Source organism: Malania oleifera, chromosome 10 (genome assembly GCF_029873635.1).
Source record: "Malania oleifera isolate guangnan ecotype guangnan chromosome 10, ASM2987363v1, whole genome shotgun sequence".
NCBI classification, from domain to species: domain Eukaryota; kingdom Viridiplantae; phylum Streptophyta; class Magnoliopsida; order Santalales; family Ximeniaceae; genus Malania; species Malania oleifera.
The window spans coordinates 78,390,237-78,462,325 of NC_080426.1; the positions used below are offsets into that span (position 1 = coordinate 78,390,237).

Here is a 72,089-nt window from a genome sequence, read left to right on the forward strand (position 1 = left end):
CTTACATCACCAACATAAAATAGAGGGTTCTAGTTATTATCTTCATATTACCATAGTCAAGGGATGCCATTAGCTGCATTCACTTGCATCCATAGACACCCACTCAATTTCAAGTTTAGTAGGCATGGGTTTGCTTTAATTAGGCTTGAGCCAAATGTATGTTTAATATGGGGCCCACAATGGGTCCACACTCTAACTCGGTGTCCATTTGGGCTTGGTTTGGAATTTGAAGCGTAGGTAGGTCCTAGGTCCCAACTTAAAACCCAAATTCAGTTTGGTTTATGTGTAGACCTCAATGTAGGTTAGTTGCTTTATCTAAAGCCCAATTGGGAATTTGATTCAACTTTAATCCACAACACACCCATTCCACAAACACAACCTATGACCCACAAAACACAAGATTAGGTACACCCTCCCTCCATTGCCCACTTGGGTACCTTAAAAACTATCTCAACTAAATCATATTCCTCCCCTTAACGTCCCTACCACTTGGCACCCCCAAAACATGCTAGCAGAATTGATCATAGACATTTTAAAACAAAACAAAATTGTTTGATTCTCTTTAATCAAATGCAAAGAATATCTTAAGGAAAAAACTAAAGAATTGGCAAAGAAAATAAAAAGGAAAAACTAGGGAAAATTCATCTATAAAAAGGGGTATTGGGCGCAACCCCAAAAGAAAGGAGGCATATAGATTTGAAGGGCATTAAGAACAAAGAGAGAATAGAGATTAGAGAAGAGAGCCTTTAAAGGGCAGAGAAAAGTTACTTTAGTTAGTAGGAAGAATTGTTCATAAAAAGACTACAATTGCAAAGGGAAGAATAACTTTCAGCTAAGAGGAGAGGCTAAAGAGGATTTCAGTAGGAGGCAGTAGAGGCTCTGAAAAAGAGAGAGTAACAAAGAAAAAGAGAAAATGGGGAAGCAAAGACTCTGATAGATATACACTTTCACCCCTCAGCTCGGTGGAATGCTCTATATCTTTGAAGTGTGAATAGATTAAAATGCTCTAATGGCCATACTTATGTTTTAAAATATATTGATGGTGTATCTTGTGGTATTTTGATGAATTTATGAGTTGTGGATGTGAATTATGTGGTTGTAAATCAAAACATGATGAATAAAATGAATCATTGATTTTTTGTATGAATGGATGTTGTCGTATGGACTGAAATGAGCATCTATATGTTAAAGGTGCTAAGAGCATGCTTATAGGAACCTGAATATGTATGTGAAATGAGTGTTTATCTATACTTCACCCCTTGTATGAACTTGAAAGATGCTAAACATAGTTGGTATTCATGCTGTGACGTAATTTGTTTGGAATGGAAATGGGAAATGAGTCAAGTATGTAGTGATTAATGTATGATGGTATTGAACTTAGGCGAAATTTGAATTCCCAGGTATGCCATTTATGAAAGGATTGAAATGCATGTTTGTGCTTTAATTGGTGTTGGAGGATTGAGTTAAGGCAATTTGAGAAGAATCAAAATGCATAACTATGGTGAATTTGTGCATGTTGATGTTCTAAAATACATGTACATGTGTTGAATGGACTAGATGACTCTTGGTTTTTTTATAAAAAAAAAAAAAATTTATATTGGGTGTTCAATAGGGTGTCCAATTTGAGTGAGTAGAGAAATTTGTGAGGGTTTGAAGGTTCACATTGAGATAACAAGCTTAAAAGCAGAATCCTTACCTATTAGCTTTTCAAGTCATCTAGAAACTTGATTTTGGGTTAATCTAAAAATCCATATTTGAGTTAAATACATGTCAATCCCAAACTCGTACCCAGTTATGACTTGATTTGACCCAAGACCCAAACTTGATTTTCTTTTAGATTAACTCAAGACCTGAGCTCGATGGTATTTCAGATTGACACAAAACCCGAACCCATTTCCCATTTGATCTAATCCAGAACTTGAGCCTATTCTTAGTACAACCTACTCGAGATCGAGAAGCTTTGGAGCTTGTTTGGAAGAGAACAAAAGAAGAGAAAATAAATGAAAAAGAATAAAGAAGAAAAGATGATGAAATAACAAAGTCTAAGAATAGAGAACATTCTTAGGAATTTGGCAATCGGCCGAACAACGAGCATCGAGAGGTGACGGTGGTGTTTGTAAATAGTAAGGGCGATGGTGGTTCATGGTGGACCTTGGCCACGAGTGAGAGAGGAGAGCGAGGAGGTGAGAATACATGATGGCTAGAGCAGGTAGAGAGCGACAATGAAAGTTGGTCCAATGGCGATGGTTGTCGCCCTAGGAGGAAGGAGTGGAGAGTTTAGCTCCCTGGGTGACCATGCATTTGGGAGAGGGAGAGGTGATCAATTAGAAAGTTAAAGTTCTCTTTTCTCTTCTCTTATAGAATAATAAACAAACTAACTAATTTTTTTAAAAAAAAAATTGATTTTGAAAATCACAAAAATAAAATTGATAGTAAAATGATTTTAAAGATCCAAAAAAACTTGATTTAAAAATCACAAAAAATTGATAATAAAATTATTTTAAATATTAAAATATTGATTTAATAAAATAAAAATAAATATGAAACTAAATTATTTTAAAATCCAAAAAAAATGTTTTTAGGAGTCCAAAAAGATAAAAATGAGGTTAAAAATCCAAACAAATGATTTTAATAACCCAAAAAATAAAAAACAATGATTTTAAAATGCCAAAAAAGATAAAAATTCATGAAAAGATAATAATGATTTTGAAAATACGAAAAATGGTTGAGATGATTTTAAGATCCAAAAATTTAAAAAATCATAAAATGCTTTTAAAATTATATAAAGATGCAAATAAAAAATATAGAAAAATTTTAAGAAATTCTTTAGCCCCTAAGACCCCTTCCTATGTATTTTGAGCTTTGTTTGCCCGTACTTTCATGTCTTTGTGTTAAGGTGTGTGTGCTTGTTCACTAGTTCTTCTATTTTCATGTCCAAGCTTTCATGTTATCTAGTTGTTTTTTGTTTTTTTTTGCATTGCATCTTAAGGTAGATCGTACAGTGCATCTAGTCTTCTATTGTATGATTGATGGTATGTTTTGCATTGTGCATGTGTCTCTCATTTGATGATTGTTTGTTTTCATTATGCTTATTCGTGTGTCTTGTACAATTTGCATGTTTCCTCGTTTGCGCAATTGCTTGAGTGTGTTTGTGCAACCCCTATATGGAGAAACTTAATAAATTGGGTTATGTAGTCCTCAACCACCTCTTGATGGGCGAAAAGTCCAACAAAATCACTTCAAGCTCGTTTGATGACGATTCTATTAGATTTTCTGATATTGGTGCATACATTTTATTTGTTGTTGTTTCTATTGTCTAGCTTCGTGTGTTTTTTGCTATATAGTCATGTGCATTTGTCTGTCTTGCATACAAGCTTCTATGTTCATTTCAGTTGCTCTTTTTGTTTCTCTTGCACGCCTTTTCATAGCTTGTATATTCTTGATAGATGTTCTATTGTGTTTTGCCATGTTGCCAATTCCTCTTACATGCCTATTTTAATTATTGCTTAATGTGATATAGTTTAGCATGTTATGTGTGCGCACTTCCCTTCAATTTTGCATGTGCATATTGTACATGTCTTTGCTATTATGCTTTGCTTACTTATTCTCTTGCGCATCATCTTTTCACCATTGCTTGAAAGTAATAAAATTGAAAGAATTTGAACGGTGATCAATTAAATTTAAAGGAAAACTTATGTAATTCATATCGTCCGTCGAAAAACTTAAGTAATCAATATCGTCTATCGGATTGGTGCGTAGGGAATTTTTGACATCAAATGAATTTACTTTTTCAACAATATTATAAATTTTAAATAAAATATGCATCTCAAAATAGAAAAAGTAAATTCGTTTGATGTCATCTAAAATTATTGGGAAGTCTCAAAAATCATTTAGACAAATAATAATAGTATAATTTCTAAAAGATACATTTTAAAAATAAAACGGTAGACCTAAAAGTATCCTCCAAATAATAAATATTAAATTTTTTAAAAAAGTTTAAAATTTCATTAATTGATCATTAAATAAATTAAAATAACTATAATAAAAATTTTGGGTAGCGTTTCACAATTTATAAATTATAATAAAGTTATTGATATTTTCATGGTAAGAAGTCATATATTAAGATTTTTATATAACATTTAGTGTAAGAAAAAAAGATAATTATTAAATTTGGTCTATTATGTTATGTAAATTAAAATTTAATATTGTTATAAATTCGATTATACTGCATTTGGGAGCATGGATTTTAGAGTTAAGATTTCGAGTTTGGTGCATTTGGACGAATTTTAATATAATTTTATATTACATAATATCCAAATCCAATAGAAAATCCAAATTCATAGATTTTCGTTTAGTATCAAAGCCATTTTGGGAGTACTATTATATAGGTGGATTCTACATAGAGGTGGTGTAAGTCACTTTGACAATGATGATAATGATCAGACAAGAGAATATGTCACGGTCTCACATTAAATATGTACTAGAGAGATCATTGACTTATAAAGATGATTTAAACGCTAACTATGTAAGACGTTTTTTATTGGATAAACTTATGAGATTAGTGAGTCAAAATATTTGAAGAGACTTTGTATTTAAATTAGCAATAATTTGGATAACATATAATATAAAATTATATTAAAATTTGTCTAAATCCATCTAAATTTTAATTTAATGTTTGAAATTTGGAGTATTTGTGTAATATCATATATTATAAAAATTTATGTTTATGGTGTAATAATGTCTTGATTGTGTCAATATATGTATTTCATATTTTTTAAACAAAAATAATTAATTTTTCTAAGCAAATTTAAAAATTTACATTTCAAAAATATATTTAAAACTTATAAAAATTCACGTGGCAGCAGTTGGGATATTAACTGGTAAATATAAAATTTTAGAAAAAGCACTGACCAGTAAAAAATAAGAAGTAAAAATTGGGAGCCGTGAATCCTACGCTAGTCGCTAGATAAATAGAATTATGGCCGGAGAAGTAATTCGCCCCTTCCCCACAGAAAACCCTGCCTTCCGCCCTGCACAGGAGGAGGGGCCGGGCGCAACAGGGAAGGCAGGGTGGGGAGGAAGAGGGCTGAGGCCTGAGGGATTATGTCCATGCAGTCTGTGTGCGAATGGCTCGTGCCCTTCTTCTCTCTCATGTTAGTGATCGGCATTCTCGCTTACCAGGTGAATCTGCCCCCCCTCTCTCTATCCATTTTATTTTATTTTCAATGACTACTTGTCGTAAGGTTTGAGCTGCTTTTGTATAATTCTCATGAATTTTTGTACTATTTTGCTCGATTTAGAAAGTTCCATAGAAGTTTCTTCCCTTTCCGGGTTTAGGGATTGGTCTTTATTTTTCTCCTCTTCCCTTCTTTTGTTAACGTTGTTTAGAAGAAAGTTCTCACAGGGGGGAGTTATAAGAAATTTATCGCCTGTTTAGAAATGCCCAAAATTTCCCGCTTATCTTCTTTAGCTGTCATCTTGTTTTCCCAAATCCTGTGCGCACCAAATTTGTTTATCTTGACGCTCTTATTTTATTTAGGTACTGCTGATTGTTGTTTTAGAAGTACTTTTGACCTTTATGAAGAGCTAATTTCAATGCAATTTTTGCTTTCAAAAATTAGAAAAATGCTTTGAAAGTGCTAAGTGAACCGTGCATTCTTAGGTGAGCATTGATGGAATCAACTTAAAGGTCTATAGAAGAAACAAAAAAAGACACATTTCAGGAGGCTTGACCCCAGAGTTAAATTGAGTTTTGAAATGGAGTACTATTCAAAGTATTGAATAGCGAGTACTGTATTACTATTGTTCACGAGGGTATTTTGGGGTTATTTTTTATTTCACCTTAGGTCTTATGTTTAATGCATTTTGAATCTTTATTTTTAGTTATTTAGTGAGTTATTTTTTTTTATAAATTTTATTTAGTTCATTTTGTATGGTCATGTATATATATATGTATGTATGTATGTAAAATCTATTTGCTTATTTTCTTTGGAGAATTTATGAAGTTTGTTGCAAAACCTTAAAACTTAGAAAGTGAGAAACTTTTCTCCCCCCCTACAAGTGATTCTTAGAACCTATTATTGTGATGCTAATTGTTCTTTGCCAGCTTATCTAAGCTGCTTGTTTAATAGCCCCAAAACCTAATATGAAACCCTAATTTCCTAGCACAATTTCTAACTATTCTCCAAGTTCTTCCACAAACACTACTCTTAATCAATTTGCCCAAATCTTCCTACTTATCCCATGTCAATTTGGTATTAGAGCTTAGTTGGTGAACAAGTTTATGCATAGTGGGGAGATGCTTAGGGTAAGATTTTATTGAATATTTTCATGATGATTTGTCTTTGAAGATAATTGCAAAGGTGGGTAATCTTGAAGCTCGCATGAATGATTAAGAGACGTGCATCATGCAACTTAAGGTTAAACCAATCACTAAAGTTTGGGAGCAAGATGCAAAAGGTTGAAACAATAGGGCAAAAACTATTACCAACAATAAACCAGTTGAAGGTCATGATGATCCTCCTCCTATTGTCAATCCTTGGCTTATTGGAGAAAGAAATGAGTCATCGGCCTAGGAGATATGGCACACAAGATGATGCATGTGGATGCGTTTCAACCAAAGTTTCTGGGAGATGTTACTAAGAAGGTACGCGTGGAAGTTTCTTATTTTGTCGGTAGGATCGATCCTCAAACTTTTTTTGACTAGCTTGATTGGTTTGATATGATTAAACATTGTAAGTTTAATTTGTAGAGATGAAATTGACCAGGCTTATGAAAGTGTTCCAAAGAGAAGTCGAGGATTGCCTTTAGTGTAGGGCATCCATCATTTTTTGACTAGAAGAGATAAAATTGAAGTTGAAGAGATCATCTTTATGATCAACTATTTGACAAAAAAATATATTTGTTAGTTAATGTGCAAATAGGTTCAATCAACTTTCTATTTGGTGGTTAATGAATGAAGATGAGTGATACACCCTAGCTTGATATAAGAATGTGTTGAGGTCTGAAATTTGAAGGGAGTTACTCAACAAGTGAATTTATAGCTTGTATGCTGTTTTTTAGATGGTTATAAAGGTAGAAGTACTTGCAACAATCTACTAGTAAAAGGTTGAGCACTAAAGCTGTGGAGGCAAGTTCTAAAAGGGGCCAACTTGAGCCAAACCAACCTAGCAACATTCATTTCTAATATAGGTCGACCATTTAATTTTTGTTCCTTTAGAAGGAACTACTATGAAGGGAGGTGCCAAAGGAAAAGGGTTTGTAGATCCAAGGGCAAAACGGGTTGCAAAAGAAGTGTGCTAAGTGTCATGAGTGGGGCCACTATGCATGTCAATGTCTGAAGAGGAATTTACATGTGACAATTACTAAACTAGGTGAAGAAGGTAGTATCATGTGTGTAATCATGAATCTAAACATGTGTGTTGAATAATTGGGTAAAATGGAAGACTTAAACTCAATGATAGGTCTCTCCCTCTATTTATAACATATGTCAAGTACAATAGGAATGACCATAATACCCTTACTACCATAATACCCTTTCTAACTTACACTTATTGCAAACCAAACTTTAACAATTAATAATAATGCTAAATGACTAAATAACCATTAACACTCCTCCTCAAGCTGGAGCATATATATCATATGCTTCTAGCTTGTTACAAATGAATTTCACACAAGCACCTCCCTAGGCTTAATGAACAAATTAGCAAGTTGAAACTCAGACTTCACATGAGTGGTTGTAATGAGCTTCTATACAAGTTTCTCTTGAATAAAATGGCAATCAACTTCAATGGGCTTTGTTCGCTTATGGAAGACTAGGTTGGAGGCAATATGAATAGCAACTCGATTATCACACATCAACTCTATAGGCAGAGAATGTGAAAAACCTAGTTCTTTCAACATGTTCTTCAGCCAAATAAGTTCACATGTAGTGTGCGCCATAGCCCTGTATTCTGACTCAACACTCAACCTAGCCACCACAGTTTGTTTCTTACTTTTCCAAGATACCAAATTACCATTGACAAAGAAACAATACACGACTGTGGATCTTTGGTTAGAGTGACTAAGCGCAATTTGCATCTGTATATGTCTGAACATGAGTGTGACACCGATCTTGATGTAAAGATTTCTCCTCAGTGCACCTTTGAGATATCTCAAAATGCGAATTATTGCATCCTAGAGATTTGTGTTTGGGGAATCGAGAAACTGACTTACAACACTTGTTGAAAAGGATATATTTGGTTGGGTGACTGTGAGATAACAAATCTCTTATACTGACCTGGTTCAGGCGACAAATCACCCATATTTGGCACTAACTTACTATTGGAATCCATAGGTGTATCAATAGGTTTGGATCCCAACAGCCCCGTCTTATCTAAAAGATCAAGAACATACTTTCTCTGTGACAATATAGTTCCTATACAAGATCTTGATACTTCTATACCCAAGAAGTACTTTGATGGTCCCAAGTCCTTGGTCTGAAATTTACTCTATAGGAAAATCTTTAGGTCTTGGATGCCTCGATCATCATCACTAGTGGTCACAATGTCATCCATTTACACAATTAGAAAAATCCTACGAGATTGAGTATGACGGTAAAAAATTGAGTGATCTACTGCACATCGATGAAGGCCAAACTCAAGTACTACAACACTAAAACGGCTAAACCATACCCTTGGAGATTTTTTTAATCCATACAATAATTTCTTAAGTTGACATACTGAGCCTGACTCCCCTTGAGCAACAAACCCAGGTGGTTGCACCATATATACCTCCTCTTGAAGATCACCATGTAGGAAAGAATTTTTCACATCTAACTGATGTAGAGGCCAATGACAAGTGGTGGCTAAAGAAATGAACAAACGTACTGAGGCAAGTTTAGCGATCGGAGATAATGTGTCTGAATAGTCCAAACCATACACCCGAGTATACCCCTTAGCAACGAGGCGGGCCTACAAACGAGCCACATAACCATCAGGATTGACTTTCACAGTGTACACCTAGTGACAACCAACCACAGTCTTATCAGGAGGAAGAGATATCAAATCTCAAGTATCATTGTCATGTATTGCATGCATCTCTTCAACCATTGCTGTCCTCCACACAGAATGGGATAGGGCTTTAGAAATAGATTTTGGAAGAGCAACGGAAGGCAAAGTATAACATAATAGTAATAAGAGGGTGACAAGAAATCATAACAAACAAAATTAGAGATCACATGTAGGGTACAAGTGCATTTACCTTTTGAACAGTGTTATTTTTGGTGTATTCCTAAAAGGGGGGTGAATTGGATATTTTAAAAATTCTAGGTCAAGTTTATCCTATTTTTAAAACCACAACCAGTATAACTCAAGCTTAGGGTTTTCTAATCAATCTCAAATCACACAACTATTTAAGTATGCAAATATTCAACACATATACATTAATCACAACAAATTAAATATGAGCATACAAGTGCGGAAAAAATAAAGAGTGTAGGGAAAGAGAATGCAAACACAGGATTTTTACGTGGTTCGGCTATCCCCGCCTACGTCCTCACCTTAAGCCAACCCGCTTGAGGATTTCACTAGACTATTCCTTAACAAGGTGGAGCCACCTTTTTACAACACTTCTTCAGTCCAGTGGAGCCCCGCTGTTACACCATCCTTCTAGGCGGACCAACCTCTCCAAATGATACCCCACGCCTGGCACGGTTCACTATTGGAGCTGCAAGGATACAAATGATAAAGAAATTTTTGCGTACAAATGAATGGTTCTCAAAAAGCTAAGTTGTACAATGTAAATCTATATGCACTCTCACAAGATGAGATTTAAGCTCAATAGAGTTTTAGGGTTTCTCTCTCAAAAATATTTTGAAATAAATGAGAGTAGATGAAAGTAGGTGATCTTTGATTTAAAATATAAAGTATGCAATAAATGCTTTCAAAGATCTAAATGCTATAAATGATTTCTCCACAAAAGATGTTTGTAATAAATGAGATTTGGAGAAGATGGAGATTGCTCTCAAAATGATATTTGCAATGAAGAGATTAAATGAGCTCTTGAATCTTGCAATTGAAATGCTCAAAGATTCACTAGCATCAAATGGTTTCTCCAAAAATATTTTCCAAGAAAAATGTAGGACAAACTATAGATTTGCTCTTACAAAGGTTTTTGCAATGAAGAGTAGAAGAGAGTAAATATGCCCTTTTGATTTTTAAAGGATGAGTGAAAATAATTGCTCAAATATTCAAGAGTATATGCAAGATGATCAAAAGTATTTTAATGAGCTTTGGGCAAGGTATTTATAGGCTCTTTCAAAATCTAGCTGTTAAGTGATTGTTGGACCATTATTAAATTATTAAATTTGAATTTGTGTGACCGTTTTCGGCTTAAAAAATAGCCCAATTCGAGAGTTCCGGTCGACTGGTATAGGGTCCGGTCGATTGCCCTTAGGCGATTTTCCAATTTCGCAAGGTTCGGTCAACTGGGCCCTTTGCAAAATGCAATTCTAGCCAAGTGGTCTGGTTGGTCGACTGAGCTGAAGAGGCCGGTCGATTGGGCACTTTGAAAAATTGAGTTTTAGCCCTCTTTTGACCTAAAAAACACTACAAACCTTTTTGTATGAGTTTAGCATTTTAAGAAAAAAGGTTTTCCATGAATAGATTGATTCCCTAAGGTCTTTTTATGGTCTATATTGAGCAGTAAACCAAATCATGCAAGACATGCATTTACAATACAAACTAAATGCAATACAATTGAAAAAATAAAGTCTTCACTCCTTGCTCTTCGATTTGCCATGCAGTAGGTCATGTGATATGTTAAGTGCCTCATGGCTTCCATTTTACCTCGACTATTTGTGCCTTCTGAAAGATAATTCTGTTCATACACTAAATGCTTAAATGTGTACTTAGGATTTGTCATTATCAAAACGGGATAAGACTCATAAAGTCAACAATCTTCCCCTTTTTGATGATGACAAAAATACAAGAGCAAAATAGGTTCAGCCTAAAAAGGCTTCCTCGTAGAATATGCATGATTTAAAATATGATAGTGTAATTCAAGCATATTTGGAAAGAAGACATTGAAATTTCAAGTTGAGAATGAATTTCAGCTCAAAATGCATAAGTTTTGGCAATATATCTCAGATACTAGTTTAGATACCAATTGTGAATAACAAAATGTCAGGAGAATGCAAGTTATATGATCAGATATTTCTCCCCCTATTTTGCTTAGTTATTTCTCCCCCTTTTGTCATCAACAAAAGGACTAAGCTAAGCATAAGAGTATTTGAGCATAAAAAAAATTCTTAGCTTGAGAAGCTTTCTTTGAAAAATTTGGTGATTTTGTACACAAAAACAACTCTGCTAATAAGACTTGTGAAGATATTTGGAGTTTAAAAAATTCTTATGGAATCATAAATTCAAGCAACAAGCCAACATGTATTTCTAAATTTGATCATTGAATCCAACAAGCAATAACCTAGTCAACTACTAGCATGCATACACAAGTTTTACATCAGCCATGCAGATGGCGTTCCATTCAAGCATGCAATCAATTATATCAATCCATTCAGTATACTCACAAAAGCATATAAGCATGAAACAAATAGTGAGTGAACAACAACAACAAAACCAAGCCTTAGTCCCACTAAGTGGGTTCGGCTATATGAATCCTTTTCCGCCAATTTATGCGATCATGGACCATTTCTTTTGATAGATTCAAAGATATTAAATCTTTACTCACTATCTCCTCCCAAGTTATTTTCGGTCTACCCCTACCCCTTCTACTGCCCCCCACAGTAACTAAGTCACTCTTCCTCACAGGTGCACTATAAGGCCTACGTTGCAAGTGTCCATACCATCTGAGTTGTCCCTCCCTTATCTTATCTTCTATAGGAGCTACACCTAACTTACCACGAATATGTTCATTCCTTAATTTATCTTTCAATGTTATACCACTCATCCATCTAAGCATCCTCATCTCGGCAACTTTTACTTTTTGGATATTATGTTTTTTCGTCGCCCAACATTCTGATCCATATAGCATAGCTGGTCTTATAGCTATCCTATAAAAATTCCCTTTCAATTTTAAGGATATTCTACGATCACATATAACACTTGAAGAACTTCTCCATTTTACCCAACCTACTTTAACTTTATGCATTACATCATCTTCAATTTCTCCTTCAGCTTGCATAATAGATCCAAGGTATCGAAATCTACAAGTGCTATTTATTTCTTCATCATCAAGTTTAACTTTGTCTCCAATATTCCTCCTATCATTACTAAAATTACATTTCATATATTCTGTTTTATTTCTACTTATCTTAAAGCCTCTAGATTCCAAAGCTTCTCTCCATAATTCTAACTCAGCCTCTACTCCATCCCTAGTTTCGTCAATTAATACAATATCATCTGCAAACAACATACACCATGGAACCTCCTTTTGAATACTCTTAGTCAATTGGTCCATCACTAAAGCAAAAAGATAAGGACTCAAAGCAGATCCTTGATGTACACCTATGGTAATTGGAAATTCTCTAGTTTCTCCATCTATAATCTTTACACTAGTCATTACTTCATCGTACATATCCTTAATGACATCAGTATACCTACAACATACACCTTTTTTTTCTAAAACCCACCATAGAACTTCCCTAGGTATCCTATCATATGCTTTCTCAAGGTCAATAAATATCATATGCAAGTCCCTCTTCTTTTCCCTAAACTTTTCCATTAATCTTCTTAAAAGATAAATAGTTTCTGTGGTAGATCTCCCAGGCATAAAACCAAATTGATTTTCTGAGATCTTCGTTTCTAACCTTAATCTTTGTTCAACTACTCTTTCCCATAGTTTCATCGTATGACTCATAAGTTTAATTCCACGATAGTTATTACAATTTTGAATATCTCCTTTATTTTTGTATATAGGTATTAAAGTGCTTTTCCTCCATTCATCTGGCATTTTCTTAGTTTTTACAATTGTATTAAATAAATTAGTTAACCATATAATTCCGTTATCACCCAAGCATTTCCAAACTTCAATTGGGATGTTATCTGGTCCCATAGCTTTCCCATTTTTCATCTTTTTTAGTGCAAACTTAACTTCGTTAACTCTAATTTTGTGAATAAATCTTATATTTTTAGTCTTTTCCTCATTTGATAATTCTAAATTTAAGCCTTTTATTTGGTTTTCGTTAAACAACTTACTAAAGTAACTTCGCCATCTTTCTTTAATATCTTCGTCCTTAACCAAGACAATATCATCCTCACTTTTTATACATTTTACATTTCCTAAGTCCTTGTTCTTCCTTTCTCTAGCTTTAGCAAGTTTAAATATATCTCTTTCCCCTTCTTTTGTACCTAATCTATCATACAAACTATTAAATGATCTATATTCAGCTTCACTAATGGCCCTTTTTGCATCTTTTCTTGCCTCCTTATATTTTTCAAAGTTATCTTTGTTTCTACATTTTTGCCACGTTTTATATCAAATTCTTTTTGTCTTTATGATTTTTTGTACATCTTTATCCCACCACCAACTTTCTTTGCTATTTGAAAATCTTCCCCTTGATTTGCCTAAAATCTTTTTTGCTATCTTTTTAATAGAGCTAGCTAATCTATTCCGAAGAGTATTTGAATCTATCCCATCCTATAAGGTCCAATCCCCATCTTTGATCATTTTATCTTTAAATTTTATTATATTTTCTCCTTTTAGGTTCCACCATCTAGTTCTCCTACACTAGTTTATTTTATCAATTTTCTTCCATTTTTTAATGCATATATCTAACACTAAGACTCTATGTTGTGTGGTTAGACTTTCACCTGGAATAACTTTACAATCCTTGCATGATACACGATCTACCCTCCTAGTTAAAAAAAAATCTATTTGACTTCTATTTTGTCCACTTTTAAAGGTTATTAAGTGTTATTTTCTCTTCTTAAAGCAAGTATTCATTATACTAAAATCATATGACATAGTAAAGTCTAAGATCATCTCCCAGACTCATATTTGTCTCCATATCCATATCCTCTATGTATCCTTTCATAATTTTTATTATCTCTTCCAACGTGTCCATTCAGATCTGCTCCTATAAATATTTTCTCAGTCCCTGGTATGCCTTGTATAATATTATCCATATCTTCCCAAAATTGTCTCTTAAGATTTTCTGCTAAGCCAACTTGAGGAGCATAAGCATTAAAGATATTTATTATCTTTTGTCCTAATACCATTTTGATTTTTATTATTCTATCCCTTACTCTAGTTACATCCACAACGCTATCTTTTAAGTTTTTGTCTATAATAATGCCTATTCCATTCTTATGTTTTTCTTTTCCAGTGTACCAAAGTTTGAATCCTGATTTATCGATTTCTCTAGCTTTCTCCCTCACCCACTTAGTTTCTTGAAGGCAAATTATATTAATTCTTCTTCTAATCATTGTATCCACAATTTCTCCCCTAACCATGAAATTTCAAAGGGAGTTGCTCCCTCTCAGTTATGCACTCCATTCATTATCTCGGCATAGGCCTAATTCCTCAAAAGATTACTTTAGTAATTTTAGGCAGCTTCCTTAGTGTGCAGTAAGCCTAATTCATGTCGAGTTTGGATAAATCTATCCTCCTGAAGTGGTTTCGTGAATATATCGGCCCATTGTTCATTAGTGCACATGAACTCAAGTGCCACGTCCCACTTTCGCACATGATCACGAACAAAATGGCGCCTAATCTCAATATGCTTAGTTCGTGAGTGTGAAATGTTGTTCTTTGAGATATTTATTGCACTAGTGTTATCACATTTTATGGGAACAGTGTCATTGTGTAATTTGTAGTCCATAAGTTGTTGTTTCATATAAAGCATTTGAGCACAACAACTTCCAGCTGCTATATATTCAGCCTTGGTTGTGGACAAAGCAACTGAGTTCTGTTTCTTGGAAAATCAAGAAATCAGAGATTGTCCTAGAAAATGACGTGTACCGCTCGTGCTCGTCCGATCTACTTTGCTATCGGCAAAGTCTGCATCAGAATAGCTGACAATCTCAAATGAGGTATACTTGGGGTGCCATAAGCCTAAATCAATGGTCCTGATGAGGTATTTAGTTACCTATTGACTGCTAGTAGGTGTGACTCTTTGGTGCAGGTTGGAATTTGGTACACATACACACGCTAAACATGATATCAGGTCTGCTCGCAGTCAAGTATAGCAGACTACCAATCATCGCTCGGTAGAGCGTAATATCTACCGGTATACCTTGCTCATCCTTGTCTAGCTTAGTGGAAGTGGTCATAGGTGTTCCTAGAATTTTTGAATCTTCCATATTGAATTTCTTGAGGAGGTCTTTTATGTATTTTGATTGGCGAAAAAAAGTTCCATGTTTAGCCTATTTTATCTGAAGTCCTAGGAAGAATATGAGTTTACCTATAATGCTCATCTCAAATTCATTTTGCATGCATTTGGCAAACTCATTACACATCTCTTCATTATGTCATCTACATATATTTGCACTAGGAGCATGTTTTCATTCTCAGATTTAATGAAGAGTGTTGTGTCTATCTTTCCCCTAGTGAACCCCTGATCTAGTAGAAAACCACTTAACCTTTCATACCAAGCTCTAGGAGCTTGCTTTAGTCCATACAAGGCTTTAGTTAGTCTAAAAACGTGATTTGGAAATTTGTGGTTTTCAAAACTTGGAGGTTGATTTACATATACCTCCTCATTTATGTAGCTATTTAGAAATGCACTTTTAACGCCCATTTGATGTAACTTGAAGTCCTTAAAAGCTGCATAGGCTAATAGCATTCAAATGACTTCCATTCTAGTTACAGGAGTATAGGTTTCCTCAAAGTCTATTCTCTCTTTTTGGTTGTAACCTTGGACAACTAATCTGGCTTTATTCCTAATTACAACCCCATTCTCATCTTTCTTGTTCCTATAGACCCATTTGGTTCCAATAATAGTATGATCATCTAGTCTAGGAACCAAGGTCGAGACTTTGTTTCTGTCAAATTGGTTTAGCTCCTCCTGCATAGACATTACCCATGATTAATCCTCAATTGCCTCATTCACATTCTTGGGCTCCTCCTGAGACTAGAATGCCATGTGGCTACACATGTTTCTAAGGGATGATCGGGTGGCTATACCTCGTGATGGTTCACCTATGATTTGATTTTCTGATGATTTTTCACAAATTTCCACTCTTTAGACAGTTCCTGAACCTCACTTTCTATTTGATTACGCTCAGTAGATGTTTCTTTAATTTTTGTGCTCTTTTCTTCATTATTTTCAATGGACAATTTTTCTAATCCCTTTCTTATTTCAAGATCATCCTCATCAGTCTTTTTGGAGAAGAGATTGGACTCATCAAACACTACATGGATGGACTCTACAACAGTTAAAGTTCTCTTATTAGACACTCTGTAGGCTTTACTATCCATTGCATAACCTAGAAATATTCCCTCATTAGATTTTGCGTCATAGTTTCTTAGATTATCTTTGTCCCTGAGAACAAAATATTTACACCCAAAGACGTGGAAGTAGGAAATATTAGGCCTGTGACCATTCCACAATTCATAAGGGGTTTTGTTGAGAGTGGGCCTGATTAATACTCTATTCATTACATAGCAAACGGTACTAACTGCTTCAGCCTAGAAATATTTGAGAAGGTTATGTTCGTTAAGCACAGTTTTACCCATTTCCTGTAGTGATCTGTTCTTTCTCTCAACTACACCATTTTGTTGTGGAGTCCTAGGTGCAGAAAAATTGTGGGATATGCCATGTAAATCAGAAAATTTTCCGTATCCTGATTTTTAAATTCTCTACCTCTATCACTCCGGATATGTGTGATTGTATAGCCTTTTTCATTTTTAATTTTCCTACATAAATTAGCAAATCTTTCACATGCTTCATCTTTATGTGCTAGAAATATAACCCAAGTGAATCTAGAGTAATCATCAACAATGACAAAGGCGTATGATTTACCTCCTAGACTCTGAACTTGATTTGGGCCAAATGAATCTAGGTGAAGCATCTGGAGTGGCCTACTAGTGGAGATAATTTTCTTTTTCTTAAAGCTAGACTTAGTTTGTTTACCCAGTTGACATGCATCACAAATTTTATCTTTTACAAATTGTCTTATGTAAACCTTTAACTAGTTCTCCTTTTACTAGTTTTGACAGTAAATCCATGTTAGCATGCCCTAATCTCCTATGCCAAAGCCAACTAGCCTCATTAATTGCAGAAAAACATTTTACGTCTTGACAGGTTAAGTTGTCAAAACTACTAATATAAACATTTTCATTACGTTCAGCAGTAAACAGTATTATATGCTCAGATGGATTTTCTACAATGCATTTATCATGTTCAAAAGAAACCCTATATACTTGTATCACATAATTGACTGATGCTTAACAGATTATGCTTTAAACCATCCACAAGAAAAACATTATCAATAATGAGAGAGGGTTCCTTACCAACCTTACCTACTCCAATGATCTTCCCTTTGACATTGTCTCCAAAGGTCACGTACCCTCCGTCCTTTGGTGTGATGGATACGAACTTAATTTTATCACTTGTCATGTGCCTCGCGTATCCGCTGTCCATATACCATTTGTCCTTAGTGGAGGACTTCCTCGAGCATACCTGCAAGAAATACTCTAGTGACTACTTTTGGTACCCAAATTTTCTTGGGTTAATTGGGGTTAGTACCTGGTTCTCCCTTAACTTTCCAGACCATCTTGATTTTATTATCCTTCTTTTGAAAGGACAATCAAATTTAATATGTCCTTTCTTCTTACATTTGAAACATGTGGTATGCCTATAGGAGTCTTTAGAGGGAATATACAATTTTGATTCTCTTACAAAATATCCCATGTAAAGATTTTTCTACCTTCTATTTCTTTTCTATTAAAACCAAGTCCTTCCTTGTCTAAAGATTTTCTTTGAGCACCAAGGAGTTTTTCAAAGTTGTTTTGTCCTTCTGTAAATTTGTAAAGAATTGGAGTAATTTTCTAGTTTTCTTTCCAAACTTTCAATTTTCAACTCCTTTTCTTTCATTAAAGCAGAATGAGACTCCTTTTGGTTTTCCAAAATCTTTGACAAATCTTTAAGTTTATTTTTCTAATCATTGTTTTTCTTAGTTATTTTCTCAAGCACTTTAATAACATGAAGATATTCCTGTTGCAATTCATTATAAGTAGGCATGCTGTTATCAACAGAATCATCACTGGAAAAATGCGAAGATAGAGAACATGATGATTTTACCTCATGGTCGCTATGTGCCATTAGGCACAAATTCGCGACTTCATTGTTGTTGGAGTCCCTGTCTGAATTGCTGGTACTATGTTTGTCCCAAGAGGTGGCTTTCATTGCCTTCTTTTTTTTCGAGTCATTCTTTAGCGAAGGGCACTCTGGCTTGATGTGGCCAACTTCATTGCAGTTATAACACGTAGGAAGATCTGATTTCTGTTTCCTCTTGCTCGGCTCTCCTTTTTTTGATCTCGACCCCGGGTATTTTCTGTCGGATCTCCTATTCTTTTTGAAGAACTTGCTGAACTTCTTGGTCAGCAAGGCCATGTCCTCGTCAGAGTTCTTATCTCTCTCCTCAATGGAGCTGCTCGTTGATACTTTGAGAGTTGTAACTTTCTTTGTTTTGCTTTGTTCGTTCATCCTCTCATTGATCACCATTTCGTATGCGATGAGAGATCCGATGAGCTCATCCAGTGTCATTGCTTTCAAATCTCTCCCCTCAGCTATGGCTATAACTTTTGGCTCCCAGATTGGAGGCAGTCCTTTGAGTATTTTCCTGATCATTTCATACGCAGGATAAGTCTTACCAAGGGCATTTAAAGAATCTGTGATGTGTATGAATCTAGTGTACATAGATTGTATGGATTCACTAGTAGTCATTCTAAAAGCCTCATATTCACTAGTAAGCATATCTATGCGGCTATCTTTCACATTCTTAGTACCTTCATATGTTATCTCTAGTTTATCCCAAATCTCCTTAGCTGTTTTACATGCCATAATTCTATTGAACTCATTTGCATCTAAAGCACAGTATAACGCATTCATGGCACTAGCATTTACTTGAACTAATTTCATATCATCATCAGTAAAATCATCTTCATCTTTAGGAACACTTTTTCATTCTATAGTTTTAATAGGTATATAATCTCCCTTGGAGACAACTCTCCACACTTTCCAATCTCAAATTTTGAAGAAAGATTCTCATTCGTTGTTTCTAAAAAGTATAGTTAACACCACAAAAGATCGGAGGTCGTGTGGACGATTGTCCCTCACCAACCAAAAGGGGATACACCAAGATGAGCCATTGCGATCTTTAACAAAAACAGTTAAGTTATTTTGCAACCAGGCTCTGATACCAAGTGTGATTTTTGGTGCATTCCCAAGAGGGGGAGGGGGTGAATTGGATATTTTAAAAATTCTAGGTCAAGTTTATCCTATTTTTAAAACCACAACTAGTATAGCTCAAGCTTAGGGTTTTCTAATCAATCTCGAATCCCACAACCATTTAAGTATGCAAATATTCAACACATATATAGTAATCACAACAAATTAAATATGAGCATACAAGTGCGGAAAAAATAGTGTAGGGAAAGAGAATGCAAACACAGGATTTTTACGAGATTCAGCTATCTCCGCCTACGTCCTCGCCTTAAGCCAACCCGCTTGAGGATTTCACTAGACCACTCCTTGACAAGGCGGAGCTACCTTTTTACAACACTCCTTCAGTCGGGTGGAGCCCCCCCGTTATAACATTCCTTCTAGGCAGTCCAACCTCTCTAGGCAATACCCCACGCCCGACACGGTTCACTACCGGAACTGCAGGGAGACAAATGATAAAGAAATTTTTGCGTACAAATGAATGGTTCTCAAAAAGCTAAGTTGTACAATGTAAATCTATATGCACTCTCACAAGATGAGATTTAAGCTCAATAGAGTTTTAGGGTTTCTCTCTCAAAAATATTTTGAAATAAATGAGAGTAGATGAAAGTAGGTGATCTTTGATTTAAAATATAAAGTATGCAATAAATGCTTTCAAAGATCTAAATGCTATAAATGATTTCTCCACAAAAGATGTTTGTAATAAATGAGATTTGGAGAAGATGGAGATTGCTCTCAAAATGATATTTGCAATGAAGAGATTAAATGAGCTCTTGAATCTTGCAATTGAAATGCTCAAAGATTCACTAGCATCAAATGGTTTCTCCAAAAATATTTTCCAAGAAAAATGTAGGACAAACTATAGATTTGCTCTTACAAAGGTTTTTGCAATGAAGAGTAGAAGAGAGTAAATATGCCCTTTTGATTTTTAAAGGATGAGTGAAAATAATTGCTCAAATATTCAAGAGTATATGCAAGATGATCAAAAGTATTTTAATGAGCTTTGGGCAAGGTATTTATAGGCTCTTTCAAAATCTAGCCGTTAAGTGATCGTTGGACCATTATTAAATTATTAAATTTGAATTTGTGTGACCGTTTTCGGCTTAAAAAATAGCCCAACCCGAGAGTTCCAGTCGACTGGCACAGGGTCTGGTCGATTGGCCTTAGGCAATTTTCCAATTTCGAGAGGTTCGGTCGACTGGGTCCTTTGCAAAATGCAATTCTGGCCAAGTGGTTTGGTCGGTCGACTGGGCCTAAGAGGCTGGTCGACTGGGCACTTTGAAAAATTGAGTTTTAGCCCTCTTTTGACCTAAAAAACACTTCAAACCTTTTTGTATGAGTTTAGCATTTTAAGAAAAAGGTTTTCCATGAAAAGATTGATTTTGTAAGGTCTTTCTATGGTCTATATGGAGCATTAAACCAGATCATGCAAGACATGCATTTACAATACAAACTAAATGCAATACAATTGAAAAAATCAAGTCTTCACTCCTTACTCTTCAATTTGCCATGCAGTAGGTCATGTGATGTGTTCTTTAAATGCCTCATGGCTTCCATTTTACCTCGACTATTTGTGCCTTTTGAAAGATAATTCTGTTCATACATTAAATGCACAAATGTGATACTTAGGATTTGTCATTATCAAAATGGGATAGGATTCATAAAGTCAACAAATAGATTTAGGAGGATTAACATCATGGGAAATAAGATCATTCGACGAGGGAACTAGAGGCACATTAGTAGAAGTTGAAGGTGCCACTTTCTCCTTGAGTCGCCGTGTGTATACCTGCAAATTGGGATGATCCAAGCAACGAGAAGGGCTCAAACTGGATGAAGATGTTGAAGGATTGGGCATAGATGCTAGGTTCGAATCTAGAAGGCAAGGCAGAGGAAGACTTATTAAGGTCAACAAAACTCAAGGAATAAGAGTAGTATGGTGTAGACTCAAAGAAGGTAATATTAGCAGAGACAAAATTGATGTAAAGTAGGACCTATAACATCGATACCTTTTTTTTTTAGTATAGGAATAGCCCAAAAATACATTTGATAGCATGAGGGTCCAACTTATCCTTTCCTGGAGTTAATTGATGGACAATGGACACACAACCGAATATACGAGGTGGAAGGGAGAACAAGGGAGCCTTAGGGAAGATAGCTGAATATGGGATTTTTCTGCCAAGGACAAAGGTTGACATTTTATTGATGAGGGAGCAAGCTGTGAGCACAACATCACTTTGAAAAACTTTGGGGAGATTCATTTGATACAATGAGGTGCGAGTGACTTCAAGAATATGTTTGTTTTTCCGCTCTGCATCCCCATTTTGTTGTGGAGTGTGAGCACAAGAGGACTGATGGATCATACCAGAGCTAGTCATATGAGTATTGAATTGGGTACTGAAGTACTCCTTAGCATTATCACCATGAAGTATCCTGACTGACTTATCAAATTGAGTCCTTATTTGGGAACAAAAGGCACAAAAGATATCAAACAACTCGGAACGATCTTTCATTAAATATAACCAAGTCATCCTAGAGTAGACATCAACAAATGTTACAAAGTATTGAAATCCCAACTTTGATGTGACACGACTGGGACCCCAAATATCGGAATGGACTAGCATGAAAGGACTAACCACTTGTTTTCGACTCAAGAAGCAAAGGGAACATGATGATGCTTGCCCAATTGACAAGACTCACACTCAAGATTAGACATAGAACTCGATGTAGGAAACAACTGTTTAAACTTGTCCAAGGACGAATGACCAAGGCGACAATGGATTTGAAGTGGTGTAGCTGCGACTGTGCAGGCAATGGGTGGAGAAGGCGACTCAAAGTAGTAAAGTCCACGAGCTCACTTCTTGTGCCAATTGTCTTTCTGGTCTTCAGATCTTGAACAACAATAGAATCAGGAAAGAATGTGATAGAACAATTTAGTGACTTTGTAAGCTTACTAATTGACATAAGGTTGAAAGGAGATTTAGGAATGTATAAAGCAGAAGAAAGAGAGATGGAAGGAGTAGGATTTACTGTCCCTATCCCCTTAGCAATAGTAGTGGACCCATTAGCAAGGGTAACTTGAGGTAGATTTTTAGGATACTGGAGATCATAAAAGAAGTTGGTTGCACTTGTTATATGGTCGGTGGCTTCAGAATCGATAACCCAAAGACTAGTAGGAAGGATACCAGATGACATACAGACTGTAGGATTACCAATCTAGGAAAAAGACGCAATGTGAGAAGATGCTTGCTGAGACAACTGATACTATAGTAACCTTGAATACTCCTCCTCTGATCTAGTCACAGTATGCGATTCACTCAAACAAGTGATTAACGAAGGACTCCATCCCAACATTCACAAACTCAGACCAATGACCATAAGGTTAATTGTTGGAACAATTGGAACAACCACGAACAAGGTGAACAACCACGAACAAGGTGACCAACCATGAACAAGTCACAAATAAATCAGTACAAGACTGCCGCAGCACCAAGAAACTGAACACAGCCCCAAGAAAGCAACTCACAGCACTGAAACAATTGGAGAAGTGAACCACTGAAACTACCATGGAGAAATCACCAACTAACTTATATAACACTGCCATAGCCTCACAAAAGACAGCTTATGAGCACTGTCACTGCTCCAAGAAAGTCACCAATGAATGTTACTGACACCGAACAACAACTGATGAATTACCACGAGTGCATAGTTAAACAAAGATTGGATCTTTGAGCAAAACACATGTCCAACAGCTTGATATTTTGATATATGGAAAGGAATAAAAAAAACACAGCAAATCCCACTGTTTCAGACCCAATAAACTCAATAACCATTGATAAACTATGAAGCATCAAACAACCATTCCTTAGGTGCCGCACTTGAGCAATTAAAAAAGGTGAGATCTTTGGGCAAAAAACATCCCCAAAAACTCCAAAAACATGTTAATAGAGAGATTGGATCACTGCTGGATCATTTCAGGTCAAGACCATGCCTGAAAGTGGCTTCACGCACCGGCGCTTGGGGTCGACCCTGGCAGCCTTTGTACGACGCGTGAGGGTGCCAGGGACACTGCCTGGAGGTGGGATTTCGGAGGGGGGGGGGGGGGAGATCGGCAGTGTCTGTGGGTGACTATGGTGTTGGTTTTGACAAATTTATAGTGGATTTGATGTTCTCGAACTGGCAGTGTTGCCCAGAAAATTTCAGCAACTGGTCTGAATTTCTGCTGCTACTGGCTTTTTTCTAGGGTTATAGTATCGCTGAAAAATCTTCTATAATGATAGACATGTGGCGGATTTTGGGTTTCAGGCTTCGGTTTGATGGTGGTGGTAACACTTAGGTTTAGGTTTCAGAATCATGCTCTGATACCATATTGAATAATTGGGTAAAATGGAATCCCTAAACTCAATGATGGGTCTCTCCCTCTATTTATAATATATGTCAAGTGCAATTGGAGTGACCATAATACCCTTACTAACTTACACTTATTACAAACCAAGCTCTTAACAATTAATAATAATTCTAAATGACTAAATAACCATTAACAATGTGTTAGATGAAGAACTTGGCGATGAACACATAGCAATCGTTCTTATATGAGTGAGTGTTAATGAGCTCAAGGATAGAAGATAAAGAGTATTAACTGTGCACAACCCTTTTCCTTGCACAAAGTGTGTTTAGAAGGTGTGTAAGCTGATAATTGATGAAGGATTGAATGAAGTGACATTAATGTTGTGTCTGAGGATATGGTGAAGAAGCTAATGTGGTTAGAAGGTGTGTAAGCTAATAATTGAAGGACTGAATGAAGCGACATTAATGTTGTGTCTAAGGATATGGTGAAGAAGCTGAGTGTAATGAGGCTGTAGATTTTGAATGCCACAAGCAACAACTCTTGCCTTAATCTGCCTAAATGAAATGGAGTCACATTCGTATGGTGACACGACTACACCAAGTTCTGTTCAACAGTATTCATTCTCATCCATGGAAACATTCTAATGTCCAATGTAATGGTCAAGTCTCCTGACTTGAAAGCCCTTGTTTCAACTGAGATCATCACTGAGGAACCATGATTCGAATTGTAAGAGTGTTTAACACACATTTCATCAGCACCCTAAGGGTAATTTGCATCCCCACAACAGAGTCCTCATGTAAGAGCTCCTACCACTAACCACCCACTAGCCAGAGCTAATTGATGAACATTCACCCTGCACTAGGCATTGATTGATGACTTGTGAGGACAATTTGTAAATCTATTAGAGGCCTTAATATAAGAAGCACACAGTATTGCCTTAACATTAGATGTGTTGAAAGCTTGAGACGAGGGTGCTTCCTTTGAAGTTGATGCCTTCGTGTCAACCTTTGGTGTGCCCTTCTTGATAGACTTTCCCTTGTTTCCACTAGCACTCTCCTTAGGCATGGGGATTCTCTCCAACATAGTCCCTTAAGTGTCCCGCAGCAGCTTGTGTCACGTGCGAGTCTTGAACTCTTTGTCAATGAATCAATCCTTGCCCACAGTTTCAAACCTTCAATAAAATAGAACAACTTGTCTTTCTCTAACATGTGGATATCCAACATTGAAATGCAAAACTATTTTACATTATCTCTTATTGTTTTGGTGTGCTTAAGATCTTGCAGTTTGCATCGAGCATTGTACTCAATTAAGGAAAGAATTGGAACTTGAGATCTCTCCTCAAGTCTTCCCAAAATTCAATTCTACATTGATTATTTAGAATCTCATCATACTTGGCATGCCACCATACTTTGGTGTTCGTATATTGTATCCATGGATACTTTGCCTCCTTCGAGTTGGCCACCGCAACAAAGGATTGTTCCATGTCAAGTAAGAAGTTTTTCAACTCCTTAGCGTCATCGTGGAATGCTCTTGGTTATGGTATGCTTGCTCTTCCATATTCGACCCTCATGAAATTAGCATTCTCAAGAGCATGAACCATAAGGTTCACTTTGGTAGTATGCTTATGCGTTTGATGCTGTAGGGCTTTTTGTTCACATAAATCTTCTTATAATTCATCAATAGAATCTTATTCTTGTTTTTGGGACCCCTCCAATACATCAACATGTTTTGTGAGTTGGGCAACCTCTATGGCCACACGGTTGACAGTCTTGACTTGCACCAAATCTTTCTATATCAATGTATGGCATGGTTCTCCCATGGATTCTTCACACAAAACCACAATCCAAAGGCAACCAAATCACAAAGCAATTAATCAGGATCTCATGCCAACTATCATGGGCTGAATACTTCACTTTATGTGAGGGGTTGTGTGACACTAGTTGTAGTAGACAAGCTTATTCATCTCAAGGCAAACTGTAGATTCACTACATGAACAAGTTTGCAAGCATCGAATACAAATTATGTGGAGGCAGTAAGCGAGCAGAAAAGTAAATATGAGCAACAAAATTCATCTATTACACATCCATGGGCAACATTCTTTAGTGAGGGAGACATTTAGGCTAAATGAATGAACACTCACCCTTCCCTAAAGAGCTTTCTATGCTAATCTCACATTGGCACTTAGCCATACTCTCCTTTTTCACTAAGGCATTGCTCTACCAAAGAACAAAACCTACACAAGTATTTGCGTGATGGTTACCCATCCAATGCACATAAGACAAGAAAATGAAGGCAAGCATAAGGACATGCTTGGCTCTGAACATGTGGGTAAGATTATTTGACTATTTTGTACATCTTCTTTTAGTACTAAGAAAAAAGAGGGTGTACTTTGTTTTTAGGAGCACTTGAAACAAACCCATGCAAAATGCACATTTCTTCTGCTTTTATCCTTTTTTGGGTACATTTGTTCAATCATTGAAATAACTACACCCTTGCATTTAAATCCTTAAATATATAGTTGATGGCAAGTTTAGTCAATATTAAGGCTTTTTTTATGGCCTAGAAAAAGAAATTGCTTTGAATGCACCATAGACAACTCAGCCAAAAAAAGAAAAAACAGAAAAAAAGGTATTGAATAAGGGATTCAGGTTTGCTTGGGTATTTAGCTTAAATAGGATTCACATATTGGCCTTACATTAGTACCTTCAAAATTAATTAAGATGCCTCATTTGAAAATTGTTCTTGTAGCTTATGTGCTTGGTGGACTTGGAAATTGAATATCTTATATAGGGTTGCCATATTGGCTTAGATCAGTACCTTCAAAATTAATTACGATGCCTCACTTGAAAATTGTTCTTGCAGCTTATGTGCTTGGTGGACTTGGAATTCGATTATATGAACCCATATGATTCAGCATCTCGAGTCAATAAGGTTGCTTTGTTTGAGATTGCCCCTCAAGGAATTTTGTGCCTTTTCTACCTTGCAACAAGACATTGGTCCATGTTATTGATGTCTCTTCCATACCTATACTACAATGTGAGACTGTAAGTTTATTTTTAACCCATTTCTCCATTGATGCTAGGAGTATATTTCATTAAACTAAGACCCTCTCTATAATACAAATGTCATCATTAATTTATCATTTGTGGGACACCAAAGTAAAAGCTTTTGAGCACTTTTTTTTCCTTGTGTCTCCTAGGATAATATTCAGGGGGTGAAAACTCTAAGCTACATGATTAGAAATAGTGTATAACTTAGCTTCCCTATGTTCTAGATTAGTGTGGTGTGCAAATATGGGACTAAGATCAACAAATTTATAAATTTTTGGGTAGTTATGAATTGGTAATCATAGCCTCAAATGTCAGCCTTCTTGTGAATTTTGGTCCTGCTGCTCCTATAATGATATTATAGATGCATGAACTTCATTACTGAGAAAAATAATTGTAGTTAAGGCTGCTGATCTAGTTTATTTTGACTGGGTAATTTTAAAAATATTGATCTTTTTGTTAAGGTGGCTAGCGGGATGTAACCTCAATGTGCTGGCTTTGTGGTGAATATGTATAGCTTAGGCATTGTTTAACAATTTTTCTTTTGCTAAGTAGTGGCTTTTAATGCCTATGATGAGAACTCTGGAATTAGTTTCTGGTTTTGAAACATAAAAGCACTTAAAATTTCTTTAACAAAATGTGATGCATATGATCTTTATTTTACATATTTGAGTAAAGTGTGTAGAATAATCTTGGGCTATATTCTTATTGTTTGGCTGTGTTTCATTTCAACCATCAACAATTGGCAAACGCAATTCTCCAATCTTCCCTCTCGCTTTATAGTTGCAGCCTTGGGATGCCAGCCTTGTCCCATAAGCTCAAACTTAACAGTGCTGGGTTTGTTTCATAATTATTGAAGTTTGGTGTGTTGAATGCTCCATGTTTATTATTAACACATGCAAACTCGTAAATTGCAGACTATGCCCTGGTCCCATCACACACAATTATTTAACACAGATGTATGCCCTCAATATCTGATTTGCGTTAGACTTGGTTCAGCAAGTGTTGATAAGCGTAATTTGGCAATATGTGTTTCCTATCTAGAGATATGCATAAATGCAAATCTGTATTTTGATGTTTTCTTCCTTTCGGGAGAAAGGAAAATTTTGGAATCGGTTTCATGAAGCCTATCCAGGTGGGTCAATTGGAGTAAGAGTACTGGCATGCTGATAAGGTGTCGAAAGAGCTTCTTTTGGAGGCTGATGGCTGTGGAAGCTTTGGGATGATGAAGGAGAATCAATTAGTTTTCTGTTGATCAATTGAGGTCCAAGAAGGATGTGTGGATGATATCCGAAGGGGGGAATAAGTCTACTGGTAAGGGAAGGAAATACAAGAGGGTTTATGCATTCTGGGTCGACAAGTGAGGTTGTTCTGCTGGGACTCTGCCGGGACAAAGAAAGAATTTTTAAGGAACAATGATGATAGTACTCTATGTTCTGTGAAACCCTTGATTATTCAGAGGGTAGATACAGATGTGGGGAGTAGCAAGTGTTAGTAGAAGGGAAAATGGGGTGATGTGTGTTGGATTATTAAAGTGATGATGTTAGTGAGTTAGCAGAATTGGTGGTTTGGTTTTGGACGAGATTCAAGAACAATGTTGCTATGGTTCTGAATCATCTGATTTACTTGGGGATATATGGTACTTGCCACCATTTCTGATAGAAGGTTTAGAGGGTATTTTAATATTTGAGGAGAATGGAACAGTAAGGAGCAGCAGTGCAAGGATTGGATTTTTCCCTCTCTAGCAGATGGGGTTATTGGGAAGGAGTTAGAAGCTCAACAATTGTTGGATGATTTAGTGATGGTTTTCCAGATGGTGGTAGATTGGGTGGTGAGTATGTTGATGGTGGTAGTGTCAAAACTACTCCCGCAAGTGGGAAATTTATGGGGACCACAGCTGGGAATTCTTCAGGTAGCGCATGGGCCCACACTAGTAGAATTTTGGAAAGGACCTTTTTTTGGGGTTTTTTGTTTCTAATGGTGGCGGCGGTGTTGCAAAAACCTTCTGGCAAAAAAGTGTTTGAAATTGAGGGACATCAGTTATAATTTGGACAAAAGTTGCTGATGTTGAACAGTGCAAGGACAATTATCTCTGTCACATGGCTGTCTGAGAGTTCCTTTGCCAAACAACAACAACAACAACAAAACCAAGCCTTAGTCCCACTAAATGGGGTCGGCTATATGAATCCTTTTCCGCCAATTTATGCGATCATGACCATTTCTTTTGATAGATCCAAGGATATTAAATCCTTACTATCTCCTCCCAAGTTATTTTAGGTCTACCCCTATCCCTTCCACTGCCCTCCATAGTAACTAAGTCACTCTTCCTCACAAGTGCACTATAAGGCCTACGCTGCAAGTATCTATACCATCTGAGTCGTCCCTCCCTTTGCCAATAACTGATAATTGGTTCAAAGGGTTGAGTTCCATGTGCTTGTTTTGAAGAATGTTGTAAAGGAAACTTCAGCAGTGGAAGATTGTGGAGTGGAATCAAAGTTGCTTTGGTACCAAATTGATGTAGGATTGAGAGAGAAACAGAAGGGAGATATTTTTTTTTTGATAGCAAAAGAAGAAATTTTATTAGAAAGAGAAGAATTGGCAAAGAGGAGAATAAGCATCTCTCATCAAAATTCTGGAAAAATCCAAAAAAAAGCAACTGAAAACACAAAAAAATACTTTGAAATATCAAAGCCAATAATTCTTCCAATCTTGCTAAATTTCTTAAAATTTCACACCCTCAAGTATCCAGAGCCAACGCACCAATAAAGAGGCCAAATAATGAATCTTCTCCCATACCAGCTGCCTGTTCAATTTTTTTTGCTGAAAAGGAAAAGTTTGTGCATTGCACCCTAATCATAAACCCTACAGCATTGCAGATATTCCACATTTCCACAGAGCAGCCTAATCCTTCTTCCAAAACCCTCAAAAGAGAGAGCCAACATTCTGTTCACCGTGGCTGGACAAACCCAAGCTTCTCCCAACACGCCAATAATTTATTCTAGATACTCCAAGTAAAATCACAGTGTAAGAACAAATGAGGAGCCGACTTAGAATTCAAATAACAAAGCACACAAACATCTAGAGATATGGCCTTCAAAGGTCTCCTTATTTGCAACAAATTATTAGTATTGATTCTATTATGCACTATCAGCCAAATGAAAGCCTTAATCTTTGGGATAGGTTTGGCGTTCCAAATACATGAGAGTAGAGGAAAACAAGAGTTGGAATGGGTCAAAAACTCAGAAAAAAAAAAAAAAAAAAAGATTTACAAGAATATACCCTTGAATGATCCAAAGCCCAAGACCGAGTATCCCTAGCTGAAGAAAGTTGACAATTGTTCAATAATGACAAGGAAGAGAATTCCATCATCTCTTTATTGTTTAGAGATCTTTTGAAATGAAAGTTCCAAGAAGCCAAAGGGCTACTCGAATCGACCACAAAAGGAGAAATCATATTTTCTTGCCTTGAGCTCAATTGGAAGAAGCGAGGATAAGATGTGGATAGGATATCATTCCCTAACCATGGATCTTTGCAAAAATGAATATGAGAACCCCTCCCCACAACAAAATTAATGTGAGTGAATACGGGATAAATTTGAGAAATGTATTTCCATGGACTCTCCAAAGAACATCTCAAACTAATAGTAGTAATCCATCCATTGACACCCAACCCATGCTTCAAATGACTTTATGCCAAAGGGGATGATCTTTTAAGGGAAAACCCTGTAACCATTTATCTAAGAGAGTGATGTTTTTAGTCCAGAGAGAGAGAGAGAGAGAGAGAGATCTTTTAAGGAAAAACACCATAACCATTTATTTAGGAGAGTGATGTTTTTAGTCTAGAGAGAGAGAGAGAGAGAGAGAGAGAGAGAGAGAATACAAGCATAGTTTCCTAAATTTATTACTAAAAGAAGTGTGCTGAATAGGAGGCCTAAATGATAGTAACCCATCCATTCACTCCCAACCCATGCTTCAAATGACTTTATGCCAAAGGGGATGATCTTTTAAGGGAAAACACCATAACCATTTGTCTAGGAGAGTGATGTTTTTAGTCCAGAGAGAGAGAGAGAGAGAGAGAGAGTACAAGCATAGTTTCCTAAATTTATTACTAAAAGAAGTGTGCTGAATAGGACGCCTAAATGATGTAGGTGATCCTTCAAGAATCCTTGTGGTGTGAATTGGTGGGTAAGGGTTTCACTGGCAGCTGCAAGATGGTTTTTTGAATATATTTCATCAACTTTTTGTTTGTTTGGATTGTTTTAGCCATCAGTCTGGGTGAGATTTGGCAGATTTAGTTGTTGGGTGGTGCTCCAATCGAAAAAGAATGGCATTTTCTTGGATGTTGGAATAGGGGTGGATGCTTTAGGGGCAAAGGGCATTCAATTTTGTTCCTAGGGGTTTAAAAGGTTTTCATTGAAGGGTTTTGTTGAAGCTTTATAGTCGACTGTTGATGGTGTGAGTCCAAATGTCTGCACAAGAGTGTGTAGATCTATCCATATGTATAAGGGGCTGGTGGGAGTGATGCGGTGAAAAGAGTTGGGTTGGGTTTTTTTCCTTGAATGGACATTGGTGTTTTGCTTGTGGTGGTGTAAAAGCTTTGTAGGGTGAGAATAAGAAAGCTGTAATGGAGGAGTGTAACGGATTTCCAAATCAATTGATCTTAGGATTCCCGAATCAATTGAGATTTTCTAATTATTATGATTCCCAAATCAATTGGAATTTCTAATAAATGTGTTATGATTCCCAAATAAATTGGGATTCTATTGAATGTTGAGGTTTTTATTTTGTGTTAGGATTCTTGAGAGAAGAAGAAGGCAGAATAAGGGAGGGAGGGAGGGAGAGAGAGAATACTTGTTCCTACAACTATCTAAAACAAATAATTATGTAAAAACATGACAGTAAATTACACAGCACAAATACAAGCATAGTTTTCTAAATTTATTCCTAAAAGAAGTGTGCTGAATAGGAGGCCTTGTAGGTGGTCCTTCAAGAATCCTTGTGGTGTGAATTGGTGTTGGTTTCACTGGCAGCTGCAAGATGGTTTTTTTGAATGTATTTCATCTACTTTTTGTTTGTTTTTATTGTTTTAGCCGTCCTCTCCTTTTTAGACAGAAGGGAGAAAATTAATTGGGAGAAATCGAAAGAGAGAAGAAGAAGGCAGAATAAGGGGAGGGAGGACTTTTTCCTATTTCATCAATTTTTTATTTGTTTTGATTGTTTTAGTCGACCTCTCCTTTTTAGATAGAAGGGAGAAAATTAATTGGGAGAAATCGAAAGAGAAAGAGAGAAGAAGGCAGAATAAGGGGAGGGAGGGAGTACTTTTTCCTACAACTAATTAAAACAGATAAGGGGAGAGGGAGGGACGGAATACTTTTTCCTACAACTATGTAAAACAAATAAGTACTTTTTCCTACAACTATCTAAACAAATAATTACATAAAAACGTAACAGTAAATTACAAAAATACAAGCATGGGGAGGGGGGAGGGAGGGAGGGAGAGAGAGAGAGAGAGTACTTGTTCCTACAACTATCTAAAACAAATAATTACATAAAAACATGACAGTAAATTACAAAACAAAAATACAAGCATAGTTTCCTAAATTTATTCCTAAAAGAAGTGTGCTGAATAGGAGGCCTAAATGATGTAGGTGGTCCTTCAAGAATCCTAAAATAAGTGTGCTGAATAGGAGGCCTAAATGATGTAGGTGGTCCTTCAAGAATCCTTGTGGTGTGAATTGGTGGGTAATGGTTTCACTGGCAGCTGCAAGATGGTTTTTTGAATGTATTACATCAACTTTTTGTTTGTTTGGCCGTCAGGCTGGGTGAGATTTGGCAGATTTAGTTGTTGGGTGGTGCTCCAATCGAAAAAGAATGGCATTTTCTTGGATGTTGGAATAGGGGTGGATGCTTTAGGGGCAAAGGGCATTCAATTTTGTTCCTAGGGGTTTAAAAGGTTTTCATTGAAGGGTTTTGTTGAAGCTTTATAGTCGACTGTTGATGGTGTGAGTCCAAATGTCTACACGAGAGGGTGTAGATCTATTTATATGTATAAGGGGCTGGTGGGGGTGATGTGGTGAAAAGTGTTGGGTTGGTTTTTTGCCCCTGGGCATAAGCTCAGGTGGTAAGGAGGTTCACTAAGCTCAAGTTGAAGTCTAGGGTTCAAACCTTGCCGCTTGCAACGCACATAAGCGATTTACCTCCTACGTGTTGGCTGAAGACACAGCTGGCGTAGGCGTGAGATTAGTCTGGTGCGTAAGCCTAGGAAACCCGGCGTATCCAAAAAAAAAAAAAAGAGTTGGGTTGGTGTTTTTTTTCCTTGAATGGACATTGGTGTTTTGCTTGTGGTGCTGTAAAAGCTTTGTAGGGTGAGAATAAGAAAGCTGTAACGGAGGAGTGTGTTAGGATTCCCAAATCAATTGATGTTAGGATTCCCAAATCAATTGAGATTTTCTAATTATTATGATTCCCAAATCAATTGGAATTTCTAATAAATGTGTTATGATTCCCAAATAAATTGGGATTCTATTTACTGTTGGGGTTTTTATTTAATGTGTTAGGATTCTCAATTTGTTAGGGTCGAGTCCGTTAATGATTTGGATTGCAAATTTTACATTTCTAATAAGAGTAAGGTTCCTTAACTTTATATATGTATCCTTACGGGGCTTTTTCATTGGAAGTAATAACATAATTCACAATCTTCGGCTAATTTGGAGGCAGATCCCTTTGAAGTGATTAACCTATTTTCTCTTTCTATTTTCTTTCGATCTCCCCAATTTCCCTATGATAAAACCCTCGAGTCTTATCATTTGGTATCAGAACCATTGTTCTTGTGAATGTCGTTAACCTGCTGAAAAAAGCAAGATCTTAGAATTCTTGGATCTTCACTCATACGCAATGGCCTCAAAAAATTCAGCAGTCCCAGATGGAAGCTTAGGCTAAAGGTTGCACGAGGTACGACTAGAAATTCCTATTTATTTTATTTATTTATTTGTTTTGTTATGGAATGGACCATAGATCAAACCCCCTTTTATTTGAGAGTATTGAATACCCCATAATTTTGGGCTTCATGTTACTCTCCCAAAAGACATGTCAGAATCAAGGCATCTCAATTGGATTGAATGGGATGACAAGCAATATGTTTAAGTCTCCATTTGAAGAGATCTAGACATCGCTCTTTAAACTACTCATTACATCATCCCATAAAGCGAGAGAAGATGATGCCTCTACATTAGCCAATTGTAGGGAGTAGTAATACTTGTGCGAAGGAGGTTACCAAGGAGAGCGTGATCATGATCCTTCTACTATGAAGGTGGAATTTCCTCGGTGGGATAGTGATGACCCTATCGGTTGGGTTTCTAGGGCTGGAAAATACTTTTGCTTTGACCACACTCTAGAAACATCGAAAGTTGAGATTGCTTCTATTAGTATGGATGGTGATGCGATTCAACGGTATGATTGGTTTGAAGCTTGTCATGGAATGCCTTCATGGGCATAATTTGTTTTTGGATTACTTGTCCGATTTGGGCCCACTGGATATGAGAATATTGATGGGGAGCTTGCCAAAATACTCCAAACTAGCATTGTCTTGTAATACCATACATGTTTTGAGTGGCTATCAAAGAGGACTAAAGATTGGAATGAAAGCTAACTCATCGGTACTTCTATTGAAAGTCTCCTACCTGACATTCGACATGAGGTCAAAGTGCGTCGGCCGTGGACTATGACTGTTGCAATTTCCTTTGCGTGATTAAAAGAAGAGAAGTTGGGAGAAGAACGACATTGCTTCAACAAGACTATTAGCAAGTAGAATGTTAGCAGCACTATCACACCACCTGCTCCTCATAATCCTCTTGCCAATCGATTGACTTAGGAGTAAAGAGTGAATGACAAAAGGTTTGTGTTTGGCATTGTGATGAAAAGTGGCATAGAGGGCTACATTGCAAAAGGGACCACTCTTGATGATTGAACCAGTGGAGGAGCTAGAAGAGGATGAGGATGACTCCCCCTATTCAGATAAGGAAGGTATGGAATTTGATGTTAATGATGAATCTATCACTTCTTCAGTTCGTGCTTTAGCTGGGTATGCTAATTCTCAAACCATGAAAATAAGTGGATTCCTAAAACGCCAACCTATTATTGTATTAATTGATATGGGTACCACTAATAATTTCATGGAACTAAAATTTTTGAATGGCTAGCCTATCCTTTGGAGCAATGTGGAAAGTTTGATGTGAAGGTTGTAGATGGAAGGACCTTGACATGTCAGAGCAAGTGTCCGTAGGTTAAACTTATTATGCAAAATCATGGGTTGTATGTTGATTTATTTTTGTTGCCGCTAGAAGACTATGAAGTAGTTTTGGGTATTGAATGGTTAAGGACTTTAGGTGATATAACTTGGAATTTTTCTTAACTGGTTATAGAGTTTGTTGTGAACAGCCAGTGAGCGTCTCTTAAAGGCAAATGCTGTGGTAATATTATTACAATTTCTAGCCATTGCATGGAGAAGCTTCTTAAAAAGGAGTGACATGGCTGCCTGGTACAACTTAGAGCACTAGAGGAGTTACAACATCTATCTAGCCAGGATGAAGGGTTAGATTCTCTTATTTCTAAATTTTTTGACCTATTTGCAGAGCCATTGGGATTGCCTCCTTAGTGAACACATGATACTGCATTCCTTTACTACCAAGTAGTGTCCCTACTAACATCCATCTTTCTTGCTATCCTTATTTTTAGAAAGCAAAAATAGAAAAGACAGTGAAAGAAATGTTAAATGCTGACATAATTCAACAAAGTGTCATCCCTTGCTTTGTTGATGAAGAAAAAGGATGACTCTTGGCGGATGTGTGTTGATTATCGAACACTAAACAAGAACAATGTGAAGGATAATATCTTATCCCTATTGTGGATGAATTGTTGAATGAGTTGAGAGGTGCCCAACAGTTGACCAACTTGACTTGAGGTCATGCTATCACCCGATTTGGGTAAAGAGGATGACATTCAAAAGACTACATTTAGAACTCATGATGGCCATTACGAGTTCTTGGTTATGCCTTTTGTGTTAATCATTGTGCCTTCGACCTTCGAAAGTCTCATAAATGACATTTTCTGACCTTGCCTACGTAAGTTTGTTCTCATATTTTTGATGATATCCTGATATATAGTCATCTCTTGAAGATCATTTTTGTCATTTGCAAATTGTTCTCACCACTCTTTGTGAGCATCATCTGTTTGTCAAGTATTCTAAATGTAACTTTGTTCGACTAGATGTGGAATACGTTGGCATATTGTTTCCCAAGAATATGTTTCAGTTGACCCTTCTAAAATACAAGTGATGACAGACGGGTTTATTCCACAAACAATCAAAATGCAGCGAGCATTTACTAGTTACTACCGCAAGTTTGTCAAAGATTATGGAAAGATTAGCGCTCCACTGACTGCTCTACTAAAAAAAATGCATTCAAATGGAGTGAGGAAGCTGAACAAGCCTTTGTCAAGCTTAAGCACGCAATGTTCGCCGCACCAGCTCTTGCCTTGCCAGATTTCAACAAGGTGTTTATCATTGAGTTTGACGCATCAGGAGTTTGCATTGATGCAGTTTTAATGCAAGACAGATGCCCCATTGCTTTTACTAGTGAGACTTTTTCTTCATCCCACATCAGCATGTCTATTTATGACAAAGAGATGCTAGCCATTGTGCATGTAGTTACAAAGTGGAGAGATTCTCGGAGTTTATTGCTGCTCAGCCTTGAGGAAAGGCTAATTTGAAGGGGCCGGAATGTTAGGTTTCCCAAATCAATTGAGATTTTCTATTTAATGTTATGATTCTCAAATCAACTGGAATTTCTAATAAATGTGTTGTGATTCCCAAAATGAATTGGGATTCTATTTAATGTTAGGATTCCATTTAATGTTGGGGTTTTTATTTAAGGTGTTAGGATTCCCATTCAATTAGGATTGAGTCAATTAAGGACTGAGATTGGATACTTTACATTCCTACTAGGAGCAAGGTTTCTTACCCTATATATATGTATCCCTATGGGGCTTTTTCATAGGAAGCAATAACATAATTCACAGCCTTTGGCTAATTTGGAGGCAGACCCCCTTGTAGTGATCAACCCCATTCTCTTTCTATTTTCCTTTCTTTCGATTTCCCCAATTTCTCTACGATAAAACCTTAGGGTCTTACCAGAGTGTGGGTGGCTAAGGTTTATTGGAGGTCATGATTTGAGGAGGATGAAAAAGGAAGGTTTTGGGCTGAGGGCATAAATGTTTTGGAGTAGGCTGTGTATTCACCGTATTCTATACAAATCTTGATTTGGGTAACTTGCTGAATATGGGCCAGAAGAATGAATGGCATCAGGTTCAAGGAGTTAGTAAGGTTCATTATGTTAAGACTTAATTAAAAAACTACTCATTTTTAACCTAAATGGCATTGAGCAAGGAAGTTTTAATGCCCAGGCCCATACTACCACTGTGAAGTTGGGACTTGGGGCATCATCCGAAGCATGTGTAATTCATGTTCTTGGCTGGAGTCATCTTCAGTTCAAGCAAGAATGACCAGTTCTTTTTTTTTTTTTTTTGCGTGGGGTGGATTTTCCAAGGGCCAAGAGATAAGTCTCAAGAAGGCCTGGAGAGGGGTCTTATTGAGGTTTCAATATGTCTTGAGAAGCTGAATGACCAAAATATTAAGGACCTAAACACAGGGTTGGTCGTAGTGGTGATCTTGATGGTGTAAAGGCAGTTAACGGGGACTCGCAAATTAGGGATCTGGTTCATAAGGTCGAGGTTTGATCAATTTGGGTATGTATCAAAACTTTTCAATTTTTTTGTTGGGTGATTCATCTTATGTGTCTTGAAGTGTTGGCGACAGTGTTCTTTTAATGATGATGGAACAGGCAAGGAGAAAAAGGTGGAGGAGCAGACTAAGATGGTGGGCTTGCAGCTGTCCAATCCTGTAGGCAAAGAAGTCTATTTGGATGGTGGTAGAAGTAATGTGAAGAGAAGACAGCAGGAATTAGCTAAGTCGTAACGCTCTACTAACTACGGCGGTAAGGGTTTGAAAACAGATTTTCTTAGTTAGCTATCGTTAAGAATTTAGGATATTTCCTATCTCTTTTTTCTATGATTGTATTTTATTCTTTTAGTTTTCTTTTTGGAGGATGTATCGTCTTCTCTTGGCTGTAATTGAACAATTTTTGTGTGCAAAATTGCCTTTTTTGATGGAAAATTATGGTTTGACATATTGGTTTCTTCATGTAATAATCTGCATTTGAGTTTTGGTTAATGATCCTTTCATGTGACATACAGAATGCATTTGCGAATATCAAATGTTTGTTGGTTGTTTTGTGGTGTACTACATCAAGTATGAAACATAAAATTTTAAAATCAAAATATTTTTGTGTTTTTGGCTGTAATCTAGAAATTGCAGGTCATATGGTTTTTTTTTTTTGCCATTAAGGCCAAGGGTTGACTTTAAGAATTTAGAATTTCTAGTTATCAAACTTGGGATTGAAACTTGTCCATCTATCCTTCAGGTACTTTATATATGACTTTGTCTATGCTCTTGACCAGGTACATGTCGAAAAAGCACTTGGTTGATGTAACTGAAATCTTCAACCAGTTGCCATGGGAAAAAAAGCAACGACTTTATAAACTTGGCTATTGTATTTTCCTCCTCTTCCTATACTTATTCTGGTAATCTGATAAGAGATGTGGTTTTAAACCTAATTAATATTTGATTTTTTGAAGCTTCTTAGTGAAACTTATTTTCCCCTTCATTTTATGTTTATTTTAGGACGATTTGGAGCGTTTTGGATGACTATGAGTAATCAGCATTGGTGCCTCTTCTAATGTCAGTGTAAGTGTTGAATGCTTTCTATTCTTGCTTAATTTTGCTGCTCACTGCAGGAAATATGGTATGGTGAAGTTCATTGTCTGTGCCAAATGAGATCTGACATTTATTCTTTAAGACATTACTAAGTAATAAAGGCGATGATGATTACAAGGTGCTAATAAGTAATAACAAGGTGGCAATCATAGTCATTAGAATCATACGGTTCACGATTCAAATTGTATCAATTCCGCAACAAAATTTGAATCTTACTAGGGAATTTAAAACTAATTGAATTGTTGCCGAAATCGATAGATTCACTTGTGAATCTATCAAATCGATATGAATCTATCAATTCAAACGATTTTGGACCTATCATATCCCGACAAACTCAACTAAATTGAAGCCTCCAAAGCAACATTTTTTTTTCTTTTTTATCGCTTTTATTTTTACACAATTACCTTCCATTGTACTTTAATTTTGTGCTCAAAAAGAGGAGGAAATAGAGCTTTGGTGGTCTTATATTACCTTCACAAAACCATTCTTCTCTCACCGGCTAAGGTGTGGTACCCATGTTTTGTTTTGTTGTGTTGTTGAAATTCAAAAGTTAGTTCTTTTAGTAGTTTGTTCAATTATCATTTTTAGGTAAATTATTTTTTTCCCTTTTAATCCGAGAAAGAATATGCATGAAATATTATTTTTTTAATTGTTGATAGGCATCAAAAGTTTTTTTTTTAAATTATTTTTTCTTATTATTATTAATGTATTTTATTATTTTGCTCGTCATTTGTTTATCAATATATAATTTTGAAAATTTTACTGCATCTTATGATTTGATTCGACTCTTGATTCTCCATTCTGAAAATTGGAATTTTGATTCAGGATTAGAATCTTGATTTAACAACTATGGTGGCAATTGAAAGAACAAATATATTCATCTTGTTCTGAGTAATTAGATTGGAATGTTTTGAGCTGATAATATACATGAGTTAATTTGAAGTTAAAAAAGTGCTGTAAAAACTTGGATATAAGCTAAAATTGGCATTGTTGGCCTTGCTAAAAAATTTTACCAGGACCATCCTATTCTATGGTGCAGTTTGACCATATAATCTAGTTCTTTTGTGATGTGAAAACTGAAGAATACCTGCCCGATCAATTGATTCTTGTTATTTACTAGCTTTTTAAGTGCCTCCTGGTTGAATTTTTTCCTGAGAAAAATTTAAGAGGTTTTTATTTATTTATTTATTTTATTTTTTATTTTTATAGTAAAAGAAGATGAATTCATTAGAAAGAGATGAATGCAGAAGGAGAATGAGAAAAGAGCATTTTTTGAATTAAGTAGTAGAATTAGGAATGTCTGGCATGCCAGTGAAGCACATTTGATTTTGGGTGGAACTTAGAAAACATTAGGGAAATAAAAGAAAAATATAAAGAATTCACTTTTTCATATTTAGCTATGAATAAGAGTGTGTAAATATATATATATATAACAATTCAATGAATAAAATTTTGATTTTGCACAGTATTAATTTTTAAATTTTCTTAATTTTTAGTAATACTAAATTAATTTTTTAAAAATAGTATTTGATATATAGGTAAGTATAATGGAAAATAAATTTATTTCTTATTTTCTTCTCTACTTTTTCCAAACAAAATTTTGATCCAATCGAAGTCTTGGGGGATGTTTGTTTCACAACATTTTTCAAGATTTTTGAGAATGTGGGAATGTAAGGATTCCTATGAAAAATGGACATTCTATTCCCACTTGATAAGTTTCATGGAAATCCTATTCCCATGCAAATCTTACTTTTTGGATCTAATTGTCCTCGCTGTTTTAACTTTTGGTCATTAATATTATAATATAATCAAGCTCTATTATTAGATTTAAAGTAATAATTTATTAATAAACTAAAATTTAGCATTTTAAATTAGCATAAATATTAATTATTTTAAATAGAAAAAAAATATATAAAATATTAATTATAAATTTTTAACTAAAATTTAATTAATTATTGATTATGAAATAGTTCAAGTTATAAATATAAAATATTAAAATAGAATTTAAAATAATAATTAACATAAAATTTTTATTTTTAAATAAAAATATTAAAAATATTATTTACAAATATTAATCAGAAAATTTAGTTAATTTTTAATTAGAAATTATTTAAAATGTCTATTAAAAGTGTTAATATTTATGTTAATTAATATTTTAATTGATATTTGTATTTTATTAAATAAAAGTAATGTTATTATTTTTATAAAATTTAAAATAATAGTTAATATTTATACACCTTATTGCCCTCGATTATTTCGGTTATTTGATTATTTAAGTGTTAAATGTTTTAATTTATAATTGTTTAAAAATATAATTTTTTTTTTCTTCGTATATTCATTATACATGTTAAGCATGTAATGTTCATTTTTTTAAAAACCTACTAGGATTTCCATGTTTCCAAACATTGACATAGGAATTCTGTGTACATTCCCAACATCTTATTCTCAATTTTTGGGAATTTCATAAGAAATGTTTTAGGTCGCGAATCAAACGATCCCTTCTTTCCTAGGAAAATTATTTCCTGCTGCTCAAATTGAGCCACTTGTCACTGATAAGGTACACTACTATTGTCATTTCGCAATATGTTACTAATTTTTGTCATTTGCTTTTTCTGGGTCATGCTGGTTGATTAAAATGAATTGTACCATGTGCTTTTCTGATTTGATAACTGGCCCAGCTACAAATAATGGTGCAAAATTCGAAAAAAGAAAAGTGACGCAAAAATCAGATGAAATGGTTTTATGCCATCCATTTTTCAAGCTCCCTCTAATTTGCAAAGAGAAAGAGGAAAAAAAAAAAAAACGCACCAGCTTTGAAATTGATGAAATAAAGCTTTGGTGAGTGGGAAATCCCTCTCTGTCGGTTACATTCTTGAAGGAGCTGCTAGGTTTTTGTTAGGTGTGTTGAGATGGTTAAAAATGCATGCAGCTTTGTAATGTATCTGCACATACGTGTTGTTGCCTCTTTCTATGGTTTGCTTATGCATGTTGGTTAACACCAGGTTCTTATGGGAGGTGTGGAATCGGAGATGCTGAAAATATGGCCAGGATTGGAATTATGCTTCTATGAATTCATCAAGATTGTGAAAGACTGATGATTTGTTGTAAATTTGTGTGTAGTTTTGAGTTATATGTAAGCCAGGTTTTTGTTTTGGTCTTAGTTTTGTTTTGTTTCGAGTTTTGCTTTTCATTGACCGAGCAATGATTTGTTGAAACTCATTGGCACTTCTTGTACAGGGGCTTCTACTGGAGTGCTGCCAATCAAAAGTGACCGAGCTGCTCTCGTCGAATTTGGTAATGTTGTGTTTGGGTTTATGTACTTAAGGCCTCGGATTGTATGGCTTCATACATAGTTCGACACAATTTGATATATGTAATTTAATTCAAATTTGTACAAATTCAAATTGTTTGAACTCCAAATACATGTTTGGGAACATTAAACCGCAGGTGTGGACCTCCCTCTCGAGAAAGCACAGAAAATTTTTCTTGACCATGCTAAGAATTTTATTGAAATTGAATCAATTACTGAAATCACTAAATAGGGATGGGGGCTATTGTGAGATGCGAATGCAACCCAGTTTTGAACTTTTTGACATACTTCCATGATAAAAAAAATGAAGAATGATTTGGTCAAATTTTCATATAAGATTAGAAGTCTGAACTCCTTGGGGCATGGCATTTGTCATAAAAGTAAGTTTCCCAATGAGGGAGATGGTGACTTCACTAACTTAATTGACCTAAAGTCGTTCGTAGGTTTTAGGGGAATGAAGTGTGTTCTAATTTAACATATAGTAAAACAATTTGAAAATAGAGATTGTTCTCAAAGTAAATAATTTTTAGCAAATATTCTTTCAGAATGATGTGCTCCAATAAGTGTCTTTTTGGAGTAGTGCCATTTAAGTACCAAGTTTTTGAACTAAATAAAGTTGTTTTGCAAACTCGGATGGTAAAAAGAAATGTTCAACAATGAATTGAGTCTTTAACTAGAAAATTAAAATCTCCCTGCAGGTTTGGACAACTCAAAATTTTGACCAACTCTGTATTTTATATATTTTTTCTTTAATGAAATAATATTTGCTAAATATGAAATCAGCATATAACAAATGGTATGTTCTAATACTTGTAATGATAAATGGAAACAAGAAACAAGTCACGTGCTCAAAATATTCATTTGGCAAGCCTTTCCTGCAATGGTTAGTTTTCCCTTTCTAATAAGAGGTTGACGGGACCAGTAAGTGGTCGACCAATTGGACTAGCAAAAAGGCTCAAATGGGTAAAAAATGGCTAGCAAAAAGGCTCTAATGGGTAAAAAAATGACTGGTTTTTTCCCGAACTATATGTATATGCCCTCCAAAGACTTAAAAACATTGGAGAAGATATCCATACTAAATATCCGAGTGCTTTTGCTTTCGATTCTCTCTGAATTTCTCTTTGTGCTTTATATTGCTCATTTTTCAGAGAAAACTCTGGAGCCTTATTTTGATTGTTCTTTGAGAGTTTCCTCTGTGAGCTTCTAATTGTAATTCTTCTTTGTGAGGAATTTATTCTTGTATTTGGTTTCTCTGATCTCTAAAAAATAAGGATTGTAATTTGGTTGCCTTGTCATAATAAGTTGTAATTGGGTCCTTGGTCTTCCTTAAAATAAAAGAATTATAAAATCTCAAGATGGTCGACCTTGAGAGAGTGCGCGTAGACGAATATTACCAAATTAGTATAAAACTGCTTGCATCTCTCTTCCCTTCTCTCTTTAAATTGTTTTTATATTTGCGTGATTTGCTTGATTGTGTAATTTGCTTTAAATTTTATATCAAGCATTTAAATTTTTATTTTATTAAACCCAATTCACCTTCCCTCTTGGGTTGTCACTTGGGCCAACATTTTGTACTTATATAGATTGAGTAAAACCTCAGTTCAAGGTATTTTTTTTTTTTTGCTAAAAAATTTTGAGAACATCTTTGTAAATTCTATTTTTTTCTTTTGCACTTTTCCCTCATTTTTTTTTTGAAAAGAAAAGTTTACCCCTATTTTAGTGTCTATTTCTAGAAATTTGGAGTGTCAAAAATTTTTAGGGATCAATTATTCAATCATGAACCATCTTGAGTGAGGTGAAAATATTTTCAAGTATGGAGTTTTGTTGGTAAAAAAGCCAAACAAATGCACGTAAAGTTTTTTGGAACCTATCATAAGCTAGACCCATGTTGCGAGTTGTTTCATGCCATAAATCAACTTGAACACTTCAAAAAGTCTATTGGACTTGTGTAGTCACATCTTTCACAACTAACATAGACATCTATTGTTGGAGTAGAGGTAATTTGCTTTGCTTTATATCCATCTCAAAGTATCATTACTATACATCTGTAGATCAAGATCGAATACATTGAGTACACCCTATACATGCATTATAAATTTTTATTGAATGTGACATCATTTATAATTTTGGAATGTCATAAAGTTTCAATCTAGTAATAAATAAATCATATATTTGGACACTATATAAATTAAATTAATCAATGATTTACCAAAATTTTTTGAATCAATACACTTTGGGATCAATTTGTGGGAGAGCGGCGGTCCCTTGGACATAGTCCTTTCAAGCAGTGTTCATTTTGTCCATGGTCCATTGGATGGTCAGTGCAAGGCCAGAAATTGGAACAATTTGATTATGGTCGTTCCTGTCCTTTGCTTCAGGGCTTGTCCCTCGGTGTGGTCAGTACTCCATACTGTCGGCACCGAAGCTTACACTTGCTCACTAATTATGATAGTTCACCAGGGCCTCTTTCCGAGAGAGAGAGAGAGAGAGAGAGAGAGAGAGAGAGAGAGAGAGAGAGAGAGAGTGTTCTTGAATAATAAATTGATGCACTTACCATGAGAAATGTGATTGAAAGAGTCGAAGTGAGCTTATAGTATGAAGAAAATCTCATTTGTCACACTTTTCTTTCATTTTCTTCTTAATTACTAATTTTTTTGGATGGAAAATTGAAGCTTCTACTGGGGAAAGAAAAAGAAATTGAAAGAATGAGAACTTCAAGTATGAAGAAATGCGTCATTCCATGTCAATATGTGCGTGAGATCTGACGGCTCAATTGGGATGATTGGCGGTCTCAAATCACTAATGCAAGCAAATTAGCACACAAATCACAAATTTGAATACAAATCCACACACAATCACCTAGGCCTTAACCCAAATCGAAAGATGATACTTATCTGTTAAGGATCATGTCTCGAACCCCCTTTTGCATCGAAGAAACACCAACCTCGTAATTGAAGGGGAAATGGGGCGAGGATATTAACACTATACAAACAGGAAGGCAAAACCACCCGTACAAAGGCCTAATCCTTTGCAGATCTCAGGTACAGAGCCATTAGTAGAGGGGGAAATAGATCTATAGGGAATTGGGGGAACTGGAATAGAAACAAGAAAGGGGAAAGTGAGAAGAGGGTTCGGGAGAAGAGAGTGTGGGGAGAGGATAGATCCAGGAGAGAAAAGTGCAGGGGGATATAGGGAGAAGAGAGAATTTTAGAGAGAAGAGAGAGAGAGAGAAGTGAAAAATGGGAAAGAAAGAAAAAAAAAGGGTTTTTATATTAAATGGTTTAGGGGCCAAGTGTCACCACCAGATGGTGACATGTGGCACAATCTGGTCCATATCTTCAACAAGCAATGTGGCTCAACCAAGATCGTCTGATTTGTGTTTTCTATGAATGGTCCAATTCATGCCACGTCATTGATCCTGTTCCAATAGTTAGGACTACTCAGCGAGTGACACGTGGCTAGGCTAACCTTAGCATGACGTTAGCCCACTATTAAAAAAATAAAAAATAAAAATATAAGGTATATATATATGTCCACGTGTTAGCGACTGAAGCTGGCACGTGACCCTCCTAGTTCAAATCCCCCCCAAACCGGTTGACCCGATTCAGACCGGTCAAATAGGTTCATTATTATTTTTATTTATCTTTACTTATTTGTATTATTTATTTAATTTTTAAATTGAAAAAAATGTTAGAAAAATCACAAAAATCAGAAAATTTTCATAAAAATACTTTTGTAGCCCAAAAAATTTTTTTGGGTCTTTTTGACTTTGAAAATGAAGAAAATTCTTTGAAAAATCCCAGAAATTTTAGAAAAATGTAAAAACTACTTTTAAAAATTTCTACAAAATTTTGAAAAATTTGGGAACAAATTTAAAAGATATTTTCTCATTTTTTAAAAGGGGGTGTCTTTATGACTTTAACAAGGGTAATGAGGTATATTACACCTTACCTATATTAGCTAGGAGAGGGTTTTTTCTAACAAGATCCTCTCTTTTGGAGGTATTATTAGACATTCCTAAGTCACAACCCGTTTTTGTTTTATTCTATTAATTTTATACATTTATTCATTTATTTAAAAAAAAATAGTAAATTAAAAGGTTATTAAATTCAATTTGGGGATATCTCTTAATTAATTAAGTACCTTTCATAGAACAGGTTATAAGGGGTGTGAATACCTTCCCCTCGCATAACCGAACTCTCGATCCCAATCCTGGTATACACAGATCGAGACTACTCTTAATTGAGTAGTAATTAGGTTTTCTAATCGCACCACAAAAAATAGGTTAATGGCGCCTCCAAGTTTCAAAATTTAGGAAAATCACACATTTTATTCCCTCGCCTCTCGGGGCTCCTTATGGGATGCCGCGATAGTTTGGCGACTCTGCTGGAGACTCTCGAGAGTCAAACCATTAATTAATTAGGAATTATCTCAAACATGAATTCTATAAGTCTTTTAATCACTCCATCTTATTTTGTGAATATTGTGTTTATAATTGTGAACATTTGATTGTATATATAGGTCTGAATTTATAATTATGAATATTTGATTGTTATATATATGTTTGAATATATAATTATGGATGTGATTGTGAATATTTGAAAATTGAATAAGCATGCGAATAATATGTGGGGGTTGTGGGAATAGGCTAAGTATACGAACTCACACACGTTTTCACGAGCCTCATACCCGGGCTTCACCTTTTAGGAATAGATAGGAGTGTTATACTGTTAGTTCTCATGAGACTACGTCTTTGGGGGCGTGCGAACCACTCCACTCATTATGGACTTTGTCCAAATCCACTGGGTAAGGATGAGGGACATGTTGGGAGCCTTTGTCATTAATAAGGATTAGAGCTTGAACCTCACATATTCAACTTTAGCTACCTCCCTTAGGATAGAGCCTAAAAAAAATCTTATAAGTAACAAGCCTACCCAGGGTTGGGATAGAAGCCTCATCCTTCTCCATATGATTTAATTCAACATTTTGTAAATATTTATTTAAAATACTTGGTGTTGTGTCTCACATGTCGCATCCATATTAGGCATACATATTACTTTGCCAAGATTCTGGAAAAGTCTGATTTATTCATTGAAAATTTAGTAGTATACATGGGAGAGGAATCCGCAGTATGATTATACTCTGAACGTCAACAAAGTCATTGGGGAGATAGTCTGAGCAAAGAAACTAGGACCGTGTTACTAGATCAAATCAGGATGGACACCCAGTCAAATTCTTTAGAGGAGTTGAAAATCATTTGGGCAGGATTGTCACTAGTACACCGTCCAAAGTTTTATCAATTATATAGACATATCAGATTCTTGCTACATATACCAGTGAACTTAGAAATGATGAATGTATTGGTAGAATTTTGGAATCCTTCGTATTGTTGTTTTACTTTAGAGAGGCTAAATATAGCTCCGACTATTGAAGAGTATACATCTTGTTGTACTTAATGAAGTTGCAAACACCTTGTTCAATACTCAGAAGAAAAATTGGCAGGATGAGGAAGAGGATAGAAAGATCACCTGAGAGTATCTGAAGACCCTAATGAAAGGGGAAAAAGGGAAAGAGGTCCATTTGCGCATATTAGCTCTTGCAATATATGGTTTAATCATATTTCTAAGGAATTGGAAGTTATTAACAAGCTATAGTCTCTTTTGTGGCCCACGTATAGAAGGGAGTCATCCCAGTACTAGGTATCTTAACAGAAACATTTCGGTCTCTCAATGCTTGTAGGACCAGGGGGCGAGGAAGACTAAGGTGTTTCATACCCTTAATTTATGTTTGGTTTTTAAGCCACTTACCACACAACAAAGGTTCCTTTCGTCCTATCTTCTCAAAGCTTCGAATCTCCTTAGCTAAATTTGAAAGGATCCAATGGGAAGAGCAACCCAACCGATTTGAATGGAATGCGAGATTTGGTAATTAGGCAACTTTAGGGCTTGTATGGCAGGCCCCATGGATGGGCTACACTAGTATCCTGTACAGATGTGGGGAATTCCCATGGGTTCCATCGTTAGGCCTATGGGGAGGAATAGCTTATGCACCAGAAGGCAACTGGGATCAGCTCAGTTTATACCTATGACCTATGGTTTGGCGAGTTCAGAGTTTGCTTATGAACAAGAGGGAGCCCAAAAACAAAATGGAAGATTCATGTCGGTATGGAAACATGTGTATTTGGTAGACTTGGGTAGTCGAATCATAAAGGTTCAGGGAGGTTATGACGATTAGTGTGCTAACATACTTAATCCTCAGATTAAATAAATTTCTAAGGTTTTCATAGAATCGTCAACGAAAACTCAATACTAAGTAAAGGAGACTCAAAAGAAAGAATGGATGCAAAAAAAAGCAAAGTTGCAAGAAGAGCTTCGTTCCACCGAAGAAAGAGTTATAGGGGCTGAGTTAAATGTTTGGCAAGTAAAAAGAAGGGAGCGGGGATTAATTATTAAATGCTAGAAGAATGACAAGAAAAAAAAGGGATACGTGCCTACAAGTTGAGGAAGAAATGATAGCCTTAAGAAAAAAGGGATGAACACTTCAAGCCAATGCTGAATTGAATGCTGAATTATTGAAAGATGCCAAAGCAGAAAATGAAAGAAAATCCCAAGGTATACAAGAATTAAAGACCCAATGGCAAGAATGGAGGGATGAATGCAACCGGTTGTAGGACAAATATCAGAAGGTTGTGTCATATGTACAAAGGTCTCGGTACTTGGAATATGAGTTTCGGGCTTTGAAACATCGGGCATTTGAAATGATTGGTCAAATGCAAGGAGCCGCTAATAGAGCAAGGGTTATGGCAGAGGACATGAAGTGAGTGGAATAGGGGATATATTCGGGGCAATTTGATCTAGAAACGGCTTAAGTTGTTCATGATGTACATCAGGAGTTGGGATGACTAGGACGTTTTCATTAGAAGTATGTGTATATTGAAAATGGTCGAGAAATAAAAGTGTACCTATTCTAATGAAATAATGAGGATCTTTTCTATGAATCTTGGCAAAATAATTTAGGTCGCATACATGTTCACACATGTTTATACATATTCATGCATTATTGCACACATTCATGCATGCATTCTCATAAAGAAAGGTTTTTGTTTTCAGAAAAAGAAAGAAATTAAGAAAAGGGCCTAGCAAATAGGGATCAACATTGAGTCCATTTCGCATCCTTATACTACTTGAAGAAAGGCCAGAGTAATAAGCGAACATCAAGATGGGTGAGCGCAAGAATATATTACTTAATTTTAAAAGACTCCCTCTTTTAATTTGAGTACTTGTTTCAATTGTTCCCATTGTTAATGGGTGTCGTATAGGAATTTATGACCTCTTACCCGTAATAATCATCACAGCACAAGTCACACATCATATCACAGCGCACGGGTGTGGGGTCGCCAGTCTGAGGAAGATAAGGAAAGCAGAGGAACAATGATGCACGAAACTTTACCGTGTGCGTGCAATCTGAAACATAACTAAAATTGGACCTAGAAAAGACCTTAGGACACTTACCCTTGCACTTGTTTGTAATAGGCACTTGAATAGGGTGAATGTGTATTGAAATAGGATCGAAATGCACAAGTTATACACTTTTGATCGACCTACCTATACATGTCATTTTGCCCCCGGTCGACCGAATCCGGTCTGGGTCAACCGGTTGACCACAGTCCGATCGACCGAGCACCTAAAGTTTATTTGACCCTGGTCGACCGAACCACCTGGAAGTCAGCAGTTTGACTTCCTGGTCAACCAAGAGACTTTTGAACTACACCAACTTGGTCGACTGAGTTCCTATGTGTGGGAACCCAACGATCTGGTTGACCGACCAGTTAGTTCATTTTCACCCTGGTCGACCAAACCACGCTATTTTGAAAAATTGCCTTTTTTCCTGTTGACTGACCCTAAAGTTCAAAATTGGCCTGATCGACCGAGCCATATGAACTTCGGTCGACCGAAAGTCTTCTGGTTGATCAGTGCTCTCGGGTTGCCTTGCATTTTTTACCGTGGTTAAATATTTTTAACAGGGTTAAATTTCTTAAAACATCATTAATCTTTTCTAATTATACCAGCCTTGTCCCCAATGGTCATAATTCATGGTGTGTCTATAATTACCCTTTCATTTGGGAAAATTAGTAACAAGATTAGCAAAAAATAAAACAAAATTTTCTCTCAAGCCAAAAACTCTCTACTACTCATACTCTTAGTCAAATCACTCAAACTTATCCTCTCAAGTTCCTAAATCCTCTATAAGTGTCTTGAGTGTTTGTATTAATAGGTTTGCTCTCCCATATTTGTGTGATTGAATCAATTTTCAATAAGAGCTATACCTAAGTGTTCTTAGGGGGTTTTGCTAATAAGTCTATCCTAAGAAGACTTGCATTTAGCTTTTGAGTATTGCATTTGTATTGCAATATCTTAGGAAACTTGTATTTGTTTTGGGTTGCAAAAAAATTTTCAGAAAGATATTCAAATATCTTGTGTGATTTATATTGACATATTTTTGAAGAGATATTTGTGTTTGTGATAGTGATCTTTGTTGCAATATTTATTCACTTACACATCATCTGCTGAATACAAAGATTACATCTGTTTTGCAAGCCAAGCATATACACTATTTAAGTGATTGATATATTCTATTCTTTGGAATATTTGGAACCAGAGTAATATCTTTGTTTGAGCACCTTGATTGAGAATATCTTGAAATACAAAGATTGCTTGTTGATACTCTCACGCACTCATTACATAGATAGCAAATATATTTGAGAGTTGAAATATAAGATCACACTGAGCTTACGTATTAAATCATTTTGTGGTGTTTGTGACTAAGCGCATTTGGGTACATATCTGCCTTACACAAAGGCACAATCACTGTACCGTTATTATTTGATTGTAAAATCTGAGTTTTTCCAGGCGTGGCCTGAGGGGGCGGTAATCCATCCCGGCAAGGATTGTTGTAAATGTTGAGGTCAACTCTGTGCTAATTGACCTGATTTGTTTAGGTGCCGCTCCACCTGTTTAAGTGAGCAAGTTATAGTGGTAATCCTTGTGCTTGTTAGCCAAGGCGGGGACATAGGAGATTGACCTAGGGCTTAAATTTACATGTACATTACTTGCACTAGATTGGCCATAGGGTTGTGAATATACTGGTGTTAGGAGATTACCTGCGGCTTAAATCTTTGGAAATCATATCATATATATATATATATATATATATATATATATATATATTTGCATATTACAAAGATCATACTGTGGTAGAATATTTGGAAGAAAACTTATTGATTTTGATCATTATAATATTCAAGACAAATCTTTTGATGAGACAATATTTGGTATTCGTGCATCAAATAAGTTGAACTAGAATCATAATTTCTCCAAAGTTTTACTTATATCATTATTTTGAGAGATTTGATAAAAGGGAAATTGTGTGTTGAAGCATATCATTCATATAACGATTATATCGTTACATACATACTGAGCTTCATGTTTCATCATATGGATATGTGTTAGGTTTCAATTGTACTCACTAGTTTTGTTAGAAGCAAATCTTGAGTTGTTTTGCAGATTTAAAATTCTATATTGTAATCACGGTTCGGGTTATGAACCAGGTGAGGAGGAAGCTGTGCCTCTTGTAAGCAGCGGATGTAAGGGAAGCCCCGTCCCGGTTAAAGGAGCAAGGATTTAGTGGGATCCTTGAGTGGGTTGCTCAAGGCGAGGATGTAGGCCGAGTTGGATGAAGCTCGTAAAAACCGTGTTTGCCTTCTCTCTTCCTTTACTCCTTTTATTTTCCACACTGCATTTCATTACTTATATTGCATGTGTGTATGTTTGAATAATCCCACACGTACTTGATAATTATTTGGGTAAAATAGAATTCATTGAGATAATTATTTGAATCAGCTTCAAACCTGAGCAATTAATGTGTTAAATATAGAAATAGGGATTAAGTGGTAAATAATCTGAAAGATTTTAAAAATACCCAATTCAACCCCCCTCTTGGGATTACACCTAAATTAACATAGAATTTAGAATTCAACATGCAACAACCGATTCAATTATTTTTCATGCATAATAAAGACATTCATAAAGATCAATCTGCATGCAATAGACTCAAACTATTTTCATTTAGCATGCAAAGGCTTATATTAACCATTTAAAACAGCATGCAAATGATCTTTTTATCACGCAACAGTTATAAATATTCAATAATGAGAATGTGCATGAATCAGTCTAAGTGACCACTTAGAATAAAAACACTAAGCTTAACATGGTCACTATTCTTGATACAACATAAGACTTGTAAAAGTATTTAGAATTCAAAATCAGTCCTATGGAGTCATGATTTTAGCTAACTAGCTAGCATGTGTGTCTGTATGTGATCATTCAATATCAACATGCAATATCCTAGTTAAGTACCAACATGCATTTCACAAGATCAGCATCAGCCATGCAGATGACGTTCCATTCAATCCGGCATGCAATTCAGTATAGCTTAATAAATATAAACTACCCATCAAATAATATAAACATTTATCAAGTAATGGATAGTAGCATTCAGCTCATACAAAGCATCCAATATAAATGAAATGCTAAAATATTTAAAATAAGCACATTTCAATTAATTGCTTATTGGAAGAATTCTTTTTGAGTATGCTCTTCCCCCTCAATTATGTAGCCCAATATTTAAATTTTTAATGCTCTCAATTCTCTTTTTTTTTTTTTATGCTTCAAAAACCTAGCCAAGACTCTAAATTTTCAAGACTTAACATTGGCTTTGAGACTTTGGGCTAAACAGACCATTTTGCATAGGCCGATTGACTGGAGATATAGGTTCGGTCGACTAGGTGCACACAAAATGTCTCGATTAATGGTCCGATCGGCTAAGGAGCAACCAAGTGACTTTATCTGGGAAAATAGAGGATACCGATGGACTGGTGCTAATGTACCGGTTGACTGAGGCACTAATTTGAACTGGCCCAGAGGGGTTCGGTCGACTAGAAAATACAATTCGGTCGACTGGACTTCACTAAATTCGAAATTTAAGCCCCTTTTCACCCCATTTTGCATCTTATTCATTTGCCAAAAGAGTTATAATTTCAATAAATAATATTTTGCATTTTATGCTTAGATTTAAAATAATGTCTTCTACTAAGGGGATGAGCTTCAAATGCATTTGAAAATGTTTAATCATTTAAGTTTCATAATGAGTTTAGGGTTATATGATATATATAACCAATCATAATGATATATCAATTAAGTGAATTGATTGGATATTATCACTAAAATTTTCATATTGGCTAGCTTTTCTATGGTTCCTAGTATAACAATAACATATACTAAGATTTGACAATTTAAGCACTATCCACTATCTAAGCATTCCTTTTATTTAATTAACTAATCCTAAGATCTAAGATATTAGAAAATAGAAGGTTATGATCTTAAGACTTCTAGTTCAATTTTCAACAAATTATGTCATTTATTTTACTCATCAAAAGTCTTATGAGTCCTAATATATTTCTTTGAAGCTTCTCATAAGATAACATGCAATCATCAATAGATTCAACACATAATTCAATAAAAGATTTAACACAAAAATATCCCATGAATCATGGCATGACATATTTAATAAAGTAGGAGGAGGAAAATATACCTATTCACTTTACTCCTTAATCGTTTAAGCTCAAATCATTTGGAGTGGCGTTCTCCTCTTTCTCGGTTTTTCATACCTCTCATTGTTCCCAAAAATTCCTTAGCACTAGAACAAGTCATGAGCTTTTAAAACATTAGTAGCTAAGACATAATTTACAACATGCATGCCACTAAAAATGATATGTATTAAAAACATGTCATGCTTATTCAATTCATTTTTAGGTTTGGGAAACTATGCGTTTTAAAAACATTTTCATTGGGATATAAAATCCTTTAACAATCACTTTCCAAAACCTCCAATCAATCGATTTTAAAAAAATAGTTATTTTCAATTTTCAAACAGTAAAATCTACATAATGAAAGAAATGGAGGATTTGCAAAGGATTGACCTTCTCAAAATAGGGATACACTGAAGAGCCATTGCAATCTTTATAAAAATGCGGTTAACCTTATTGCAACCAGACTTTGATACCAATTGATAGTTATGGTGTGATCCCAAGAGGGGGGTGAATTGGGTTTTAAAAACTTTTTCTAAATAAAACTTCGCCGATTCACCAACAATATCTTAAATTAAAAATAAAATGAGTGTATGTAAAATAATCACAACAATGTATACACAAACATACACGTGCGGAAATTAAAGTGCAGAGAATATAAACACATTAAAAGAGAGAGAGAGAGAGAGAGAGAGAGAGAGAGAGAGAGAGAGAGAGAGAGAGAGAGAGAGAGAGAGAGAGCGCCTACGTCCTCGCCTTGGGAAAACCCCCCAAGGATTTCACTAACCAGCTCCCTTAACCGGGCAAAGCCAAACCATTCACACACTCCTTAAGGATGGATCCCTCCTCATCAGGCGATACCCCACACCTGGTACACTCCTTATAGGATGGAGTCCTCCTCCTTAAGTGATACCCCACACTTGGTCTGCTACTTCTAGATGTAGCTGCCTCTTCGAGTGATATCCTCTCACTTGGTCTGCTTCTTCTAGGCAAGTTGCCTCTCCAAGTGATGTATTGTAACGACCTACTTAATTTACTACATAATCAACCACACTAAATGCCCTAATAACAATAATTAATGACGCAGCAAAGTCGACCCGAACCTGTGGGTAACGAGGACACACCTGTCGTACACAACAGCAGTAAATATAAATTTCATTCACCTAACTATAACATACAATATACCAGAGTTACTTGCATTCCATCATATTACTGTATGTATATATATATATGTATACAATCCTAAAAACACCAAAAGATAAAACTAGGATTTAACACCAAAAACCAGCTGATCCTAGCTAAAAAACTCACCCACCTAGCGGGGTAGTGAAAACTGTCTCTAATGGCGCGCAGCTGGGTCTGCCTGTCTTTCTGGGTTTCCTGAAATGGTTTAAGCTGGGGTGAGACACCTCTTAGTAAAGGAAATAAACTAAATATAGTTGTTTGGCAACATGAATATTTGTGTGTTATAATAAATATATAGTACATATTACATGCCAAAAACCTAAGTAGCAGTAAATATAAATTTCATTCACCTAACTATAACATACAATATACCAGAGTTACTTGCATTCCATCATATTACTGTATATATATACAATCCTCAAAACACCAAAAGATAAAACTAGAATCTAAGACAAAAAACCAGCTGATCCTAGCTCAAAAACTCACCCACCTAGCGGGGTAGTGAAAATTGTCTCTAATGGCACGGAGCTCGGTCCGCCTGTCTTTCTGGGTTTCCTGAAATGGTTCAAGCTGGGGTGAGACACCTCTCAGTAAGGGAAATAAACTAAATACAGTTATGTGGCAACATGAATATTTGTGTGTTATAATAAATATACAGTACATATTACATGCCTGAAACCTAAGCAGCAGTAAATATAAATTTCATTCACCTAACTATAACATACAATAAACTAGAGTTACTTGCATTCCATCATATTACTGTATATATATATGTATAATCCTTAAAAAACCAAAAGATAAAACTAGGATCTAACACCAAAAACCAGCTAATCCTAGCTTAAAAACTCACCCACCTAGCGGGGTATTGAAAACTGTCTCTAATGGCATGGAGCTCGGTCCGCCTATCTTTCTGGGTTTCCTGAAATGGTTTAAGCTGGGGTGAGACACCTCTCAGTAATGGAAAATAACTAAATACAATCGTGTGACAACATGAATATTTGTGTGTTATAGTAAATATACAGTACATATTACATGTCTGAAACCTAAGCAGCAGTAAATATAAATTTCATTCACCTAACTATAGCATACAATATACCAGAGTTACTTGCATTCCATCATATTCCTGTGTGTATGTGTATATATATACAATCCTCAAAAAACCAAAAGATAAAACTAGGTTCTAACACCAAAAACCAGCTGATCCTAGCTCAAAAACTCACCCACCTAGCGGGGTAGTGAAAACTATCTCTAATGGCAAGAAGCTCGGTCCGCCTGTCTTTCTGGGTTTCTTGAAATGGTTTAAGTTGGGGTGAGACACCTCTCGGTAAGAGAAATAAACTAAATACAGTTGTGTGGCAACATAAATATTTGCATGCTATAATAAATATACAATACATGTTACATGCCTGAAAACATTGATAATATCATAACTGAATAAACATACCATTTCATAGTTATACTAAATCATATTGTATCTCATTGTTTATAAAATCATCTGATATAACTAGTAGTACTGAAAGATACCCAGGATGAATAGCCAGCTAAAGTCATGTATTACCCCCTATGATGGGTTGTTTAGCTCGAAGGTGGGACCCGACAATGGCTGACCGACCACTACCGAGTTAAAAATATTTGTAAGTACGATGGGCCCGCCACACCCTGGTTCGAACTGCCAAGTGGACTTCTACAACTCTACATTGAAAGTCACATCGACTATTCATCTCCCACCCCCTCTACTGGTAGGGGTAGTTAGCACAAGTCTGAGCTGAACTGAACTGTATAGCTATGGTACAGTGCTCTTGTAAACTGATCTAAACTATCATCCGGGTTCTGATAACATATAGTACATGATCATATACTATTTTTACATAAATAGATTGATAGCATTTTCTGAATTCTGTCATAACATAAATAATCACGGCCTTGCATCGGATAACATATATAACTACGGCCTTGTGCTGAATAACATACATAACTGCAGCCTTGCGTTGGCTATCAATCGTGGCCTTGCGCCGAACATATTATAAATACTAAACTGAGCATATGTACTGTTTATCATAAATTTTGGAATCATAATTTATTGTATTTATCATGTTATTCCTGAAAATAATTGTAAACATGCTTTTTCTGTAAATTTGACTTATCATAATACAGTATACGTGAAATAATATTCATGCCACACAAACTAAATAATATCATAAATTTTGTTCTGAAATCACATTTCCTGACATTTACACTAAAACATATTCCTGTGTAAAAACAATAAATTCCTAGGTGTATATATATATATTTTCCCAAACACACTCATACGTAATACATGCTTTCTGAAAATTAATCTGCTATTTAATAATAAAAATTTTCATGAAAAATTTCTACTTTAGTTTACTCACTTACCTAACTACTGGAAAGCCCCTAAAACAACTAGTCCTGCACCCACAGGGTTCCCCGTTGAACACCCTGAAAACAACATTGCCTCGAACAAAACTTCAGTATTTCTTCAAATGCTACCTTTTCTACAATTGTAGGAATGCCAAATACTCAAATAAAAGTCTTACCCTGAGCTTGGGATGGAGTCCAAGTTAGCCCCACCAACGATCCATTCTAGCAGACTTGAAGAGAAACTTCCCAAGAGAGTCGTGGAACCGGCAAGAGATCGGTCCATAATCTTAGAGAGAAGGTAGAGGGGACGAATAGGAGAGAGAAAATATGATTTTCTTGAATAATATGCGTTGAAATCCAAGTTTAAGACTACTTATACACTTGCTCTTGTCAACGAGACACGTCACTTCGTCGACGAGGACATGAAGGGAGTTCTTCGACGAATGCTTATTCCTCGTCGACAAAATTCAAAGCTGAAAAATGGCCCCTCGGTAACTTCTCGTTGACGAGACACATGTCCTAGTCGACGATCCCATTAAGCCTGTTCCTTGACGAGACCCCTGTTGAATTTCAATTACAGTCTCTTTTCTCTCCCCCTCCTATTATTTAACTAATATAATTCACCGGGTCTCTACATGTACCCTCACTTAGCCCACCGTTCACAACCCGAATCGGGAAGGGCTGTTTTGAAAACAATTTGTGTACAATTTGAAAGTCTCTACAAAAGCTGATTTGTACAATATGAAAATCTAAATGAACTCTCATATGATTTGTAAAATGAAGCACAGTAGAGTATGGTTTTCTTCTCAAAATATTTTTCAATAAAAAATAGAGAGAATGGAAAATGATTTTCACTTTAAGAAAGACCTTTAAAAAATAATTAACAAGCCTTCCAAGCAAATATATATATGCTCAATGCTTCTCTCAAGAAGCTTTTTAAGCCAATATATATCAATTAAATATATGCTCAAAGCTCTTGAATAACCCAAGGGGTTTTCTCCAAAAATATTTTCAAATAAAAGAAAGGGAGAAACTAGGGTTTTCTCTTTAGATGATTGACCTTTGTAAAATAAACTGCAAGAAGGTTCTCAAGCAATATATATATGAGAAAGAATATAAGCTCAAGACTTCAAGACAAACTCAAAGGCATTTTCTCCAAAAGATATTTTTCAAATAAACGGTATGGGATAAAATTTGATCTTTGAAGCATATGAGAATAAAAAGGCTATCAAGCAACATATATATGAAAGATAATATATACTCAAGCCTTTTAAAATAAAACCCAAAAAGATTTTCTCTAAAAATGATTTTCAAGAAGAGTAGGAGAAAATAAGAATTTAAAACACAAAAGGGTATAAAATAATAGGGAGAATCAAAGGATATTCAATTATATTTTCAAAGTGATTCTCTAACCTGCTCCAAGTGAATAGGGTTGGTATTAGGCAAAAACATAATCTTACCATTATATGTCATGAAATTCAAAATCCCGAGAGGTCTGATCTACTGGCCCAAGGCAATTTTCAATTTTATAGTACTTCGGTCTGCTAGGCTCAAGATCCGGTTGATTGGGCTATGAGGGTCGGTCGACTGGGCATCATACGTTTTAAAGTGAGCTGATTGGTTGGGCCTTCATAAAAATTGGTTAAATTGACTAGCCGGTCGACTAGGCTAATAAGGCCTTAAGAGGTTGATTGGCTTGGCCATTCAACTTTGCCCATTAACACACGCCAGTCAAGGCCAATGTGTCGGGACCTTATGTAACTGGCCATATGCACTATCCGGTCGACTGGGCTTGTAAGGCCGGTCGACTGGGACTTCAATAAAAATAATTTTTTTTCCTTTTTTTTAAGTTCAAACCCATTCAAACCTTTTGTATAAGTTAAGAATTTTATGAAAAATATTTTTATGAAAGCTTGGAGTTCCTTAAGGTCAATCTATGTCATTGTTTGAGCTTCAATTTAAACCATATAAGCATGCATGCACATTCAAACCTAATTACTATTACAATTGAAAAAAAAAATAAAGTCTTTAGTCTTCTGCTCCCTGAATTCCTATGGAATACATCGAGGTATGATCATCTAAGTGCTTTTACGACTTTTATATTACATTTGTCATTCGTGCTTCTAGAAACATAATCACGTTCACACTTAATGCACATATGAGATGTTGTGGTTTGTCACAATCAAAATAGGCATTGGACTCAAAAAGTCAACAAGGTCCATGATGTTGGGGTGTGGATTTACAAGCAACAATTGCACAAGAAAAATACACAATCACAATACAACACCATATTTACGTGGTTCGGTCCACTATGACCTATGTCCACGGGAGCACACACAATCCACTATAACCGGGAGAAGAGGAGGAGGATACTACCCTCCACTCCACACACACACACACACACACACACACACACTCTCTCTCTCTCTCTCTCTCTCTCTCTCTCTCTCTCTCTCTCTCTCTCTCTCTCTCTTTTCTCTCCCTCAACGAAGATTCACTCTGCCTTACACAACACTTAATTCCTCGCACAACACACCGCACAACTCAGCACATCGCACAGCTCTCTAAAACAACACAGCTCTCAGCTTACTACATAACACTACAACCCATATATTTATACGCAGATTGGGAAGTCAACTAGAGGTGGCTGGCTTCCATTCAACATGGTAGGCAGAGTTTGGTGGTCGTCGGTTTCCAGCGTCAACGATTGCGGCTGGGTGGTGCAGTTGCCAACTCTAATATGAGGCACACCCTAACAATCTCCACCTTGGTGAGTATCAACTCCCAAGTCCACAGCTCCACCTTGATATGAACTCGATCAAGGAAAATCTTCATAGCTTGGTTCAAATGTTTGAACCATGCAAAAAGCACTACCTTCTTCATCGACAAACCAAACTCGTTTGTTCGTTTCTAATGATGTGCTGCTATCATCATTCGAGGTCAAACCACCAACCACTGTGGTTCCCATCAACTGATACAACCCACAAGACTCCTTCCCAGTAAATAACATTAAGTCACGTCGGGTCACCTCCATAGCTCCACCTGCGATAGAGATTTGACAACCCTTAGAATCCAATCGACTAAGAAAGATCAAATTTCTTCGTATCCTTAGAACAAAGTTTACATCATCCAAAAATACAGACCGCTCCAATAGGTGTCTTTAGCTTCGCAGATCCAATCCCTCAGACATCGCATGAAGACCCATCACCGAGTGATATTGTACCACGAACTTCTTTGAAAGAATGGAAAAATTCTTTCTTAAAACAAACATGAATTGAACTCCTAAACTCCAAAACCCATCCATCATCGTTTGGACTGCAATGAGAATTAATGTCTTTCTCATCAATTTTCGGCACTCCCTCTTCATATGGCTATACTTTTTGTAGTATTGACATTGCACATTTCTTCGATTGATTTGTTGATGTAAGCTGCTCGCCGTTGCAAGGACCTCATCATTACCATGCCATGTGGCATGCTTCGATACATTGACACTATCCCGTGTCTTCTTTTTTTCTTCGTATCATTTTCGATCTTCACAGTCCCTTTTGAAGTGCCCCTTTTTATCACACCAGTAGTATACAACCTCGCTCGTATCTCGTCCTATTGATTTTGAACGCCATTTTTTACCTCCGAGCTTTCGATCTTTACTTCTTCCTTATCTCTCACTATTAGCCATCAAAGCTTGCTCATGAGAAATCACAATCGGTTTTCTTAAAATCTCAAAATCTTGAAGTGATGCCATCACATCATCCAACTTCAAGTTATCCTTCCCCAGGAGCAATACAGTTACCAGACCATCAAATGAAGCTAGTAGAGACGACAAAAATAGAAGCACCTTATCCTTTTCATCAATTTTCACACCGAGGCTCAATAACTTGGTCAAAATCTTGTTGTAATAATTTATGTGATAAAAAAGACTACTTCCTTAGTTCATTCAGAGTTGATAAAGTTTCTTCTTTAGAAACAACTTATTGGTAAGGGACTTCGACATATACCTTTGCTCCAATTTCTTTCAGAGCTCCATCAGTGAGGTTTCGTCTAACACCAAATATTTGACTTCATTTGCTAGACACAATCAAATTGTGCTGACCGCCTTCATCTCCAATTCGGTCCAATCATTATCTTGGATATCATCTGGCTTCTTCCTGATCAACGACTTATCAAGCCTTATTGAACCAAAATATCCTTCACCGTGCTTTGCCACAAGCTGAAGTTGTTTCACCCATCAAACTTCTCCACCTCAAATTTTAAAGTGCCAACACTTGCCATTATGCTCCGAATCTCACAAAACGGACACCGCCAATGGCTTTGGAATGGCCGAAAACATTACAAATGGTTCAAGCCGTTCGAAAAACCGACCCGAAATGGCTCTAAAAGCCCGATTAAACTTCAAGTAAAATCGGTCAAACACTAGTCAACTCTCCGTCAAACTTAACGGAATATTTCTTCCTTTAACGGAATATTCCTGATGCTGTTAATGGTTACTGACGCTGTTACTTGACATTGTTTGCTGACGTGACACCATAGGCCCACTTTCCTACAAGGCCCACCTATTGATGTGGTACAGTGGGGCCCACCTACTGACGTGTCCTATGGGGCCCACTGTGGGTCCCAGCAGCATACATGGCACGGTCTCAACTGACATGGCTCGCTGACTCAGTGTTGGCGCGATAGCTAACGTCAGCGTCTTCAATCTTTAGACGCTCACCAGACGTTTGCTGGTGCATGGGAGTGCGTGATCCCACCTTCTTATCCCTTGTCAGAGTGTGAAGGCGTGTGAGCCCACCTTCTAATGAACTTCTGGCACGTACGGGCACGTGGCAACACGGTCTTTCTGTCGAAGGCGCGTGTGGGCACGTGTGGCCTCTTCTGAGCTACGTTTGAGCCCTTGGTACCGCCGTTGGCTTCGTCTCGATGAGAGGAATGTTTTGATGGCCTTAAAACTGAGTTTTGACCTACTGGGCAGAGGCTCCAATCTGATAATTTTGCTATAATCTGGCAGTTTTGCTCCAACCTCGCTCTGATACCATTTGTTGGGGTGTGGATCTACGAGCAATAATCGCACAAGCAAAATACACAACCACAATACAACACCAGATTTACGTGGTTCGGTCCACTATGACCTACGTTAACGGGAGCACACACAATCCACTATAACCGGGAGAATTACAAGGAGGAGGAGGTTACTGCCCTTAACTCCACTCTCTTTGTTAGCTTTACCGTGATCCCAAGAGGGGGGTGAATTGGTATTTTTAAAATTTAAGCCCTAGGTCAATCTCCTAACACCAGTATATTCTTAACCGTATGGTCAATCTAGTGCAAGTAATGTAAATGTAAATTTAAACCCTAGGTCAATCTCCTACGTTCTTGCCTTGGCTAACAAGTACAAGGATTACTACTATAACTTGCTCACTTAAATGGGTGGAGTGGCACCTAAACAAACCAGGTCAATTAGCACAGGGCTGATCTCAACCTTTACAAACAATCCTTACCGGATTGGATTACCGCCCCCTCAGGCCACGCCTGGAAACACTCAGATTTTACAATCAAATGGTACAGAAATAGTGCTTTCACGTAAAGCAAAAATTTACCCAAATACACATAATCACATACACATCAATAACATGGATATAGTGTAAGATCAATGATCCAAGTTTTGTTAAATCAATACTCAACACAGTATAATCAGTATGATGCTCAAGAGTATTCAACACAAGCAATATCTTGGAATGAAAACAAGTATTTCAATAGCATATCAATATTCCAAGTATTCAAATAAGATAATCAAACTAGTCCAAAAAGAGTTTTCTTTAATGAAAGATGCACAACACTAGTTTGAAAATAGTTGCTTGTTTGAGAAATCTTTGCACACCAAAAATCAAGCTATTGGATACTTGCAACAAATATGCAAATATCCTAAGCTTATTTGATTTATCCCCACACAAGATTTATAATGAGCAAATCTATGGGATAAATCTAAACTAAACTCCCCAGAAAAATTGTCTCAATCACACAAACAAGTGGGAGTATTTAGCACAGAATAACAATCACACTTACACAATAGGAACTCTCACAATCTCAGATTTTATCAAAAGGAAGCTAGTTTGAGAGTATATGAGCAAAGGGTGAATTTTCAAGAGAGAATTTTTTGGTTAATCACTTTGCTAATCTTCCTCTAATCATGCAAATGGACTCATATTTATAGCCAAGGGTAAAAATATAACCGTTTGGGATATAATGAGAATAATTAAAAAAGTCCCAAATGATTAAAATCCAATTAGCCCGATTTAACCTAGTTTTACCACGGTTAAAATAATTTTAATCAGCTGGGGTTCGGGTGGTTGAACCTAAGATTGGTCGCTTGACAAAACACGTAGTAAAAAGGTAATTAATGAATTTTGGTTGCCGGGATAGAGCTTCGGCAACCCAAATCAAAGTCAGTAGCAAAGCTTTATGACTTCGGGTGCCCGGTTGAATGCTCGGTGGCCCGAACGCATGTGTTCGGTCGCCCGGGGTTCTTTTTGAACTAAAAACATCGGTTGCTCGAGCTAGTGAACAGTCCCTTTTGAGGGGTTCAAGCACCCGGAGAAGATATGTGCATTTAGAGTTCGGTCACCCGAGAGCCTGGTCAACACTTTGACTTGTCAAAGTTTGGGCACCCGAGGAGGTTTGTACTCCAAGGGTTCGGTCGCTCGAGCCCTCTCAAGTTGCTCAGATTTTTTCAATTAAAGCACAATTTCAACACATTTATATATTATATGCTATGTGTGTGAGTGTTGGAGCCTAGGGTCTTGCTATGGTCTAATTGAGCTTATGATATATCCTATATGCATGATGTACAGGCAAGAAACATACAAATCACAACCTAGGTTACTATTATAGACCCATATTACAGACATTAAATTTACAATTACAAATTACAAGTCTTCGGGTTCTTCTTGTTTCTTCAAGTGTCCTTCCTTGGGATATTTATTTGAGCCTGCACAAGAACTTGACAATCATCAAATATCAGTATTTGTCATTATTAAAACCGGGTGTGACCTATAAGGTCAAAACTCTCCTCTCTCCCTCTCTATCAACAAAGATTAACTCTGCCTCACACAACACTTTGTTCCTTGCACAACACAACACACAACTCAACACACTGCACACCTCTCTACAACAACACTGCTCTCAACCCACTACATAAAACTGCAACCTACATATATTTATACACAGATAGGGGGGGGGGGGAAGTCTAATAGAGGTGGCTGCAATTCAACATGGTAGGCATAATTTGGTGGCCGTTGGTTTCTAGTGTCAACAATTGCGGCTGGGTGGTGCGGCTACCGAATCCAATACGAGCCACACCCTAGCATGTGAAGGGGCTTGTGGTACCCATGCTGGTGGTCATTCGTTAGCTCGAAAAATTCTAAGGTGCGGGTCCTATTGGATGACCATGGAAAGGGATTGCATAAACTATGCAAAGAAATACCGTAAATGCTAGATCTATGGAGATTGTATATAGACTCCATGATTAAGTGTCAAAGTTGCATAATTCGGTGTTTAATTGTGTTTATTAGTTATTGCAATTTGGATTAAAAGCCTAGTTATGCACATTATTTTAGCAATGGAGCATAATTGATAACATTAGGATCATTATTCCATTGTTGCCCTTAAATTTACGGGTACTTATGTTTAATTATTGTAGGGACACACATGCATGGGCTCAGCCAATAAGGAGGGTTGTGCGTGTGGAAATTAAAGTGGAATTTCAGCAACCTAGGGTAGTTGTGAAGCACAACACATTAGAATTAAAAGGGGCCATGCAAAATGTTGGGCCCAAAACAAATAAAAGAAAAAAAGAAGCAGCAGTCGTGAAGGGCACAAGCTTGTGTTGTTCGGCCAACACAACAAACAAATTGAAAAAAGAGCAGTTGTACACACAAGGGAGAGCATTGGAGGGCTGTGTGGAATTGTGTGGGCCAGAAATTTTGGGAGGAGACCTAGGGGGTCATGCGCAACATAAATAAATTGGAGCAACATTTAGCTATGAGTGAGGGAAAATTAATAGGTATTGGACTGGATTTTCAAGAGGTATTGGGCTGGAGTTTCAAGAAGATATACATTAGAATATTAGAAAATTAGGGCAGCAATAAATGGGGATAAAAGGGAAGGACATCAACAACTTTTTAGGGGAGCTTTTCGGCTATAGCAGTGTATGCACATGCATCCAGCAAACTATGGAGATGACCTAGGCTTCTTTTGTGGGAGAATAAAAAGGGGAGCAGCACCTTCATTTTGGGGGAACTAGCCGTGAAGGCCTGCAGAAACGAGTTTTTTTACCAAAATATTAAAGAAGAAAAAAAAAATACAAAAATATAGAAAATGGGGAAAATTTACAAAAATATACCCAATGGATTTTTCAAAAGTCGGTTTGGACTTTAAAATAAAATAAAAATAAAATTTTCAGCTTTATTAGCCGCACAGGAACCGAGGAGAGAGGGGAGAGAGGGGGAAGGGCATTAATGGGGTGTGAGGGAGAATTAAAAGAAAAAAGGGGGGGGGGGGGGTGGAGGACATGTTGCTCAGCAGCCGGAGAGAGGGGAGAATGAGGAGGCAAAAAAAAAATGTTGCATATATACAAAAATTAAAAATTAAATTATAATAATTAATAAATTTAATTGTCATTATTATTATTATTATTATTATTATTATTATTATTATTATTATTATTATTATTATTTATATAAAATTAGTTATTTTTTTTATTCATAATACATAATTTTTTTTAAATTCTTTATTGATAGTTTTAATTTATTTAATAAATAAATAAATAAACATAAGTTAAGTAATTTCACTATATTTCTATTCATTTTTTACAAAAATATTAAAAATAACTTATGTTTATTTATTTATTAAATAAATTAAAACTACTAATAAAAAATTAAAATAAAATTTATGTATTAAAAGAAACGTCGCTAATATTTTCCCAGGATAATTTCCGCGCAAAAAGTGGTTTCCCGCGATGGTTTGAGCGGGAAAACTGGTTTTTATTGACAACAATACTGTACATTGAATCATACTTGACATCGAAAAATGTGAACCATACATCGAACCGTACCCAAAATTAAAAAATGTGAACCGCACATCGAACCGTACCGAGCATTTGGAAACATGCACCGTACATCGAACTGTACCCCGACATTGAGAAAAGTGGACCATACAACGAACTGTACCTGACATTGGGAAGTGTGAACTACACATCGAACCGTACTTGACATCGAGAAACGTGTACCATACATCGAATTGAAATCAACATCAAGAAACGTGTGTCGTACACTGAACTGGACCCGGCGTCGGAATATATAGGGAAACGTGCACCATACATCAAATTGTATTTGACATCGAGAAATGTGTACTGACATTGAAAAACATGTACCGTACATCAAACTGTACCTCGACATTGGGAAACGTAAACCGCACATCGAACCATACCCGACATCTAGTTACTCGCACCGTACATCAAACCGTACTCGAGAAAATATTAGCAACATTTATTTTAATACATAAGTTTTTTAAATTTTTTATTGGTAGTTTTAATTTATTTTATAAATAAATAAACATAAGTTGTTTATAATATTTTTGTAAAAAATGAATAGAAATGTAGTGAAATTACTTAACTTATGTTTATTTATTTATTAAATAAATTAAAACTATCAATAAAAAATTTATGTATTATGAATTTTGAATAAAAAAATAACTAATTTTATATAAAAAAATAATATTGACAAATAAATTTATTAATTATTATAATTTAATTTTAAATTTTTGCCTATATGCAACTTTTTTTTTTTTGCCTCCCCATTCTCCCCTCTCTCCCTTCTTTCTGGCTGTTGAGCAACGTGTCCCCCACTACCCCCCCCCCCCCCTTTTTTTTTTTTTTTTTTCTTTTAGTTCCCCCTGACACCCCATTAATGCCATTCCCCTCTCTCTCTGTTGGCCTAACAAGGTTTACAACTCTTATTTTGATGATAACAAATCAAGAGAATTTAACATGTTTTGGGTCAAGTGGAGATGTTTCAGGAAACAAATTTTAGAAGCTCAAGATCAAGTAATCTCAAGAGTATGTTAAAAAGCCTACATCAAATGATCACAAGAATGCATTGAAAGCTTACATCCAAATCAAGTGATCTAAAGAAAGCTCAATAAATAAAAGTTTGTCAAATTCTATGAAAGCACAATGAATGTTGAAGCTTAAGACAAGATGGACTCAAAGCAAGAATATACATAAAGTCTTCAAGAGTTGAAAGTTTTAGAGTCTTAAGGAAATCTTATGTAAGTACTTCAAATTTAAAGTCAATATGAATGCATTGAAGCCCTTTAGGAATAATCAAAGACCTAAAGACCCATTCTTAAGACATTGAAAAATAATTTTCAAAGTTACAAATTAAAAGGTTCAAAGAGCAAAAAAAGTTTTTGAAATAAAAGTCTTAAAAAAACAAAAAATTGAAATGCTCAGGCGCCTGACCAAAACACTTCATGCGACTGACCTTTATATGTTTTTTAAGATAGGCAAACTAAATACTGCCAGGCGCCTGAACTGGTTCTGACAGGCACCTAATTGTGCAATTTGAGGCGCCTAACTGTGTTTTCCCAAGCATTTGACAGTGCACTAGCTTTCAAATTTAAACTGATTTTAATTCGACAGGCGCCTGACCCCCTTTTTGACAGGCGATTGACAATCGTATAATTTTAAAAAATTCAATGTGGGAAAGTTTCTAAAATTAGTTTCTTGGGCTCCAAACTTCGTCTAAACTTGGGAGATACTCCAAGTAAACTTGGGGAACAAGGAATACACTTTTTAAACTCTATATATAGCCCCCAAGGCAAAAGATTTAACCACCAAGAAATACTTTCAGCAATTAAATACTCTCAATTGCTCTCAACTCTCAAAGGCTCTCTTATTCACATCTTGCCGACATTCTCCACTAAGTATTACTGAGATTTATTCATTGAAATTGAGCATAAATTCTGAATCTTTCAATCATAGAAAGAACAACTCGTGATAAATTTACTTTGAGTTTCAATTTCATTACATATTGATATTTATTTTGAAGTATATTAGTGATTTAAATTGTACTAATCAGCTCTATCTGAGAGCATCTTTTGTACATAAGTTCTTGTTCTTGTTCTTGTAGTTTTTGACGGTTCAAGGTTGATTGGATCGTTGGACCAAGTGTGTGGTATTGTTTGGAGAGGGGGCTCCACCCTAAAGGAGAGTTTGTAAAAGGTTTGTTCCGCCCGGAAAGGAATGGTATAGTGGAATCCTTAGGTGGTATTGACCTAAGGCGAGGACGTAGGTTGGGTATAAGCCAAACCTCGTAAAAATCTCGGTCTCACTCTCTACCCTTTCTCTTTATTTTCTACATATATAAATTTTTGTGGTGTGTATTTAAAGTGCAGGAAGCTAAAACCGAGATTAAGAAGACTTTTAACTTAAGAAAGTACGTTGATTAATCCTTTGCGGAAACCTTAAAGGGAGTACGTTGATTAATCGTTTGCGGAAATCTTAGTTGAAAGAAAACAATCAAATTTCATTCATAACAGGGCTTGAATCAAATTCATTCATGCAGGGCTATAACCAAACTCTTCTTTGAGTATTTGGAGTCAACAAAGTGCTGCAGTTTGTTATTTTTGACTGGTTGGATTATTTGGTTATTGTTTGCTTGTGTTGAGATTGTGTGTGGATTGTGGATTGGTTAAATATCTAAGCATCATTGTGTGTTTGCTAAATTAAAAAAAGGTCGTGAATTCATAAAATATTTACAAACAAAATTTAAATAACCCAATTCACCTCCCTCTTGAGACTACACCTTAACTTTCACTCTCCTCTCTCCCTGGTTCTTGTGTGGCTAACAAAGCTGACGTTTTTATTTTTATTTTATTTTAAAGACCAAACCGAATTTTGGAAAGTCAGTTGGGTATATTTTTGTAAATTTTCCTCATTTTCTATATTTTTATGTTTTTTTATTTTTTATTTAATATTTTAGGAAAAACCAATTGCAGAAATAGTAGCAGATTGAGAGAGGGCAATAGCTTGCACAAAAGGAAGGCCATTCAGCTAGGGCTCTCTTCCTCTCTGCTTCTCCTCCACTCTTACTTTATCCCTTTATTTTTATTTTCCTTTTATTTTCATCGTTTATAAATGATTTATTTTTGGTTTAATTTGTTCCAAACATTTTCGATTGTGAACATGTTAGGCTAAATCTTATCTTAAGATTCAAGGAGTAACCTAGGGTCGTTTTGGGTTGGATTTCCTCCTTTCCTTGGAACCTTAATGTTTAACTTATATTTCAATCCATATTTAGAAAAGATTAAAATTCTATGTTCTTGATTTTGATCAATTGTAGACATTAAGGCAAAATTGATGCTTGTAGTCGTGGCAAGATTTTGATGGTTTTCTTTCATTGTTTAGATTTTTTATACAACATGTTTAGTGTTTTACATTATACTGAAATTACAAGGTTAAGTGTTATATTATCCGATCATAATATCTTGGAATAAGAAAGTGATTGAGAGAAGAGGAAACTAGAGGAACATTCATTAGCAAATCAAAAACGGGCGAAACTTGCATCTTAAGTGTTTAATTAATTGTTTCTTATAATTGCAATTTAATTTCTACGTGTTTCCTTTGAATTGTTTAGTCAAAGGTAATTCTAAATCCTTAGACTCATCATCACCTTCAGATCCTTTTTTTGCGTGAACCTCATTATTTTTATCTTTTGTTTTCCTCATTCTTGTTTTAACCTGTTAGCTAATTATTTGTTTAAGGAATTCCTGTCACCATAAATAATAATTTGATTTCTTGTGTTATAATTGAAACCTTAATGTTTGCATATTTCCCATTGTCCCCATGTGTGACGCCCCGATTTTTCATACCATTATTTATTTATTTATATAAACCACACATATAACCACATTTCGAGCACGTCAACCACTGATACCATAATACATAACTCGACCTGTAAGGGGTGTACTGGGTATACAATCATATCCATTCACAACCCTAAAAGCGGAAGTCATTTCAAACATATAACATACATACCACAGCAAATACACATACCAGAGTACTACCATCCATATATACAAAAATACACAGAAACTCTAAGGGAATCAAACCTCCCTAGGTCAAAGTACTCACCTTGACTACTCAGGCTATCTGCTCCCCTCTATCTCGGAGCTCTATCATCAGGTCTATCTCGATTTCCTGAAATATTTAAATGATTGGGTGAGACACATCTCAGTAAGACGAAATAAATTATCTACAGTGTGTGGCAATATGAAATTCATTATATCATAGCATATAATCATTCCAGTGTTAGTCTTTTCTGAGAAAATATACCATTCCACATTACTATCATATAGATATGCAAAATTAGCTTTCAAAAGGCTTTTATTTCCATGTCCATGATATTGTTTGCAGCCTAGCCTGATTAACACGAGTTCAGTTACAATTGATACTTATCAGAGCACTCACTTTACTCAATAAGCCCTCAAGCGGTGTGTTTTACTTTGCTTTAATTATTTATTAACTCACATTATTCATTTCCCATATCATTCTTGTTCCCATTTCCATGTTCATTTACATTCTCATTTTTATTTCCATTTTCCATTTTCCATTTTCCATTTTCATTTTCATTTTCCATTCTCTTTTCATTTCCATTTCCATATTTAGCTCATGAGTGTCAGCATATTGAAGTATCTATACTAATGGCTGCCCTGAGGATCTCACTCCACGTCATGCTTCCCCTCATGAATAGGGTTGTGTGGCTCAAAGGCTGGACCTAACCGCGGTTGGTCGACCCGGTTAGGTCAAATATCAACTCATATCTCATGTTTGTAGTAGGAAGGGCCAGCCAAAGCCTTGATCCAGACTCAGGGGGCACAACAACTCTATTGTACGACTTAACCTACTATCATGCCACACGCTCCATAAGCCCGTGTGGTTGCACTGCTCCACTGGCAACGATACCGTGCTCTCAATATCATGACCCATCATTAGGGTTTCCATATTCATCCATCAGGGTTTTCACTACCACATACCAACAATCATTATGTAGTATTGACATTTCATCCATCACATATCTATATTCTCTGTGTGGAGTTTCACATTTTATTTCTCACAATTCAGTATTCATATTGCAGAATCAATGGTGCAATATTCACATTTCACATATTTACATTTCCCATAATCATATTTCACATTTTCATATTGCAAAATTAACATTGCAATATTTCATTTCCCATATTCACATTTCTTGTCATCATATTTCACATATTCACATTTCTCATATTCATATTGTAGAATTTTGCATTGTAATATATATATACATTCCAAAATCAGTATTCTCAACATATTTTATCATTTCAATGATACTACATCAGTTCATGATTCATTTCACCACATTCTATCATATAAATATCTCTTTTCACAAATATTTAGTATTTCTCAAAACGCATTCACATATTTCACATTTCTTCATTTTCTCAGAAAATACATTTCCTACGTATTTCACTTTCATCATTTCCCCACAATTCAATTCTCATATCTTAACACATTTCAATATTACATATTTCACAGGGTAATTCATTTAACCCAATTTAAACATTTCTCAACATAATGCATGTGCCACACAAATTTCATTTGATATTTATATCATAAATAAATTTCAGGTAAAATATCATATACCATTTTCACATATTTCTCAACCCATAATTTATGTAAAAATACTGCTATAATTTATTCTCCTTACCCAACTTACTGAGGTGCCCACAATTTAATCCAAACCTACGCCTACAGTGTTCCTAGCTCAACACCTTAAAATTTACATTTTCCCCACAAAATACCAGTATATACCCATTTAACAAAG

General features: G+C 35.9%; 1 protein-coding gene across 2 annotated transcripts; it reads left to right on the forward strand.

Moving 5' to 3' along the window:
* Positions 1–4,996: 4,996 nt before the first annotated feature.
* LOC131166949 (protein cornichon homolog 4-like) lies at positions 4,997–42,152 on the forward strand. 2 transcript variants are annotated; one of them, XR_009139916.1, is made up of 6 exons: positions 4,997–5,181; positions 26,589–26,770; positions 38,344–38,466; positions 38,567–38,629; positions 41,662–41,792; positions 41,897–42,152. XR_009139916.1 is itself a non-coding variant. In XM_058125610.1 (5 exons), exons 1-4 carry the CDS (start codon positions 5,104–5,106, stop codon positions 38,598–38,600), a joined length of 417 nt encoding a protein of 138 aa, XP_057981593.1. In that variant the 5' UTR covers positions 4,997–5,103; the 3' UTR covers positions 38,601–38,629; positions 41,897–42,152. The 2 variants fall into 2 exon arrangements, 1 of the variants encoding a protein (XP_057981593.1); XM_058125610.1 differs by lacking the exon at positions 41,662–41,792.
* The last annotated feature ends 29,937 nt before the right edge of the window (positions 42,153–72,089 follow it).

Coding starts and splice junctions, on each gene's coding strand:
- LOC131166949 (XM_058125610.1), top strand. CDS start 5,104: ATGTCCATGCAGTCTGTGTGCGAATGGCTCGTGCCCTTCTTCTCTCTC. Junction 5,182..26,588: donor TCGGCATTCTCGCTTACCAG/GTGAATCTGCCC, acceptor TTGTTCTTGCAG/CTTATGTGCTTGGTGGACTT. Junction 38,467..38,566: donor CTCTTCCTATACTTATTCTG/GTAATCTGATAA, acceptor TGTTTATTTTAG/GACGATTTGGAGCGTTTTGG.